Source organism: Prunus avium, chromosome 1 (genome assembly GCF_965620075.1).
Source record: "Prunus avium chromosome 1, drPruAviu1.hap1.1, whole genome shotgun sequence".
Classification (NCBI taxonomy): domain Eukaryota; kingdom Viridiplantae; phylum Streptophyta; class Magnoliopsida; order Rosales; family Rosaceae; genus Prunus; species Prunus avium.
The window spans coordinates 7,619,930-7,691,290 of NC_142284.1; the positions used below are offsets into that span (position 1 = coordinate 7,619,930).

Sequence of the window (71,361 nt, forward strand, 5' to 3'; positions counted from 1 at the left end):
ACCCCAACAATAAAATCACCCGCGATGGGAGCTTTCCGAAACAAACAAACCCAGATGACAAAATCAACCAAATAGAGTGACAAGGATGACTTACACTTTGAAGGAACCTGAAAATCAAGTTCTGCAGCAAAAACACCCAAAGAAAAAAGAAGGAAATTAGTCAGTGAATCATCAAAAAAATTGACAAAAACGCTAAGCAAAACAAAGACTAGGAAGATGGAGAAGGGCACGAACAATGGGTTGGGTCATAATCCTCTGAACTTTGGTGCTCGCCATGGCTGCGAAATTCAACGGGTTTCGCGTCACAGACAGAGGTTCTAGTCGAAGAGACTTGGAAAACCTAGCGAGCTCAGTTTTTTTCTTTTTCTTTCTATTTGCTGAAATTGAAAGACAAGCCCGCCTTTTTATTTTTATTTTTTGTCAAAAACCGCCTTTTAATTGGCTTCAAGAAAAAGAAGAGCTACTTAACAAAACAAATAAGGGTTATTTACTCAAATGATGCTCAAACTTATACCAAGTTGCATTTTAGTCCTTCAACTAAATTATTCGCTCAAATGATCCATTAACTCTCTCTTATTCGGCAAATTGGTCCACCGTTACATTCTGTCAAAATTGTCATTAAATATGAAGGCAAATTGGTCATTTCGTGCTCTCTCTCTCAAGTGAATATTTGGGCCTAGTCATGTTTCTTTCACCAAAAACATAAGTTGTTGATGTTGAGAGAGCCGAAGGTCTTTGGGCCATAGGTTGGGGTGAGATCTTGCTTGGGTATTTGAGTAGCTTACAAACAAGGAAAAGAAAATACAAAAATAATTAGATGTTTGGGTTAAGCCATAAGTGGTGGGAGGAGGAGGGGTTTGTTGCTAAGAGGGGGAGGGGGCGAATGGGAGAGAGACAAGGAGAGAGCGGAAAACAGAAAGTGGGGAAGGGTCTGTAGGGGAATGGGGGAGAAAAAATCGAGAGGAGGGGGCGCTGGGTTTGGTTCTGAGGATTTTTTCTTTTTTTCTTCGATATTTTCTAATTTTGTATTAATTTAACCTTATTTTTAGTTTTAAATTATGTAAAGTCGTATTTACCCTAAATTTTGATTAAATCTAACAAAAAATTAGACAGTGGGACCAATTTACTGAATAATAAAGAGTTGATGGACCATTTGAGCGAATAATTTAGTTGAGGGACTAAAATGCAATTCTTGTATAAGTCTGAGGACCATTTGAGTAAATAACCCAAACAAATAAATAAAGAGCTACAAATATAGCTAGGAATGACAATTTTCCCTACACGTGGTAAGGTCTTCGCGGGACTTTGACCCTATTGGGTCATATTTGAAGTATATAAATTAGACATAGGGACGGATTTGGGGAATTTTTTGGGTATAGTGTTCGGGGTGGGGCATGGATGGTATTCTAATCCCAAACCTGAACCCGCCCGTTTAGAATATTTCAATCCATCTACTCCAGCAGTACTCCAAGCCCAAACCCAAGCTATGTTGGGAGTTCCAATTGTCATGTGCTATGGCGATACGATACAACACGACACGGGAATACGACAAATCTCCAAAAACTAGGATACGATATGTCATGGATATGGCAATTAAAAATTTATATTAAAATATAATATGACTCTCTACAATGGTTGGGAATAAAAAGAGGCAAATGTTTTGTACTATTAAAGATTGAATATGGAAGAAAGTAACTAGATGGGAAGGTAAGTTAATATTGAAAGCTGGGAAGAAGGTTTTAATCAAAGTTGTATGCCAAGTGTCACGGGATGAGAGAACGGCGCAGCGCGGTGGAAGCAAAACACACATTTGGCTGGCTCAAAGACACCCGTGCGGCCCAGGATCCCTTCGAATCTCAGTCAGCCTTCTCCCACTCTTGAGGTTCACCATCAAGTGTCGTCTCCCATAGGCATCATGCCATATAGCTAGACAACAAGTCACACTTCTTTGTGACAACCAATGTCGGCGAAATTATCATTATTTTGGGGCAGCGATAATTTAGTACAATTCCATATAGGTTTCGTCAATTTATTGATAATGTCCTCGATAATTTCACCGATATTTCGGTAAGGATATTTTCGTTCAAATGGCAGCTGCAAATGGTCAATATATCGCGATATTATCGATAATATCGATAATATCGCGATATGAACTTTCAAAAATTAAAGAATTCAATTAAACAAATCAAATGAGAACTAATTACCGGATCGCTAGCTATGAGGCGAGCAATTTGATCAGAGACTTGCAAGGCATGGCGAGGCAGCCCAGGAAATGGCTTGAAAGTCCTTGGTTTCTCTTGGCAGCCATGGGAGATGACCCCATGGAGAAGAAGATGCAAGCTGCTAGGGAGAAGAAATAGGGAGGAAGAAGAGAGAGAGAGAGAGAGAGGAGAAGAAGTTGCAAGCTGCTAGGGAGAAGAAATAGGGAGGAAGAAGAAAGAGAGAGAGGGGGAGGAAGAAGAAAACCAGAGGGAAAAGAAAAGAGAGAGAGAGAGGCGTAGGAAGAAGAAGGCGGCTGAGAGGGAGAAGAAAGAAGCCGACATTTTAATAAAAAGGAAGATATTTGTTAGGGTTTTTTAAATATTTTTTAATTTTGTTGGGTACACCTATAAATATTAAAAGTATACATCAATAATATAAAAATATCATTTACCATAGTGGTTTGTGGATTGAAAAGGACTTTGAGGTCAATGGTTCAATACCCATTGTGTTCCCTTTTTTTTTTGTTGTAATATTCAAGGTATTTTGTTATTTGGGTTATTTTTGGGTGAGTTGATTTATTATTTGAGTTAGTGTTATTATTGTGATAAAATTTATGATTTACATAATACATATTTGAGCTTGATTTATTGAATGATATTTTTATTAATTGGAATAAGTTTGGTGTGTTTTTTTATTTTTTTTTATTTTTGCATTGTTTCATCTTAAAAAGTTGGTTTACATCTTTAATTATTTTTCAATTTTTTATAAATAATAAATATAAGAATGTGTACCATGTCCAGTGAAATAAGGTTACTCATGTATCTTACCATGCAATTTATAAAGTGTAAAATATTGTACTAAAAAATGATAAATAAATTACTAGGGGTTGTTTAATTATCTTTCATTAATTACTCCAGATTTTCTAAGTCACCGAGTTTGTCAGCTCGCAATATAATCAACTTAAATCACTCAAACCCACTATGCAATGCATTTCCTTCCAATTTTTTGTGTCAAAATAATAGATGATTGACTAAATAAACTTCTTCTAAAGTTTCATTAAAAATTTCCATGTATTTATCATAATTTCCATGGTTTTTATTCAATTTTTATCGATATCGATATTTTCCCGATATTTCCATTGATATTTCCGTGTTTTTGAACCACCGATATTTCCGAAACTATCGATATTTAAGACCTTGGTGACAAAACAATCACCCCGCATCCCGCAACGAACCCTCGACGCGTCAACTGCATCGACCGCGTTGCATATGACACGTTAACTGCATCGACCACGTCGCATGCCAAACTCGTGGCTCGCTCATATCCAAGTCAAGACATAGCGATCCAACACACCATCGGTTTACCCACACTTCTGTCGGTCATTCCGTTAGCAACCTTCATAGCCCACATCCTCAAGCTATACATGCAAGCTGTCACATTCGCATGTCGCCCAAGCCTTGGCGACATATGTATTCCGAATGTCCCACATAATTATCAATGCATTGCATGAGGTCGCAACCCATGCGTACCGGCATCCGAATATCTTTCTTCCATATTAGAAAAGGCCGAACCCAAGACAAGTCCATCGAGTATTGTCAAATGCCTCCCTTGCCGACGGCATAGCGAATGCCATACATTGACCTCACTCTTCACAACGATGCGCAATATGAACGGCCCCGCGTGTTCGTACTGTCATCGGGAATTCCTTTCCCTCGGAGACACAGATTATCCTTCAACAATCTTATGACCGCCCTTATGACTACCTCCAATGTCATAAAGATGCTCGCTTAGTGCCACAAGGGTGTAAGCACCAAGAGTGGTGGAGAGCATGACACCATGTCACCCCCTATATAGCATTTTATGCATTTAGCCTTCTGTCAGGAGAAAACATCACATATGCATGAGGAGTCATAATTAGGCATAACTAATTCATACAAACTCCGAATGGCAAACTGTCAGTTGTGTTGCATGTATCTTAACATCACGAACGTCCCAGTATTTTTAGCTTCCTCAGATTCCTCCCGTAACCTTTGAAAATACCCAAAATACCCTTCATGTGTGCAACTCGGCCAACACAAACCATTCTAGCTCTTAAGCCCTCGCCCTTCCACACTTAGACTATCTTGTAAGCGCATAGATGTCCCAATGGAGTCACAATAGCACACGCTCAAGTGCGATATGTGACATTCTCCCTCACTGATAGTGTCGACGTCCTCATCGAAGTGCCCACTGCACTGCCGCATAACAACACCATATAGGAATATCCTCTTCTCCTCACTCCATGGACCACAATGCACCACTGTGTTCACCCTTTTCAACTTCTTTTCTTTCCCTCTTTGGGCCGAGACCTCTATCTCTTATCACAGTCAACCATTGAACAAACACAAAGCTCGCTGGTCAGGTACTTCCACATTTTCCACATTCAAAAAGATGCACCCCGCCTGGGTGTGACTCGTGAGCCAACCGTGTGTCCTCCATGACACCTCCATTTGTTTGTGCATCTGCACTGCTATACCTCCATGGCATTCGTGGTTCTCCCCCACTTATCTCGTCGACACACCCTTACATCAATGTGCCTCCAAACCAAAGTTCCACAACACTTGGGCCATCACAATTCACCAAGGTTATACATCATCCCTACTGCGAGTAGAACCACCTACCTACCAACACCTAAACTCAGACTCGGCAGCACCACTTCCATAACATCCACACGGGAACAAGTAAGATATCAACACCCAAGTTCGTGGCTCCATTTTGATGATGAATCCTGCAAGCTTGGAACATAACACAAGTAGAGTCATTAATCTTGCAAGCTTGGAAACCAGTAACATGGGTAAAAATCTTCTTGAAACAATCCCAAGTTCAAAATTTCAAAGCCTAAGTGGGAATTTCCAGTTGGTCAAGGGACAGTTAGAACCTTCAACCTTTGAGATATTCAATGTGATTGGCAATAAAGAAAGGATTATTGGATATTGGATTGACCAACAAAAAGGGCTGTCACGGCAGCTCAACTATGACCAAAGTGAAGCAGAAAAATCTGATGTAAAGAGAAGACTCAAGCAACCAATTTGGCCAGGGGACACTACAGACCAACCTGCAACAAAGAAACTCAGGATTGGAGTTCCAATGAAAGAAGGTTTTAATGAATTCCTAAAAGTGGAAAACAAAAATATATCGGGATTTGCTGCGGATGTCTTCTTTGCTGCGCTGGCTAAACTACCATTTCCGCCCTATGACTTCTTTTGCTTCAATGGGACATATGATGATCTTCTTTACCAAATCAAAGCAGGGGTAAGTTTTATTTTACAGGTTAAATTAATGGTCATCCTCTCTCTCTCTCTCTCTATCTCCTTTTCTAATGTACTTTTCAATTGGTGATTTAAAATGCAGACGTATGATGCTGTGGTGGCAGACACAACAATTGTAGCTAACCGTTCATTGTATGTATATTTTACATTGCCCGATTCAGAGTCAGGAGTGTCAATGGTAGTTTTGGTGGAAAATAATGAAAGAGACAATATGGGTACTTGAACACCGGGTAAACTCCGAGTTTAGAGGTCCACCACAACAACAACTTGGCATGATATTCTGGTCCTCCTTTTCAACTCTTGTCTTTGCTCATAGTAAGTTCTCTTCTCCCTATACCAAGGCATTTGTTTTCTTCAAAATTCGCAATGAAGCTTGTAGTCTAATTACTAATGCTTTTGTAATTCGATAGGGGAGAAAGTGGTGAACAATTGGTCAAGATTAGTGCTCATCATTTGGGTTTTTGTGGTTCTTATCTTGACACAGAGGTACACAGCAAATTTAGCCTCAATTTTAAATTTCTTCACATATCTCACATTCATTACTTTATTATTTATGTACAGAAAGCTAATAAATACCCACAAGAATGCAATTTTTGGCTTCTAATGAATCTTTTCCCAAAATAATTAGAATTATCTCCAAATGAAATGCTGAAATCAGCTGAGCCTCCATTGTTCGTCCCTCCTGAAGGTTTCTAGGTAATGTCGCAAAAAAAAAAAAAACCTTCTCAATCAGTACAACTATTTAGTCTAGCAGCACTAGTTAAGGTTTCGAATCCAAATTCATGGATGGGATTTTGTACACAATTGGAATATGTATAGAGCTTCATTTGTAAATTTATTATCAATCCGAAGTCAAGTCAACTGAAAACTTGCAACGAACTTAGTTGTGAGTTAATAGCCTAGCTAGAGCCCACTTGGTTGTGAGTTAATAGCCTACAAGCTTCTTAATTCAATTCATAATACATATATATTTATATATCTTCATTTTGTTTCTAAGGAAGTCAGCAGAGGCAAAAGTTTCGTTGTAATTTGGCATCGCAGCGCGATTTGTTTATGTGGTATATGTTTTGGTAATTTGATTTCAGGTTTGATGATTTGATTGAAGAATTTGATGTTGGTTTAGAGACAACTTAGGATCGTGCACTCTACCATGTTAAAATATGAATGTTTCGATTATAAGGTTATTCCTATTAATTACAAATACTTGTCCTCTACTTATTTAGTCTAGCAACATTAGTTTGGAATTTTATGAACTGGGCAGCACTACAGTAGTGGTGATTAGACCTGGTTACCATTTTCCTGGATGAGTCCAAAAAAGGAGAGCTTTAGAGAGAGAGACTCCCCCTTCTCTCTAGAACTTCTCTCCTTTCCCACCGCCCTCTTCTGAGCTGCTGGTGTCTATGCCGCCGCCCTTCGGGGCGGCTCCTCCGCCCTTCGGGGCGGCTCCTCCGCCACCTTTTGTGTGGCTTCTCTGCCATCCTTTGGTGTGGCTTTCCTTTCCCTTTTTTTCAGTTTGCTTTGGTTTGCCCTTCCTCTCATGTTTTTCCAGATGTAGGCCCAGATCTCCTCCACATCTCCTCCCTCACTACTCTTCAGCCATTTCACCTAATTGCAGCTCATGTTTGACACTCGGTCATTCCTATTAATTACAAATACTTGTCCTCTACTTATTTAGTCTAGCAACATTATTTTGGAATTTAAAGCTTCATTTATAAAATAATTAACTGGGCACCACTACAGTAGTGGTGATTAGACATGGTAACCATTTTCCTGAATGAGTCCAAAAAAGAATCTCCAAATTCCTAGTTAGGGCCAGAATTTCTTAACGAAGAAGATATCTTCATCTGTGTCGTCTTCCAAGCAAACACAATATCTTTGGTCGCCGTCGTCGAAGACATGTATCTTTGCATATTTAGTCATCTTGTGTGCCGTGTGGAATGTACGTACTGAGATGTTGAAAATTCACTAACACAACAAAACGTAGAAATATTACACCAAGGCATATGCATATTTGCATATTTGCTGGAAAAAAAACAAAAGCAGATTAGCCCAAGGTTGATCGGAACAAACTCTAATATCACTGTTAGTTTAAAGGAGAAGAGGTTTAAGGAATTGTTGGTAGTGTTTAGGATAATAACTTAACTTGGAATGGAAAACTTTTGAAAGAGTAACAAAGTAGTTTTATTCTATTGATTGAAGTAGGAAAACTACTAGGCTTTAATACTTGAGTTGACTGATTGCTTGAGTTGGACTGCTATAGTTTCCAGCTTACATTTTTGAATGGGCATATATAGGAGAGACTTAACCGACCTAAGCTTAGTCGGTGAGTTTCAACGACTTTGTTAATATTCAGAAAGAGACCGGTATTGACTTGTCTCGAGTTATCAAGTGATGCAAATTGAATCAACATTTATGAGTGTTGACCAAATGCTTGCCCATTTTCTCAAACTCCTATTAAGGATGAGCTTGGAACACAAATCGTACATAAGATTTAAAGCTAAAAAGAGTAGGCAAATCGAAAGAGAAAAACAGTAATTTAAATATATGTGAGAGTGCATGAGACAAACCCAGGTAGCTTAACAATGATGACAAACCAGAAGCACCTTCTATCTTTCTTCTTCATTCTTTCGTTGGCCGGGCTTGGGAGTATCCAGCTTTCAATGGCAAAGGAGGTGATACGAATACCAGTTGGGGTAGTTCTTGACTTGAATTCCTCTGTTGGAGCGATTGCAGAGAGCTGTATGACCATGGCACTCTCCGATTTTTATGCTAAGCATGCTCATTATCGAACAAGGCTTGATCTTCGCACCCGGGATTCAGCGGATGATATTGTTACTGCAGCATCTGAAGGTGGATTAGACACTACCTTCTTTCCAGCTATATATTTTTGGCCACACACACATACACTCAGCCTTTTGATCTTAGCTAATTAATTTAATTCATTCACCATTTGTCTGTTGAATTCATGCAGCCTGGTATATGATGAAGAAAGAAAAAGTGCAGGCCATCATTGGACCTCAAAGGTCAGCAGAAGCAAAGTTTGTGATGGAGCTTGGCAGAAAGGCTAAGGTTCCCATCATTTCATTCTCTGCCACCAGTCCCTCTCTTTCTCCATCTCGTAGCCCATTTTTTGTCCGGACAGCCTTTGATGACTCTGCTCAAGTAAAAGCCATAGCTGCCATCATTGAAGCTTATAGCTGGTTGGAAGTTGTTCTCGTCTATGAAGACACTGATTATGGCAATGGTTTAATTCCGTATCTGGTGGACGCTATCCAGGAGGTTGGTGCTCGAGTACCTTACAGAAGTGTCATTCCTCCATCTTCTAATGATGCTGAAATTAGAAGGGAGATTGGCAGGTTAAACTCAACTTCAACAAGAATATTTCTGGTGCATATGACTGCCTCCCTTGGGTCCAAATTCTTCATACTAGCAAAGAAGATAGGTATGATGAGCGAAGGGTATGCATGGATTGTTACAGAAGGGCTATCAACTTTGTTAGATCCTGTGAGTTCGGAAGCCATGGATTCAATGGAAGGTGTGTTGGGAGTAAGGCCACATATACCAATGACAAAATGTCTTGAAGACTTCATCATAAGATGGAACTTCATGATAAGATGGAAAAAACCAAACAAGATGACTGCAGGCCTAAACCTCTTTGGATTATGGGCATATGATACAGTTTGGGCACTGGCAATGGCGGTGGAGAAAGTGGGAACAACAAGTTCTAGCTCTATGAAACATAACACAAGTAGAGTCATTAATCTTGCAACCTCGGAAACCAGTAAGATGGGTAAAAATCTTCTTGAAACAATCCCAAGTTCAAAATTTCAAAACCTAAGTGGGAATTTCCAGTTGGTCAAGGGACAGTTAGAACCTTCAACCTTTGAGATATTCAATGTGATTGGCAGTAAAGAAAGGATTATTGGATATTGGATTGACCAACAAAAAGGGCTGTCAAGACAGCTCAAGTATGATAATAGTGAAGCAGAAAAATCTGATGTAAAGAGAAGACTCAAGCAACCAATTTGGCCAGGGGACACTACAGACCAACCTGCAACAAAGAAACTCAGGATTGGAGTTCCAATGAAACAAGGTTTTAATGAATTCCTAAAAGTGGAAAACAAAAATATATCGGGATTTGCTGCTGATGTCTTCTTTGCTGCACTGGCTAAACTACCATTTCCGCTTCCCCATGACTTCTTATGCTTCAATGGGACATATGATGAACTTCTTTACGGAATCAAAGCAACGGTAAGTTTTATTTTACAGGTTAAATTAATGGTCATCCTCTCTTTCTCTCTATCTCCTTCTCTAATGTACTTTTCAATTGGTGATTTAAAATGCAGAAGTATGATGCTGTGGTGGGAGACACAACAATTGTAGCTAACCGCTCATTGTATGTAGATTTTACATTGCCGTATTCAGAGTCAGGAGTGTCAATGGTAGTTTTGGTGGAAAATAATGAAAGAGGCAATATTTGGATTTTTTTGAAGCCGTTAAGTTTGGATCTTTGGCTGACAACTGGGGCAGCCTTCATATTTACAGGTTTTGTGATATGGGTTCTTGAACACCGGGTAAACTCCGAGTTTAGAGGTCCACCCCAACAACAACTTGGCATGATATTCTGGTTCTCCTTTTCAACTCTTGTCTTTGCTCATAGTAAGTTCTCCTCCTTATACCAAAGCATTTGTTTTCTTCAAAATTCTCAATGAAGCTTGTAGTCTAATTAATAATGCTTTTTTAATGATATAGGGGAGAAAGTGGTGAACAATTGGTCAAGATTAGTGCTCGTAATTTGGGTTTTTGTGGTTCTTATCCTGACACAGAGTTACACTGCAAGTTTAGCCTCAATGTTAACAGTGCAGAGATTGCAGCCTGTATTTACTGATATAAGAGAGATCAAAAGGAATGGTTATAATATAGGATATCAAAACAATTCATTTATTAAAGGGTTTCTAATGGACAATTTAAGGTTTGGAGAATACAAGTTGAAACCTTATGTAACCGTTGAGGAGTATGACCGTGCACTATCCAAAGGAACCAACAACGGTGGAGTCGCTGCAATTTTCGATGAAATCCCTTACCTTAAACTGTTCATTGCAAAGAATTGTTCCAAGTACACCATGGTTGGACCAACCTACAAAACTGACGGATTCGGCTTTGTGAGTTCTCTGTCTTAATTTTCTTTGATTGAATTGTTATATATCCATAAAAACCAGAGTGTACAGTGCTGCAACAATGGTTCCATTTCTTATATCCATATGCTAAATTGGTTTTTTTTGCCTTCTAATACATCAGGCCTTCCCAAGAGGGTCTCCTCTAGTCTCCTCCATGTCAAGGGCAATCTTGAATGTCACTCAAAATAAATCTAAGATGGATTCAATTGAGGAGAAGTACTTTGGACACCAAACCATCTGTGATGATCAAAGTGCCAAAATTTCTTCAGATGGTCGAAGCCTTCACGTGTCCAGCTTCGGGGGACTCTTCATCATCGCAGGTGTAGTCTCCATGTTTTCACTTTTGATGTACTTGTACCGTTTCCTTTGCTCACAATGGCCTACTTTGAGGACCACGATTCATTCTGAGAACTCATTTCGGTCGAAAATGGTTGAATTGGCAAAGCATTTTGACAAGAAAGATCTCACTTCGCATCCTTTTACGCGAAGAACATCCAGAATACATGCTGTGGATACTCCTGATGAGACAGCTATAGGAGGTGTACATGATGCAAATGATATGCAGAACAACTCAGCAGTGGAGAACAATATTGATGTGAATGAAAATGAATCAAATGATGGAAATATCTTATCAGGGCATACTGATTCATCTATCCATGTACCTAACTTGTCATCATAGGCTTCCTATATTTCCATTTTAAACCTATAAGTTACAGTAAAACTATATGTGTCAACGTCATGATATATTGTTGTTCATTCATATATCTCACATCATTACTTTATTATTTATGTACAGAAATCTAATAAATACCCACAAGAAAGCAATTTTTGGCTTCTAATGAAATTTATCCCAAAACAATTAGAATTATGTCCAAATGAAATGCTGAAAGATCCACAATCAGCTGAGCCACCATTGTTCGTCCCTCCTGAAGGTTTCTAGGTAATGTCGAAAAAAAAAACCCCTTCTCAATAAGGTTTCGAATCTAAATTCATGGATGGGATTTTGTGTATCTTTGGAATATGTATAGAGCTTCATTTTTAAATTTCTTATCAATCCGAAGTCAAGTCAACTGTAAACTTGCAAAGAACTTGATGGTGAATAATAGCCTAGCTAGAGCCCACTTGGTTGTCAGTTAATAGCCTAGAAGCTTCTTACTGAAACTTGCAATTGATTAAAGCAACCCCATTTATACTGCTTTTGGTGAAGTCGTACACATCATGATGGTAATGTTTTGGTAATTTGATTTCAGGTTTGTGTTTGATGATTTGATTTAAGAATTTGATGTTGGTTTAAAGACGACTTAGGATCGTCCAGTCTACCAATTTAAAATATGAATGTTTCGATTATAGGGTTATACCTATTAATTACAAATACTTGTCCTCTACTTATTTAGTCTAGCAACATTAGTTTGGAATTTTATAAAATAATTAACTGGGCACCACTACAGTAGTGGTGATTAGACCTGGTAATCATTTTCCTGAATGAGTCAAAAAAAGAAACTCCAAATTCCAAGCATGCAGGCATGCAATGCAAGGCCAGAATGTGTTAATGATGAAGATATTTTCATTTGTGTCGTCTTCCAAGCAAATACAGATATCTTTTGCCACCGTTGAAGACATGTATATTTGCATATTTAGTCATCTTGTTGTGAAGTGTCAAGTGCATCGAAAAAAATATTGTGACATTTCATTTCTTACACAATTTTCAAAATGGGTCTATAACCATCCAAATAATAAGTTTCATAAACAGGTCTATTTTCATAAGGTGTCTCTTTAAAGTGGAATTGATCCTTTGTTTTTTCCTATAACCATTAAGCCGTGTAAGCCATGTGCCGTGTGGAATACAATCTTGAAGAGCAAATTTATTTGAGGAACAATCTTGAAGAGCCCACCCCACATTGCAATTATCCAATTTGTCTAAAATTTTCAATTCCAACATTCATTTCTTTCGTTGATTATTTCTTTCTTGGGAAGTTGGTTTCTCGTTTTATTTTAGATGAATGAATTCCGATCTCATTAATGTGATTAAATTAAACTTGATGATGATGATGGTTTTAATGTGGATCGCGATGTTTCTGACTTTTTGATATATGAAACAGATCGGGATCTTGTGTGTGTTTTGAAACTAGGAAAAACATCATTACTTTATTATTTATGTACGGAAATCTAATAAATACCCACAAGAATGCAATTTTTGGCTTCTAATGAAATTTTTCCTAAAATAATATGAATTATCTCCAAATGAAATGCTGAAATATCCACAATCAGATGAGCCTCCATTGTTCGTCCCCTCCCTCCTGAAGGTTTGTAGGTAATGTCGAAAAGAAAAAAAATATACCCTTCTCAATCAGTACAAGTCTTTATTCTAGCAGCGCTAGATAAGGTTTCGAATCTAAATTCATGGATTGGAATTTGTATATATTTGGAAGGGGAATATGTATAGAGCTTCATTTGTAAATTTCTTATCAATCAGAAGTCAAGTCAACTGTGAAGTTCATATTAATTGAGATAGCTGAATAACCACTCCAACGAACTTGGTTGTGAGTTAATAGCCTAGCTAGAGCCCACGTGGTTGTCAGTTAATAGCCTAGAAGCTTCTTAATTCAATTCATAATACATATATATTTATATATCTTCATTTTGTTTTCTAAGTCAGCAAAGGCAAAAGTTTCGTTGTTATTGGGCATCGCAGAGCGATTTGTTTATGTGGTATATGTTTTGGTAATTTGATTTCTAGTTTGTGTTTGATGATTTGATTTAAGAATTTGATGTTGGTTTTAGAGATAACTTAGGATCGTCCGCTCTAACATGTTAAAATATGAATGTTTCGATTATAGGGTTAGAGCATCCACAATGGGCTCTCTAAATCACCTCCTTAGATAAATTTTAGGGAGGAATTAGAAAAATACAACTCCAACAAGTCTCTAATTAGTCAACTACACTAATTAGAAAGTAAATCTCATAATTGACACTCAGTCATTCCTATTAATTACAAATACTTGTCCACTACTTATTTAAGCCATCCCCAATGGGGGCCTTAAATTGGGCTCTACCTTCTTGGGGCTCATAAATATAGAGCCCAAGTGCAAGAAGGCATCCCCAATGGAAGAATTTTCAGGCTCTATATCTTAAAACTGACCGGAGATCATCCTAAATCTATGGACTTGTAGGGGTCGTTTGGTACGGCGGACTGTCTTGGACTGGACTAAATCCTAGGACTGTCTCGGATTAGCTCGGATTGGACTAAGCTGGATTAAGTCCAGACCTACGTTTGGTGCTGCGTCGGACTAAGAAGCTGGATTGTAAAAATAGTGAAGACCTATGTTTGGTGTTGTGTCGGACTAAAAAATAATTATTTTATATTTAAAAATAATAATTTTTAAATAATTAAATGTAAGTTTTTTGGTTATTAGAATTACCAAATTGACATATATATATATATATTTCTTTTCCTCCAAACCAAATTCAAATGTACATTTTCCTCCAAACCAAATTCACATGTACATTTCATATGCGCAAAAGTTAGAAATTCTTCATATATGCCAAAGTCATCTACATGACATAGAAATTAGAGGTTCAGTTCACTATACACAATTCTACCATTAATACATACAAATAAACATCCACAATTTCAAAATGAAACTAATAAGCCCCACAACCATGAACCATCTAGCTTTAATGCTAGCAAAATGTTATACAATTTGTGGTGTTTCCAAAATGAAGCCAATCTTGTGAATGCATCATTTGTGGTGTTTCAAAAAAGATAGATGCATCAAACTTAGTTAGGCCATGTCCTCAAGTATTGTCACTAAGCAACTGCTCAACAAACACTTTCTTGATATCGTCATCCAAAGACATGAATATAGATATATTTTGTGGCTTCTCCAAAATGAGTTTTAGTGCTGCAATTTGATCTAAAGGAGAAAATCCCATTTTCTTGAGTTCTTTGGCAATATCAGATCGATCTTCATTACCTTTTATTATAGCCTCAGTCACCATTTGCATCCTTTTCCCAGATGCTTCAAATAATTTCTCCAATACAGTCACAATCTTCTCTTCATCACTTGAGCTTGCAGCTCTTTTCCTCTTATTTTGACTGTTCATGGATTGGCTTCCTTCTCTGTTTAAAGACATAGGAGATGCATCTTCCTGGACACAATTATCACTAGCATTAACTTCATTATTGCTTTGCTCTTCCATCATGTCAGCAGGGGCTTCAGCTCTTTGTCCGTTAGCACGATCATTTCCAAAGATATTAGAAAGTCTATCAAACAAAGGAAATGGTTTGCTCCTCCATTCAGCTGCTTCCTTGTGGTGCTATGATAAAACAAGGCACCACTTAGCTTATTTTCAATATGTAAAAAAAAAAGTAACAAAAGCAAGTTTAAAATCTACACTCATCAAACCCACTTGACATCTTTATGTAAGAAAAATAGCAAAAATAAGTAATCATGTACCTGCACATAAGTTTCCCATGCATCATTACTGTCAACCTCAACACACTTTTTTATATCATTCCAAGCAAATCCACTTGTGTTTATCATGTCATAGACTATACTATATTGCTTTTTCCACTTCTTCAATTTTGATTCAATATGAGGGCATGCCTTTAGCCCCGAATCAGGACATTTAATATTCAAAGCCTTCTCCATTTGGACCACAGTACCAGATTTGAAACTACCAGTCTCACAGCGGTGGCCTGCAGCCACAAAATCATCTAGCACGTTCAAAAATGCATCTTCTTCAAACTTGGACCATGTCCGCCTAGTTCCTTTCTTTCCTTGTTCAAAGTTTTGACTGTTACCTTCACTTTCCATCCCTAAGAATAATCAACACAAATAAAATAATACCACAATCAATAATTGGAATATGCAAAGAAAACATAACTTTGTTTCAAAGCATGACTCTTCTCTAGTACATCACATAACCTTAAAAACAAAATGAAAAATAAAATCTGCAAATAAATTGATAAATTGACTACAATACCATAATCAATACATTGTTAAGGCTGAATTATCATGCCTCAAATACAAATTACAATCACATAAAAAAGAAATCACCTTAAGAACTCAAACATAAATAACAAGAGTTGGCTAGTTATTCGCATTTCCTTGCCACTCATTATACATTTCGAAGGCCAAGTCATTCCTCCAAGTAGTCCATTCATCCGATGCTCCAATGGTGCCAACCATATCACCTTCTATCACATTTTCCATCTCTTCAATTTCAATTATTTCATGCTCTAGTGGATCTCTAGACATCTCCCTCCTAATGAGATTATGTAAAAGACAACAAGCCGTAATTATTCGACATTGTGTCTTTATTGAATAAAAAGATGGACTCCTTAGTATGCTCCATCTAGCTTTTAGCAACCCAAAACAACGTTCTATTACGTTTCTTGCTTTAGCATGCTTCATATTAAAATATTCTTGATGATTTACAGGTGTATTTCCTTCTCTCCATTCCGATAGATGATATCTTGTTCCTCTATATGGTGCAAGAAATCCCTCACCATTTGTGTACCCACCATCTACAAGGTAATAATAACCTAATAACCAAAAATAAAAATAAAAGAAGTCAATTCCTATTATTGTTTGGTATAATTATATAAACTTACAATTATTTATAAAGTGGACACTAGCTAATAGCCTTACCGGTAGGAACTCTTAATCCATTAGGCCTAGTTATGGCATCTCGAAGGACTCTAGAGTCGGATGCGGATCCCTCCCAACCCGGCAACACAAATATAAATTGCATGTCACGTGAGCAAACGGCCAACACATTTGTTGCAATTTCTCCCTTTCTAGTCCGATATCTCGGTTTTTCAGTTTCAGCTACTCGCACTTTAATGTATGTTCCATCTAGTGCTCCCAAGCAATTCTATTTAAAAAAAAAAAAAAAAAAAGATAGGAGAGCTTTCATTAAGTTTATATGCTGCACAGATCATAGAAAAGAAAGCCAAAGGATAATAAACATACCTTAAACCATTTCCATCTATGATCTGTGCAGTTATCACCTACAGGTTCCGGTACTCTCAATAGGCTACCTTGTAATCTTAAAATGCCTTGTAACACGGAATTGAAGTACCTACTAATAGTCTCTCCTGATCGAACAAATCTATTTCTAATAGTACGATTCTTAACATGATGAGCAAGCATATGCAAGAACATACATACTTGCTCCTCCACAGTCACCAAACCGTCATTCTTTAACCTTCCATCCGTGCGAAGCAAATCACATAATAAACCAAACGTCTTTAAATCCATTCTTAGTTCACTCACACATGCTCTGTCATTGCCTAATATACTGTTCAAATAACGTAATCGATTCTCATGTCTAACAAACGAACGGTTATTGAGGGAACGTCTTTCTCGATTTCTTCTCATATTTTTTAGCATCATAAGAACAAGAATCGTGCAAGCACACATGGTCTCTAAATGCCACATCTCCAACAATAATATCAACAACATTCGTCTTTGATCCATATCTATTAATAAAAAAATAAAAAAAAGAATTATTGCACTTAACAAATCCTACTGAAAGTGAAATAACCCCAAATTGAAAACAAAAAGTTTCATATGCAAATAGAAACATAACAATTAATGCAAAGCCATAATTCATACCATTTGCAAAGTATGGAAAATTCACCCCAAATGGACCAAAAATTATCAACCAATGTGTGCCTAATACCACAACAAATATGAAGAAAAGAGTTGTAGGATTATTTCACTTTTGGCCAAAAGATGCTGCTGCTGCTAATTAACACCATGTTATTTATTGCATTTTCTTATTTGAGAGACCAAAACCAAGTGATATTCATGCAGGACGCAAATTGCTCTATCAAATGACAAATACAATCAATCACGGGCAATTGCAAACTCCAAAACTATAAATCTTTCTCCAAACAAAAAGAAAAAACAGAGCATGACTTTGCTTTGACATGGCCAAAGAAAAAAGAAAAAAGAAAATTGAATCACCAAATCACCAACGAAGAAAAAAGAAAATTGGCAAACTCCAAAACTACAAATCTTCCTCTGTGTAATATTTTAGCACTAAATCACCAACCAAAATAAAATAAAATTCGCAGACCTAGGTAGTGCCAAAGTTAAGACAAAGGCCTGCAAATAATGACAATGGGGAAATAGGGAAAAAGATTATAAAAAAAAAAAAAAGGAAAAAAAAAGGTACAGACATTCTTATGTTAGTTAATCTAATTGAATACAGTTTGAACGAGAGTAAGTTGAGGCTGCACTTCAAAACTTACACCTCAACTTAGAGTTGGGCATCCAAACTATTTCTTACCATCTCCAGATCTCAGAGTTTCACATGTATAGACCAATTAAATACATTAGATGGTAATGAAATCCATAAAAACTGAAACCACAAGGATGCATCATCCCACATGAACCAGTAAGTTCAATAAACTCAGGATTCATGTCAAAAGTCTACTCTACTTCTGAATTTCTAGGTTTTCTTAAATACCCAATTGCAAATTAATTGCCAATTAACATCAAGTATATATATGTCACTACAATAGATATGGATTCTACGAAAATTAGAGAAGAGAAGAAGAAAATAACAGAGAAAAGGAATGAAGGATTCTCAGAGCACACAATCAAAATTTTTGAGGACAATTGCAAAAATCAAAGAGATGGAAGAAGGGATGAGAGAGGTATCCAAAGGGAAAGACTAGAAAAACTTGCCTGGGTCAAGATTCGAAGAAGATGAGTCAATGTTGAACGAAGGAGAGGTGGAGTCGCAGAGGCGGAGTTGCAGACCACAGAGAGAGGCGTGTTCAATATAGCGAAGGCTTATTTTGCGAACCCATTTTTGGCTTCGCTGTATAGCGAGAGCGAGTGAGGCGTTTTTGGTACTGTTGGGCTCTACAATCCCACTTAAATTAGTCCCCTTTCTAACCAAACATGGGCTTCAGGTACAATATAGCACAGTCCTATCTAGTGAGCCCTACCAAACATGCCCGTATAGAGCCTTAGAGCCCCAGCGGGCCCCACATTTTCAAAAACTGAACCTGCAAAAGCATGAAAAACCAGCGGGCCCTACATACTGAAAAGCATTAAAAATTTCTTTTTCTGTTGCAACAGTCCTTTTTTTCCACTCATGTTTACTGTTTCATTTTTCTTCTTTTTTTTTCCTCTTTGCTTTCATTTTTTTTTCCTTTCATGGACATACTTCAATTGTTCTATGTTTCTAGATTTAAATATGCTTCCTTTTTTAAAGTACAAAATTGAAACATTAGGACTTTATATTTTATTGTGTTTACTTTCAAATTTTGTCTTTTTAATCTTTTCCAAATTTTGATTTTTTTTTTGGGTAGAAATGCTCATAAAAAAAAATATATATAACATAAACATATATTAAAATAAAATAAATTACCAACAACAAAAATTAATGTGTAGAATAAATTACATAAAAAAAAATAATACTTATAGAGCCCTGGATATAGAGCCCCCCATTGTGAGAAAGATACCTTTAGAGCTCGTAATATTCCATCGGAGCTTTAAATGGGGCTCTATCCACCATATTTAGAGCCTCAACCATTGGGAATGACCTTAGTCTAGTTGCATTGGTTTTTTCGTAAAAAATAAAATAAAATATAGCAGCATTAGTTTAGAATTTAAGGGGGCTTCTCCAATGCGAACTCTAAGATGCGAACTCGTTGCGAACTTTTGTTTTTAACCGTTGGATGGCTTGTGTGGCTTTATTTTCTTTATTTTCGCTCTTCTTCCAACGGTTAAAAACAAAAGTTCGCAACGAGTTCGCATCTTAGAGTTCGCATTGGAGAAGGCCCCTAGAATTTAAAGCTTCATTAATAAAATTATTAACCGGGCCCCACTACAGTAGTGGTGATTAGACCTGGTAACCATTTTCCTGAATGAGTCAAAAAAATAAAAATAAAAGAACCTCCAAATTCCTTGGCAGGGCCAAAATTTCTTAATGAAGAAGAGATCTCCATCTGTGTCGTCTTCCAATCAAATTCAAACACATATATCTTTCGTCGCCGTCGAAGACATGTATCTTTGCATATTAGTCATCTTGTGTGCCGTGTGGAATGTACATACGCAAGATGTTGAAAATTCACACACAACGAAACGTGAGAAATATTAAACCAAGGCATATGCATATTTGCAAAAAAAAATTACATACAACTTTGAGAATGCCAAACCAGAAAATTATACTCCAATAATGTACTGATAAAGTCTCTAATGAAAGTTGCAATTGATTAAAGCAACCGTATGAAGTTTTTAATCAAGATTAGAAGAGTCTACATCAAACTAAACAAGTAGGGACGCTTGTAAATTAACTCTGAGGGATCTTCTGTCCAAATTAGTTGATGACGACTTCAGGATTTCAGGATTTCACAATTTCAAAATCCACATGTACATCTACACGAAGAAGCATTTATTGGGTTTGTACTCTGGTGGCAGATTTTTGTTAAAAGGGGGTAGCATGGATTAAGTAAAGACTTTTCAAACATTTTCTATGCCACACATCTACTTGGAAGAAGCTCTGCAACTTCTGTTGCTTCTTGGAATGTTCCCTTCTTAATATTGTTGAAATTATACACATATAAACAACACAAAGAAGCCATACAAACAGTAATAAACGAACTACGAATAGCATCTAGCATTCTATGGCGAACAAGAATATGAGGTACCACCTCATTTTCTTCATCATCATTTTCTTAGATCTGATCAGCCTCTATGGAAAATCCTTAACTATTGAGGAAAAGCGAACAACAATAGCATCAAAGCAAATGGTACGTATCGGTGTAATTCTTGACTTGGATTCTCCGATTGGGAAGATGGCTCGAAGCTACATGTCCATGGCACTCTCTGACTTCTATGCTAGAAACGCCACTTATCGAACAAAGTTGACTCTTTCTGTGAAGAACTCTAGCAAGGATGCTGTTGCTGCAGCATCAGCAGGTACATTAATTAATCTTATTTTGATAAATTTTCAGCTAATTACTGCACTTCTTCCTTCATGCCGGCTTTTCTTAGATGAAACTAGCTAGACAGATCACTCTAGCTCAAATATTGTACTCAGATATTAAATGATTTTATACCACGGTGTGATTGTTAAATATTGTATCCATCATGCCATGATCATCTGCAAATTGAACCTTGATGATATAATTAATATCCATCATCTCTTGATTGATGTCATTTCTTCTATAAAAAACCAAAAGAAGAAAGAAACTCATCTCTTGATTGATTGACAATCTTAACAATTCCTTTTTTTGGCATCATATCATCTCCTAGATTGATTGAATATTGTTCTTAATTAGCTTCTTTTTTTCCAAACAAAAGGCGACATAATTTTATTAGATCAATATGAATAAGAAGTACAAGGGACACAGACTGTAAAGGGAGTCATCCCAATAACAATATGGCAGACAAAACTGAAACAATATGGAGATAATCACTCTCAAAAATAACTTTACAATTCCTTGAAACAATTATGTATCATATTTTTATAATTCGCAACAAAATTTTTATTTATCTATTCAACAACTTTTTACCATGATATTTGAACTCTAGATCTTCTCCACGACCAAAGGGTCATTCACAATTCCCAACGAATTTGGTCTGCAAATTGCTATTAATTTTTTGTATATATGATTTTTGCAGCTTTAGAATTGATGAACAACGAAGAAGTGCAAGCTATTATAGGGCCCCAAACCTCAAACCAAGCCAAGTTTGTGATAAATCTTGGGGAGAAAGCTCAAATTCCCATTATTTCATTTTCAGCTACAAGTCCTTCTCTAACTCAAACCCAAAGTCGTTTATTCATTAGGACAGGCCTAGATGACAGTTCTCAGGTAAAAGCCATCACATCCATTGTTAAGGCATACGGGTGGCGCGAAGTTGTCCTAATCTACGAAGACACCGAATACGGCAATGGTTTGATTCCCTACATAACAGATACTTTTGAACAGATCGATACAAGGGTCCCTTACAGAAGTGTCATGTCTCCGTCATCGAGTCCCTACCAAATTTTGAAAGAGCTTACCAAGTTAATGGGAATGGAGACAAGGGTATTCTTGGTCCACATGACTGCTTCACTTGGATCAAAAGTCTTTGTTCATGCAAAAGAAGCTGGCATGATGAGTAAAGGGTATGCATGGATCACAACTGCTGAGTTATCGACATTATTGCATCCAGAGATGGAGGAGGCAAAGGTCACTGGTTCAATGGAAGGTGTGCTGGGTGTGAGGCCCTATGTACCAACCTCAAAAGATCTTGAAGATTTCAAGCTGAGGTGGAAAAGGAGGAAATTGCCCAATATTGGCAAGACAATGCAAAGCAGTTCTGAGATTAACCTGTTTGGTTTATGGGCTTATGATACAATCTGGGCTTTAGCTAAGGCTGTAGAATTGGTTGGACTGGAGGTGAATTATTCTAGTGATGTTTTAACGCACAAGACTAATAGCAAAAACACAGATGAAATGTTTGGCATAACTGTCTCTAAAGCAGGTCCAAGGCTTCTCCAAGCTTTGCTGCGTACCAGTTTTCAAGGCCTAAGTGGGAAATTCCAATTGATTAATGGACACTTGCAACCTGCGCCCTATGAAATAATCAATGTGGTTCGTAAAAACGAGACAGTTATTCGATGTTGTTGGGCTCCAAACGAAGAAGCATTTCATGATTTAGTTCAAATTTCTAATGCACCTAAGCCTATCTGGCCTGGAAACACAAGTACTCCACCAAAGGGTTGGGTTATACCTGTTACTGGAAAAAAGTTGAGGATTGGGATACCCGTCTCGTCTAGTTTCAAAGATTTTGTGAACATAGACTGGTCTCGTCATACCAATGAGCCTAAGATCTCAGGGTTCTCAATCGATGTCTTTCGGGAGGTCTTAAAACGGATGCCATTTGCAGTTTTGTATGAATTTATTCCGTACATGAATAGTTCAACAAAAGAAGCTGCTGGGACTTATGATGAGCTTCTTTACCAGATTAAGCTGAAGGTACGTTGTTGTCTAATCTTTTAACTCCTTTTCTTTTTTAGTTTTCAATATACAAATCTTTTTAAACACAAAAATGCTACAATATGAATATGGTTTGAATGCTTTAAGTAAATTGTACTCTTCTCCATAAGGAGGTAAATATAGGAGTTTACATGAGAATATCTCCTAATTAATTATACAAGGATATGTCAAGTATAGAAAATAAGAAAGTAAAGTAAATCCCAATAAATCTCCTTGATTAATTAGGAAGGCTCACGTCAACACTCATCCTCAAGTTAGTGCATATACATCACCAATGCCCAACTTGGTAAGTGAGTAATAAAACACACTCTTCCAGAGACAGCTTTTGTTATATCCGCCAGTTGATCTTCTGATTTTACGAATGGTGGACAGATGATCTTATTCTCAATTTTTTCTTCGATGAAATGTCTATCCACCTCAACATGTTTGGTTCAATCATGTTGAACTGGATTATGAGCAATATCGATAGCTGACTTGTTGTCACAATGTAACTTCATTGGCTTTTCTAGTTTGAAACCCAATTCTATCAAAAGTCTTCTGATCCACAATAATTCACAAACTCCTTGAGCCATTCCTCGATACTCTGCTTCTGCACTAAACCAAGAAACCACATTTTGTTTTTTACTCTGCCAAGTGACTAGGTTACCTCCCACAAATATAAAGTAACCCAAAGTGGAGCGTCTATCTATAATGGAACTAGCCCAATCAGCATCTATATATTCAACAACTTCAAGATCTCCATTTTTTTAGAACATTAATCCCTTTCCAGGGGCTGACTTTAAGTATCTTAAGATCCGATCAACCACATTCCTATGAGAAACACTGGGCGAATGCATAAATTGACTAACCACACTCACAACATATACAATATCTAGTCTTATGTGTGCCAACTATACCAACCTTCCAACAAGGCGTTGATATTGTTCCTTATTGGTTGGTACTTGGTCCATGTCTTCACACAACTTGTGATTTATTTCAATGGGCGTGTCAGCAGGCTTACATCCAAGCATTCCTGTTTCATTGAGTAAATCCATTACATACTTCCTTTGAGACAGAAATATACCAATTTTTGACCTTACTACTTCGATTCCAAGAAAGTAGTTTCGATCACCTAAATCTTTCATCTCAAATTCCTGAGACAAATACTTTTGCAGCTTTAGTTGCTCTCCAATGTCGTTTCCAGTTACAACTATGTCATCCACATAACCAATCAATGCACCAATTTTTCCTCCATCATGCTTCAAGAACTGAGTGTGATTTAGTGAATCTGCCAAATCATGCCCTGTGAGATTGCGTTAACCCATATAATGACTTTCTGAGCTTGCAAACTTGATTTTTCTTGTCACGAACTAAATTATATCCTGGTGAGAAGTCTATATATACTTCTTCTTCCAAGTCTCCATGTAAGAATGCATTTTTAACATTGAACTGATGTAATGGCTAATCGAGATTTGCTGCTAGAGACAGTAGGATTATGATAGTGTTAATCTTGGCTACTGGGGCAAAGGTCTCCTAATATTCCACCCCACATCTCTGTGTGTACCCCTTTGCCACCAATCTAGCTTTATATCTTTCAACGGATCCATCTGCTTTGAGTTTCACAGTGTAAATCCACCTGCATTCTACTATCTTCTTTCCGTGAGGTAAGGACACGAGCTCCCATGTGACATTCTTTGGGAGAGCTCGCATTTCTTCATTCATGGCTTCTTTCCATTTTGGGTCTTCTAGTACTTTAGTCACACTGTTGGGGACAGATATGTCAACCAACTGCTTCACAAAGTGCACACATGACTCTAATAATCTGTTGAGAGATATATAGTTATTGATGAGGTATTTCCCTTTGGCTTTAAGATCTGTTTTGTACTGTACTCGAGGTTTTCCATGGTTCTTCCTTTCTGGAAGATGATATGTAGGCTTTGTGCCTTCTGAAATCAAATCATCATGGTATATTTCATTAGTGTTATCAGTTTCAGGGGAATGTGTTACATGAATGACTTCCTCAGCAAATGATTGGTGTGGTACTGAAGCTGAAGGCATCTCTGGAGCGAGCAAAATCTCATAAAACAGTTCAATTTCCTCCTCCTGATTTTGGCAGCGTGGAGACGACCAGTCGGTTTGAAGCAGATTCTCCGTTTGTAAAGGACTAAGGGGGAGCCACCAGTCGCTTTGAAGCAAAGATGTGTCTTGAGGAAAAAATTCGAGAATTTGTAGATTGGTTGATTCGCAATTCTCTTCCTGTGCTGCTGAAAAATATATGTCTTGTTCCCGGAACACGACATCCATGGAGGTATATACCTTCTGACTTGGAAGGTTATAACATAACTAGTCTTTTTTATGAGGAGCTTAGCCAATGAAAACACACTTTTCTACTCTAGGATCCCATTTGCTTCGTTGGTGATCATGTAAGTATACGAATACAACACAGCCAAAAATCCGTGGTTAAGGTTTAGGGTGGGAGGTATTTGGAGATGGTGGTGAAGTGTTTGAAGAGGAGTTTGGAAATTCAAGATACTTGAGGGAATCCTATTTATAAGGTAAGTTGTAGAGAGGACGGCCTCATCCCGAAAAGATCGAGGCATGTTGGCACCAAATAAAGATGCACGAACAATTTCCAATAAATGTTGATTCTTTCGCTCAACAATCCCATTTTGTTGGAGAGTATATGGACACGAGCTTTGATGTATGATTCCATGATCCTGTATGAAGAACTTGGATTCGGGCTTGAAACTTTGTTTCCAACATTTTATGGAACTGTTGAAACTTTAAGTCATGTGTGTGCAATCATCTATAAACGTGACAAACCATCGAGCTCCTACTGGAGTGGCAATTTTAACAGGTCCCCAAACATCAGAATGAACAAGAGAAAATGGAAGCAAACTCTTATTTGAACTTAATGGAAACGGGACACCATGGCTCTTAGCCAATTTACACGTATCACACTAGAAGCTAGAAACATCAAAACTGGAAAATAATGATGGAAACAACTTCTTCAGATAACCGAACGAGGCATGCCCAAGACATTTATGCCATAGCCAAACTTTATCTCTGTCCCTCACAGAACGAGTCCCACTTGTTGTGAAAGCTTGACCAACCTTGGTCTCACTATCCGGTGCCCAATCCAAGTAGTATAGTTTGTCCCGCCTAGACTTCTTCTCCGTGAGGATGTCCTGAAAATTACAATGATTCAACCAAAATGTTACAGTACACCCCAAAGTAGTAGTAAGTCGTGAAACAAACAACAAGTTGACAGGACCCTACCCAAATTCCACTTTGGAATCCGTGTCGAACCCTGTGCGTGTCCAACACCTGGCAGGTGTCGGGCGCAAATGACTAAAATGCCGTTTTTGCCCTAATCTCAAAAACTGCTTTAGGATTCGACTTCTACTAGAAAAATGGCAGAGTGTCCTCTTAAAAAGGCTCAAAACCCAAAAATCTACCTGCACAGCAAACTGAATTATTCCTACGCATTCAGCAAATTCCACTTTACAAAACTAAACATAACAAACAAATCATAAACTTGCGGCTGCACCTAGGTTAGCCTAGGTTGCCTACATACCCTTACTGAGGGATAAAGCCACGCGTAATTCTTTCTACCAAAAATCACAATTCAGATAAGTTAATATTGGTCATGGTAAAACCAACAATTAAATTCTAGAATCAGTCTTTACTTTGTTTTCAACCAGCTATATAATTGAATGTCATTCCATGATTATGTTCCTAGCTGTTCAATTAGTTTATCATTGTACATCCAAACAATTACATAACCAAACCTTTTACCAAAAATCCATACATGCAATCATTCGCATATTGCATATATCCTATAATCACCCACAATATATGGGAAAACCATCAAATCCGAAGGCAACAGGGGAAGGGAAAACTAGCTAACCACCTATGTATCCTAGTCAACCATGTGTAGATAATGTAAGCAGGGTGGTGAAGAATATCCTGTTAACTATACCACAATGTGGTACTGCACTATTCTCTGCATAGATGTATCTCAAACATAATCCATCAATTCCAATGATACACTGTCAATTTCCCTCATAGGACTCAGGAAGATATATTCAACCTGAGAACGCAAATAATCCATCAATTCCCCTCGCATCACAAATGTGGCCACATGTGTGATACATCCTTGCAAAACTCAAGGGATATGAGGTCGACCCAAGATGCAATCCTCGCAGAACTCAGGGAACACATGATCGGCCTGAGACTGCAAATCCTCTGTCAATTCCCCTCGCACAACTCAAGGAGATATACTAAACTTGAGAATGCAAATAATTTGTCAATTCCCCTCGCATAACTCAGGGAGATATACTCAACCTGAGAATGCAAATCCTCGCACCACACGGTTCGAGCATCCCCGATACTCGTGGGGCAATGTCATACGCACGTAGACAAATCTGAAGGCAACTAAGATGTCCGAAGACAATTCGAAGGCAACCATATGTCCGAAGACATTCTGAAGGCAATAAAATAGTTAATAAAACTCTTGTAGCAAAATACCAATTTAAAATCAAACAACCAAGCCACTAACACCTCCTAACCAAAGAAGGCTCGATTAGGCCAACGAGGCCCACCATCAAGGTCAATTACGCTTGTGGGGCCCACGAACTCTTATTTCTGATCTGAAAGTTTGATCTCGATCGAACGGTTGGATGTAAGCCAAAAAGTCCCGAAAGTTTGATCTCGATCGAACAATCGGATGTAAGCCAATCGCACGATTGGACGGCGATCGTTTCACCTAAACTTAGAATCTTTGACTCAAAGTATCCGGGACCCCGATTCCCGATCAACAAGTCCTACACGATCTTAGAGTTATAGAGAACAACATATTTGAATTTGAGACCGATCGAACGATCTGAACCTACCGAATCCAGATATCGCATAATAGGTGCAATATCCATTCGACTATCAAACGATAACCAATTCCAAATCTGAGCATACCGTCGTGCTCAGGACGACAAGGGGAACAATTTAGAACGAAATGGACCACCACACAGTGGCCCATGAGCCGCCACCCCCCCGCAAGCAGCGCGTAGGTGTCTTGAGAAATTTCCAGCAACGGAAATTTCTCAAAACACCCCACAATACCCATACCAAAGGAATCAGCACACCTATGGAAGCATTTGTTTGTTCTTGGACCACGGCAAAAAACTGACCGAAACTAATCGGAACGAAGCCAAAACCTTCAGTCAAAACCAGGTTTAAGAATCGATCTGTAAAACCTTAAAATCGATCCAAACTAAGTACATAAATAGGTAGAGCATGATGAGAGGATGAAGTTTAATACCTTACTCAACGAATTTGGTCGCCGGAATCGCTCGAAATCACACGAACACCACTGGAGACAAAATCGAATTTTGGCTTGGTTTCAATCCAAAATCGAGGCTAATCTTGGAGTTTTGAGGTCGATCAAGGTATGGGTTAGGACGAGGGGAGGAAGGCAAAGAGATTGACACCAACGACGCTGGCAACCATGGTCGGACAACGTCGTTCCGTCGACTGGAATGCGCGACGTCGCACGGAGAGGGAGAGAGACAGAGTAGGGGAAAGAGAGAGAAGTTTTTATTTATTTATTTATAATTTCAACTTTGCAAAAATTACGGTTGTGCCACTGCACTTTCGTAGATCATAACTCCTCTGTTTCAACTCCGATTTGGGCCCACCATGTGTCTACGAACTCATATCGTCGAGCTCTACGTAACAGTGCCACTCAATTCCCCAAAAATCCTTCCCAAACAAAAAGTGACCGATGTGCCCCTACCTCCAAGGGCAAAATTGTAAATTAACAAATGGAAATAAATTGAATAAAACAATAAATTAGGTCGAGGTGTTACAACAAGTTGTGGTCCAATGAGGGAACAAGCAATACAGAATCCAAGTGTATGGAGTTAGAGAGAGATAGAGAGCCCTCCCCAACCACAGAGGAGAGGATACCATTAGCATTAGATGACAGGACCCGACCCAAATTCCACTTTCGAATCTGCACCGAACCCTGTGCGCGTCCGACACCTGGCAGGTGCTGGGCACACTTAACCAAAATGCCCTTCTAACTAAGACTCAACAATTCTTTTAAGGTTTGACTTCTGCCTAAAAATCAGTAAAGTCTCCCCTGTAAAACGGACATTTCCCAAAAACTTTACACCTGTAAATATACAATTCATATTGAAAACCAAATCTCAATCATTCAGCATGCATTCTGCCATCGGAATCTGGTCTCAACTCTTAGAGCAACATGAATACGTTATCAAGTTTTAATATAACTTAATTGAACAAATTTTCAGCACTTGATCTTGTGGCTGCACCTAGTAACTCTAGGTTGCCTACGTACCCTTACTAAGGGATCAAGCCATACGCAGTTCTTTCTACATAAATTGTAAGTAAACAAAGGTAACTTAATCAAATAAAATCGAGAAACCTTCATAAATAAATCAGATCAATCCACTGAAACTCAATCAAGGGCTATTGAGGTTAGAACAATCTTCTACTCATCCCACATGTGCATAAATATATATATATATAATTAATTAACTTATTACTTATAAGTAGGAAAACGAGAAAATTGTTAAAATAGCATTGACCACGTGAAACCTTAATATCAATATCAACAATTTAAATAAAATATGTTTCCCTCTTTCACATGTAAAAACAAATTCATCACTTAAGAAAATAATTGTGAATTATATGTTTCCCTCAAAACTCAAATACTCTCCACCTAGGCGTACCCCCATTCATGATCCGTTAATTCCACTAATATTCCGTCAATTCCAAGTGTCATTTAAGCGACACATCCTCACAAGCCTCGTAAACACAAAGTCAACCCGAGCCGCATTCCTTGCAGAACTCAAGGGACACATAGTCAGCCCGAGAACGCACATCCTTGCAGAACTCGGGGGACATGTAGTTAGCCCGAGAACGCATATCTTCGCACCACATAGTTCAAGCATCCCCGAAACTCATGGGGCATTGTCATAAATGACAAAACTTTTTCAAAAGAAACTAGGGGGTACTCCTGTGGTGGGTTTGAAAACCATATTCCGAAACTTATCATAAACTTTCCCTTATTCCACAAATCCATTTTCCAAATCTTTTATCAACTTTCCAAAAATCAGTTCTCAACTACATTTAAATAATCCAATATCACTCAGTCATATACTTTAATAATCATAATAATAGTAATAAATAATGTAAAATATTAACCCTTAGTGATCCCATATCCTTATTAACCCAATTTAAATCAAATTTTAATCAAAACTCACTTATGCAAGAAATTCCATACTAAAATAGCGAAGTACACTTAAAAACAAACGTCCACTCAATCACTAATATATATAGCCGAGACCCACGGCTCACCTTCACAACCCACCAATCAAGTTTTCCATACTCATCTATTCCATAACTTCAATTATCAAAATAATATCCAAGAATTCCATAAGATACTATAAAACAATCTCATAATTCCAACATAATAAAAAAAACTCAAATAATAGTCAAGACTTATTTATGAGGTCGTTCTAGTACTTCTCGAAGGTTGGAACTACCTCGGAAGACTCACGGTAAACCGAGGGGTCAAACTGCCCAAATTGATCAACCAGGCCCACGACCTCCGATTTCCTATCCGAGAGTTCCTACGGGTTCAACAAGGTTTACTATACATGTCCTTCATGTTTGGTCCGAAACGAACGGTCGGATCGCTCACGGTCGCACGATTGGACGGTTATTGTTTAACGCAACTTTAAGTCATTGAATCGAAGCATCCGGGACTCCGATTCACAATCCGTGAATTCCTACACGATCCTAGAGATACCTAGATCAACATATTTGAAAATGAAGTCGATCTAAGGGTCCGAATATATTGAACCCGGATAACACCTAATATGCGATATCCGATCAACAGTCAAATGATAACCAAATTCAAATCCAAGCATACCGTCATGCTTAGGACAACATGAGGATCATTTTAGGACTCAAAGACCTGCCACAAAGTGGCCCACAAGCCGCCACACGTGACAGCAGCGCATGGGTGCCCAAAGCGATTCCGGCGATCAAAAAATCTCCAAACCGCCAGTCAAGACCTATGTCTACATGATCAAGACATTGAGTGGAGCAACTTTTGTTCTTGGGTCATGGCCAAAAAGTGGCCGGAGATGGCCTGAATCACGAGCCGAAACTGAATTAAACTTGAAGCAATAATTTGAGTTTCAAAACGCAGAAATTGATCCTAAACAACCCAACCATCAGCTAGAACACATTGAGAGGATGAAAAGGCATACCTAGATCGACAAAAATGGTGGTCGGAATAGCCTGAACGAACTTCGGAAAGTTATGGGTAAAACCGACGACTTTTTCGTATTTTTCGGCGAAATATGGCAGCGATGGCGGCGGCTGAGGGGTGGGGTAGGAAGAGGACGACGTGCTGGTTCTTTTGGTACCAATGTTGTCGCTTGGGGTGGTCGGAGGAGGAGATGGCGGCCCAAAAACTGTTCGAATGAACAGTAACAGATGGGAGGGGGGGCTGCTACATGCAAAGGGAGAGGGGGAGAGAGAAGGAAAATCTGATTTTTAATAAACTCTTTTCAAAATATTTACGATTATGCCACTGGGCTTCCGTAGATCATAACTTCTTCGTTAAAACTCCGATTTGAGTCCACTACATGTCTACGAACTCATCTCGACGTGCTCTACGCAACGGTACTACTAAAATCCACAAATGTTTTCCCCAAAGAAAGTCAAATTTTAAACCCATTAAAATATTCTCGAGGTAAAATCATCTTTTTCTTGAATAATTTAATAATTAAATATTAATTTCGGATCGGGTTATTACATTAGACACCACTGACGGAGTGGTTAGTTTGCAGCTAACTAATAAGTTGGCCATGATCAAATGTCATGTGATTTGTAGTACCCGAGTCAATAATCCATGTGGGCTTTAGAAAGGACATATGAAAAGCAGAACCATTGGTGGTGGTGATGGAAGTACGAGCTCGGGTAGCTGGTTTAGCAAGAGTGACCTCATGCTTCTATGAGTCTGCAAGGAGGGAATGAATAGTAGAGGGTTCTGACATTGCAGCGGAAGTAAGATTTGATATGAGTGTGTGTTTGTGGTTAAGGAGTTGATTTGAGAATTTGAGGAATTTGATGTATGAATTTGATTTGAGAGGTACGTGGTTAAGGAGTTTGATAAGAGGATTTGATTTGAGAGGTAAGATTTGGATTTGAGGAATTTGATTTAGGGTTTGGGTTTGGGTTTGAATTTGAGGGTAAGATTTGAGGGTTTAGAGACAACCTAGGATCAATTGCTCTGATACCATGCTAAAATATGAATATGGTTTGAATACTTTAGGTTAATTGTATTCTTCTCCATAAGAAGGTATATATAGGAGTTTACATGAGTGTTTTACAAAGGAATAGATACAATAATCAATTAAGAGAATATGTCAACTATATAAAATAAGAAAGTAAAATAAATCCCCTAATTAATCAAGGAAATAAATCTCCTTGATTAATTAGGAAGGCTCAAGTCAACAACAAAAAAACAAAAACAAAAAAAAAAACCAAAACTTGGTTGTATTACACCAAAGCGAAAGCCGCAGTACCTACCTCAAGTTTTGTTTATTCTTGAAACTTTTTATACAACACTTGCTTTTTGAAAAAGAGATCAACTTTTAGTTTTGATAAAACTCTTTGATTGTTTTCAGTTTTCACTTAATTAACTTGCTTTTTTTTCCTTTAAAATATTATTAGATGATACTTATGATCTCACTTTCTACACACATGTTTTTGGATGAAAGTGCAGAAATTTGATGCTGTAGTGGGAGATACAACAATTGTTGGAAATAGGACGTCCTACGTTGATTTTACGTTACCTTATTTTGAATCTAGCGTTTGGATGGTGGTGAAAGTTAAAGATAACGAAAGAAAGAATATTTGGATTTTCCTAAAGCCTCTGAGTTGGGATCTTTGGTTGACATCTGCCGGCGCCTTCATCTTTACAGGCATTGTAGTATGGATTCTTGAACATCGCATAAACACAGAATTTGGAGATGGTTCACGAAAGCAACAACTTGCCACAACTCTTTGGTTCTCTTTTTCCACTCTTGTATTTGCGCATAGTAAGACTTAATTACCTGCGCATTGTACATGCATCTGGTAGAGTAGTGTTAGATATACCACAAACACTTATCAAATTACTGTTCACATTTCTTATTGCAGTAATTTTCCATTAGCAAGATGTTGGAGTTCTCTAAACCTCACATTATGTAAAGCTAACTATATTGAATCTTTGTTTAATTTGATTCACATTGTAATACTTCTGTGAGAAAAGTGAGATTAAGTTTTACTAATATTTTTAGGGATTTTACTATAATTAGGGGGTTTCATGATTTCTCTCTTTCTCGTTATTTTTTCTTTTTTTTGTTACGTTGTAGGGAATCCAACCATGCACGTATCCTAGTCCTAACCCATTACCCCACCCTCCCTCCACTTGAGCTAACTCGGGCTTAGACTTTCTCTATTTAAAGCATTGTAAATTATGTAATCTATGCTATATGTATCTTTCTATAATATACTCCTTTCTCTTTCAATAAATGAGAATATGGGTTTTGCAGTTTCTTCCTCAGTTAGATTTTTCTTTTATTGATTTCTAACAATTTGCATAACTTGCATGATATATCTGTGTATCTAGAGGAGAAGGTGGTGAGCAACTGGACCAGATTTGTGCTGATCATATGGATTTTTGTGGTACTCATCTTGACACAGAGTTACACTGCTAGCTTGGCCTCATTGTTGACTGTAGATAAGTTGCAGCCAGCAGTTGATGATGTGAATGCGCTCAGACAAACTGGTGCTTATGTTGGATACGAAAAGAATTCCTTTGTAAAAGATCTTTTAATAAGCCAGTTAAATTTTGAGAAGAAAAAGCTGAAGGCGTATTCTTCCCCAGAGGAATTTCATCACGCACTGTCCAATGGAAGCAAAAATGGAGGGGTTGATGCTATCTTTGATGAAAGTCCCTACGTAAAGCTCTTCCTCTCCAAGTACTGCTCAAGATACATTGTGGTTGGACCAACCTACAGGACTGATGGATTTGGCTTTGTGAGTCTCTCTTCATGAAGGACTTTTGTAGGCCACAATGAATAGCATGCTAATATATTGAGTGGTTAAATGGTTTCAGATTTGAATGATTTTTTGTAGAGATGATCTTTGAGAAAATACCTAATTAGATGTTTATATTTATGGCTTATAAATAATTAGATACATATGCATATATATACGCGTGTGTCGTGCACATGCGAGTGTGTGTGTTGTTTAAACATGAAGAAATTAATTTTGTTTCCTTTTCTATTTCAGGCCTTCCCTCTAGGGTCCCCTCTTGTTGCTTACATTTCAAGGGCAATCTTGAATGTGACTCAAAATTATAGGATAATGGATGCAATGCAACATAAGTATTTTCCATATGAAACCAAATGTCAGGACCCAAGCTCCACATTCTCTTTCGACAATCGCAGTCTAAATGTGTACAGCTTCGGAGGCCTCTTCATCATCACTGGAGTGATTTCAATTTCTTCATGCTTGATATATATGGTTCATTTCCTCTACAACCACTGGCCTGCTTTGAGTTCCCTCCATCCAGAAGCCTCTGCCTTGTCAAAGATAGCAAAACATATCACTTTCAACCGAAAAGATAGCTCTGTGCTTGCTATAGAGCAAACCAATCAAGCAACTCATGTAAATTCTGTTTCTGTAACAGAGGCTAGAGGAGACGATGCTTCACCTTATGATAGGAACAACTTGCTGAGCCATGCAGTGTCTTTTGATCAAGGAATATCAGACAATGTTTGCCATAGATGAAGAAGATGATGAAATACCTTTGCATTCTATGGATTCTGGGCGGTTCATCTATGGATGTGCCTAATTTCTGGTACTTGTACTTATGTGTCCTCTTTACCTCTTCAAATTGTAGTCTGCTGAACATATTTGGTAACGTATCTTTGTCTTCTGTTGGAAATAAATCTTAAACTCATATTGTAATCTGGTGTAAGAGTAAGTATTGCTACTTAATCCATGTTTAAAAAAAGTATACTAGACCATTCATGTTTTGGATTTTTTTTTCTTTTTTCTTTAATTATTATATGTTGGTAGATATGATTTATTTAATTACTAGTTTCCCCCTCAAATCTAGACCCATATTAATCATAATTATTTGGTATTAGATCAAAAACTCTTTTTTCTTTTCTGTGCAGGGAGCGGTGAAATTTTTTAAATAAACTAGTGTGCAAGGGACCTGGACAATGTATCAAACCACAATGTATATCAACCCAAATTTCCGTCATATATATCAAACCACAATGTGTGCAAAGGACTCACTAGTGTAGTGGTTTGGAGCAAATGCTACCCCCAGGAAAGGTCCTGAGCTCGAGTCCTAGCATCCGTGTAGTGTGTATAAGTTTAGCAATATGCTATCGCCCCCTCAATAGGAAAGATTTATTTCTAGTAGGGTTCTCCGGAAAAAAAAAAAAAAAACACAATGTGTGCATCGGCTATAGAAAATTAACAATGGCAAGCACTCTGATGAACAAGATAAATCGAAGGCACAATTAAGTTATCCTCTTTTCAGACTCGTCAAAAATTTAAGAATTGGATTGATGAATAGTGATTAGCCAAATTCTATATAATGTGATCAACAAAAGCAATCATTAATATTTCATATAAAGACAACTATTATACTCTGCCCGTGGGGCCAATGTGTCAAGTTCCATTTTAGCTCCTTCCACTTGCATATTAGCATATTACTGGGTTTTTCTTGTTTGGAGCTTAATTTATCATTCAATCTGGATAACAAAAAAGAATTGTTGCCAACTACGTTTTTCAATTCTTTTTTTTTTTTAAAGTTAGAAAATAATCTATTACAGGTAATGTTGACAACAATGTTTACTCAATCATTTAGTACGTAGTGCTAATTAATCACATGTCTATCAAAAAACATTAGGTAAGAGCCATATGAGTTAAGCAGCCTTGCTTGCCTTCTACATTCCTTGCAGAGTTTCTATGGCGAACATTAAGAGTCACCTCAAATTCTTCTTCATCATATTCATCTTGTTCTTAGATCTCACCATCCACGGAAAATCCTTAACTGTTGACGAAGAAAATAATGGAACGACACTAGCACCGAAGCAAATGGTACACGTGGGTGTAATTCTTGACTTGCGTTCTCCAGTTGGGAAGATGGCTCAAAGCTACATTTCCATGGCACTTTCTGACTTCTATGCTAGAAATGCCAACTACAGAACACAGTTGACTCTTCTGTGAAGAACTCTAGCGACGATATTGTTGCTGCAGCATCAGCAGGTATACATACCATGTTATGAAGTTGTATAATTTTCATAATTTTAGCTGATTATTATACTCATCTGAAATGGTTCTTTCTTACCATGTTATGAACTTATTATATTTTAAAAATTAAAAAATAAAAGAGGTCCTGCAAGGTAGCACATGTGGGGCATGGCAGTGGAATGGAAACATAATCTTGTGGCCGAAAAACCAGTAGCAAAGAAGATTTGTAGCAACCGAAATTAGTCGCTGCCAAAAAGTTCCCCTGTTATTGTACTATTGTGAAAGAACCAAATATTATTAGAGCTACTAGATTTAGTGCAATGTCTGGGTACTTATATCTTATGACAATTTAAATTCTTTAACCTCGACAGAATTGAGTAGCAAATCTTTCCCACTGCTTGTCCTCAAATTGCTATAAATTTTGAGTTCTTTCATCATTTGTATGATTTTTACAGCTTTAGACCTGATAAAGAATGAAGAAGTGCAAGCTATTATAGGGCCCCAAACGTTAACCCAAGCCAAGTTTGTGATAAATCTTGGACAGAGAGCGCTCAAATTCCCATTCTTTCATTTTCAGCTACAAGCCCCTCACTATCTTCAACCCAAAACCGTTTCTTCATTCGGACAGCTTTAGATGATTGTTCTCAAGTGAAAGCCATCACATCCATTGTTGAACCATATGGATGGCGTGAAGTTGTGGTAATCTACGAAGACACCGAATAGGGAAATGGTTTGATTCCATACATAACAGACTCCTTTCAACAGATCGATACTGTTGTGCGAAAACACTTCCAAGACCTTGTCGTTGATGGACTACGCAACAATCACAACACAAGCTACGCAAAGATAAATCGCACACGAAACCACAAAAGCAAACATACACAAGAACACACAAGAATTTATAGAGGTTCGGCGTCGTGCCTACGTCCTCTCCGGTGATTCCCGAGAAAATTCACTAGTATGAGAAAAATCCCTTTTGTTACAATAAAGAACTCCATTTGATCTCTCTCTCTCTCTCTCTCTCTCTCTCTAGATCTCTTTTTCTCTCACCCTAGGTTTGTATATCTTGAACCCTTCTAAACCCTAGTCTAAAGTACCTATTTATATGTATAGGCCTTTAGCACAATCATACAAGGAATAGGAAACTAAAAAACCTCCCAAAACTAGGCCAAAAACCGACCTGTTTTGAAACAGGAAATCGCGATCCGCTCGAGCGCCTGCAGTTTCCGCTCGAGCGCCTGCATGCTGGGCTTCTTCCTTCTTTCCTTCATTTAGTCGACCCAACTCCAACAATCTCCACCTTAGCGAGCCTAAACACCTTTGTGAAAACCATTGATCCCTAGAACATCTTCAAACCTCTTGGAAATCGTTCTAGTAACTCCCAAGAGCTCCACCTCAATCTTCAGCATGTAACAAGATTGAGCAAGCTCAAACAATGTCTGAACTTCTCAGCTGTAACTGGCTTGGTCAAGCAATTTGAAGCGTTCTCATCTGTATGAACCTTCTCTATCGCAATGTCCCCATCGTTCACCCAATCCCTTATCCGATGGTACCGTACATGAATATGTTTGGATCTTCCATGATACACTTGGTTCTTGGCCAAACATATAGCACTTTGACTGTCACACTTAATCACCACCAGGTCTTGAGCTATCCCGAACTCTTGTGCCAATCTTTGCAACCATAATGCTTCCTTAGAAGCCTCCGTTAGTACCATATACTCCGCTTCAGTAGTAGACAATGCAGTGACTGATTGTAGCACCGATCTCCAGCTAATCGGTCCTCCACCACAAACGAAAACATACCCTGTGGTGGACCTTCTCTTGTCTAAGTCTCCCGCATAATCTGAATCCACATATCCCAACACACATGCCTTTCTTTGTTGTCTTTCAAACAAAATCCCAAACCTCTTGGTGCCCTTCAAATACCTGAAAATCCACTTCACCGCATTCCAGTGTTGTTTGCCCGGATTTGCCATGTATCTTGAAACTACACTCACAGCTTGAGCCAAGTCGGGACGTGTGCAAACCATTGCGTACATGAGACACCCTACTGCTCTTGCATACGGAACCTTACTCATCTCATCCTTCTCTTTGTCAATAGAAGGACTCTCTTGGGCACTTAGCCTGAAGTGCTCCGCCAAAGGAGTAGACACGGGCTTGCAATCCAACATATTGAATCTTTCAAGTACCTTAGCTATGTACTTGCTTTGTGACAACCACAACTTGCCCTCATCTCGGTCTCTCCTTATTTCCATTCCTAGGATCTTTTGTGCGGGTCCAAGATCCTTCATGTCAAATTCCTTCCCAAGTTGGATCTTCAACTCTTGAACCTTTGACATATCTTGACACGCAATCAGCATATCATCCACATAAAGTAGTAACAGAATGATCTTCCCATCCTTGAACACATGAGAATACACATAGCAATCCGATTCACATCTTCTATACCCAATCCGCAGCATATAAGTGTCAAAGCGCTTGTACCACTGTCTTGGAGATTGCTTGAGCCCATACAAAGACTTCTTCAACCTGCAAACCAGATTTCCCTTACTTGCTTCAACGAACCCTTGAGGTTGACTCATGTAGATATCTTCCTCTAAGTCTCCATGGAGAAAAGCTGTCTTTACATCCATTTGCTCCACCTCCATGTCCCACTGTGCCGCTATGGAGAGCAATAACCGTATAGAAGTATGCTTTACAACCGGGGAAAAAATCTCATCATAATCAATTCCTTCCTTCTGTAAGTATCCCTTCGCCACTAGACGAGCTTTGAATCTAGTTGGCTCCTTCTCACATATTCCTTCCTTCTTCCTAAACACCCACTTGCAGCCAATCACCTTTCTGTCTTCGGGTTTAGGGACAAACTCCCAAACGGAGTTCCGGTGTAGAGATTCCATCTCATCCATCATAGCACTCATCCAACTTTCCCACTCCGCACTCTCAACTGCTTCTTGGAACGTAGTTGGGTCTCCTTCACTTATGTTTAGAGCATAGTGAACTGCGTCCGTCTCCCATCCAAACCGTTGAGGAGGTTTGATGGTTCTCTTGGGCCTGGACCTTGCTATGGATGGTGGCTCCACCTGATCTTGAGCCTCTTCTTCTTCTTCATCTTGAGTTTGTTGTTGTTGTCCAAATTCCTCCACCTCAGTGTCGGACTCCACTGCTTCATGGACGTCTCCAATTGGCTGCAAACTCGAAGTACCCCCGAACACTCTACTAGATGATTATGTAACGGTTGTTTCTATCCCAACAACATTCTCCTTCACCTCTGGTTTCTTGACTTTAATCATAGGCATAGTCTTCTAGTCAAAGACAACGTCTCTATTGAGTACCTTCTTCCGGTTCACTGGATCCCATAACTTGAAACCCTTCACACCACTCTCAAACCCGAGGAATATGCATTCAAGAGACTTTGGCTTCAACTTGGTTCTCTCATCACTAGGTATAAGAGCATAGGCACTGCATCCAAATACTTTCAAAATAGAATACTCAATAGACTTGTTAGACCATACCTCTTCCGCACACTTGAAATCAAGATACTTTGATGGTGACCGGTTAACCAAATAGGAAGCGTGATTAACCGCCTCCGCCCAAAATGGCTCGGGCAAGCCTGCATGAATCCTCATGCACCTCTCACGCTCCATGAGAGTTCTATTCATCCTCTCTACGGCTCCATTATGTTGGGGCATCTTCTTCACGGTAAAATGCCTCTTGATACCTTTGCTCTTGCAAAACTCCAGAAATTTGCTATCTTTATATTCCCCCCCATTGTCACTCCTAAGGACCTTGATCTTCCTTCCTGTCAGGTTCTCTACTTCTGCCTTCCACACCTTGAATTTTGTGAAGACTTCGGATTTCTCCTTCATGAAATAGACCCAAACCTTTCTAGAAAAATCATCCAAGAAAGTAACATAGTACCGAGCTCCACCCAATGACTTAACTGGCGCGGGCCCCCATACATCCGAGTGAATATAGTCAAGCACTCCCGTGCTCCTCTTTTCCTTGTCTTGCAGCTTGAATGTCACTTTCGACTGCTTCCCCATGGTACAATACTTGCAGAACTCAAGTTTGCAATTGTGCATGCCCTTTAGAAGCTTCCGTTTGTGCAACTCTTGCATGGCTCGCTCACTCATGTGCCCTAGCCTCAAATGCCAAAGCTGAGTATCATCTTCTGAGTTCTTCTTGGTAGATATAACTGCTCCACCGGTCACTGTTATACCACATAGTCGATACAGGCAGTTAGGTTGAATCTCCCCTTTCATAATCACGAGTGAACCCTTCGAAATTATGAGCTTTCCTCCCATACACTTATACGAATAACCATTCTTGTCAAAAGTACCCAGGGAGATGAGATTCTTCTTCAGCTTAGGTATGTACCTAACCATACCCAATGTTATAACCACGCCGTCATGCATCTTCAATTTGATTGTACCTGTTCCTTCGACTCTACAAACTGAGCCGTCCCCCATCATAACTTCTCCGCCAATGTCCGTCTCATATGTGTCAAACCAAGACTTGTTTGAACACATGTGATACGAGCACCCGGAATCCAAAATCCAATCAGAAGCAGAAACCCTAGAAGTAATAGCAAGTGCATCAGTATTAACAATGCTATTAGTAAGTAAAAGCTCACCGTCGCTCTCTTCCGCGACCCCGGCTTCATCCGGCTTCTTCCCTTTGTTTCTCTTCTATCTCCATGTAGGGCAATTCTTCTTCCAATGATCCTTTGACCCACACTCGAAACAACCATCTTTCGCCTTGGATTTTGACCTTCCCTTATTGCTCTTCTTGCCCTCACGCTTGCTTGATCTACCTCTCTCTCCGGACTTGACCACAAGACCTTCACCTTGAGAGACTCCATCGGAACGTTGAACCATTTTGTCATGTGTCAGGATGTCTTGCATGACCTCTTCATACTTCAAGGTTCCCTTCCCGAACATAAGCGTCGTGCGAAAGTGTTTATAAGACGGTGGCAAGGATGTCAACAACATCACGGTCTTGTCTTCCGACTTATAAACCTCATCCATTCTCTGCAAGTCAGCAATACACCTATTAAAGGCGCTTACGTGCTCCATCATGCTTGCGCCCTCCTCCATCTTAAGAGAGTGAAGCTCTTCCTTAAAGAAAAGCTTGTTGGACAATGATTTTGACGCAAACATCTCTTCTAGATTTTCCCATGTTTGCTTTGTGGTGTCTTCCATCGTATTACACAACACCTCATCGGTTAGATGTTGTTCGATGGATCCTCTAGCAAGCTCGTCTAGGTCATCCCATTCTGCATCTGTCATGGTTACCGGCTTCTTTTCCTTGCCTTCCAAAACTTTGCTGAGACCTTGCTGCTCAAGAACATGCTTCATTCTTCTTTGCCAAAGCGTGAAGTTCTCCTTGCCGGTGAACGGCTTTAACTCCACCTTTGTGCTTGATACCCGTTGTGACTTAGTACCGGAACATTCTTCGTCCTTGTCGCCTACCATCTTCAACACACCGCCGCTCTTAAAGTTATAAGAGCACTTGGGCATAAACCAATGCCCGCCGCAACTAGGCTCTGATACCACTTGTTGTGCAAAAACACTTCCAACACCTTGTCGTTGATGGACTACGCAACAATCACAACACAAGCTACGCAAAGATAAATCACACACGAAACCACAAAAGCAAACACACACAAGAATTTATAGAGGTTCGGCATCGTGCCTACGTCCTCTCCGGTGATCCCCGAGAAAATTCACTAGTATGAGAAAAATCCCTTTGGTTACAATAAAGAACTCCCTTTGATCTCTCTCTCTCTCTAGATCTCTTTTTCTCTCACCCTAGGTTTGTATATCTTGAACCCTTCTAAACCCTAGTCTAAAGTACCTATTTATATGTATAGGCCTTTAGCACAATCATACAAGGAATAGGAAACTAAAAAAACCTCCCAAAACTAGGCCAAAAACCGATCTGTTTTGAAACAAGAAATCGCGATCCGCTCGAGCGCCTACGCCAAGATGCCTCTGCCGCTCGAGCGCCTGCAGTTTCCGCTCAAGCGCCTGCATGCTGGGCTGCTTCCTTCTTTCCTTCGTTTAGTCGAGCCAACTCCAACAGATACGAGAGTACCTTACAGAAGTGTCTGTTAGTATGAAAACTGTATTGTCATTTCCTAGACTCTAGCATAGGTCGAGAATTAGGGTGTGAATATCTTTTACTGGAAGTTTTGGCACAACACATTCAATCCAGGATTTTTGAAGTATGACTTGATCGATATGAGGAACTTGATTTCAGGTAAATCATGACATAATCATGCATTCATTATAGGATTCCTAATTGGAGTTATTTTCACTCAAACACTTTTATGTTAACCCTATTTTTAATAGGATTAGATTTTATCTCTTGAGATTACTTTCCTAGTTAGACTCTATTTTGATTTAAGTTAAAATATTATTTTTCATCTTTGACTTGGAAAGCACATTCTATTAATGGCTAATTGGTTTCATTGATTCACATGGTTTCCTTGTATAAACAATTGATTGGATTGCAAATCATAAGCTGACGAAATCATCTAGGATTCTAAGAGTATCAAATTGAATGAATGGCTAGATATTGATTGGTGGCTGTGAGCACCCTTCGTGAAAAGTGGAGAATAGGTTTTGTATAAAACATTGGTGTGCGTATCTTTTAGAAAAACAGCTTTCGACATATTTGGTTTTGAGCATATAGAATTTTTAAGAGAAAACTGTTATGCATATTTTTTTCAGATAAGTCATCAAGTGTTCCTTGTTTACTTGGTGATTTATCAAATCCTTTCATCATTCATATTGCATTCATGATCATATGCATGTCGGTGACTCATACGGTTGAGGGCACCAAGACTGTGGTGGCGGTTTTCCTCCGGCGAGCTTAAAGCAATCGTGACCAGTATTGCATTCAACATAAGGAGTGTCGAAGATCATCCCGTGACAGAAGTTGAGTTACGAAGAAGTCGGTAAACATTATCTAGAATATGTCTAGGATAAGTGTGTGAGTACTTGTAATCATCGTTCTATAGTGGATTTGTGTTGGACTGAAGAGTCTCGTGGATTTTCCCCAAAGGTGAGGTTTTACCACATAAAATAATTCTCTGCGTGTTCCTTTATTTATTCTCAGCACGTTTCAGGATTGATAAGCCATATCAATCCTGCTACCGAAGTTTATTTTTTGTTTATTGATTATAATCTTAAATTGGCCTATTCACCCCCCTTTAGGCATTTTTAGTCATCCTACAGGTAATTTCAGTGTCATTTCTCCATCATCGAGTCCCTATCAAATTTTGAGAGAGCATACCAAGTTAATATGGGAATGGAGACAAGGGTAATCTTGGTGCACATGACTTATTCACTCGGATCAAACAGGATGACTGAAGGGTATGCATGGATCATAACTGCTGGGCTATCAACTTTATTGCATCCAGTGGAGGCAGAGGCCATTGATTCAATGGAAGTTGTGATTGGTGTAAGGCCCTATGTACCAATGTCAAAAACTCTTAAAGATGGAAAAGGAGACCATCGTTACCCAACATTGGCAAGACAAAGCATACTACTTCACGGATAAACCTCTTTGGCTTATGGGCTTATGATACCTTCTGGGCTCTAGCTAAGGCTGTAGAACTGGTTGACCAGGAGGATAGTGTTGGAAGTTTGAAAGCAAATGGAGTCCCACATTGGAGAAACCAAAAGGTTTCTCATGCTTTATAAGCATGAAACCTTTACACCAATTAAATAAGAAATTGGTGGTATGATGGACTTGGATGGTTGGCTTGCATGATGGGCTTGATTAATAATAATATTTAATTAATCAAGACTTGGGCCTTGGGCCTTAGGGCTCTTGGGGTCTCTTCAGATAGCCCGAAAATAATATAAATATTTTTATTTTTATTTTCGGATTTCTCTTTGCAGAAGTTAGATTCAAACCAAAAGACTTATCTTTTTGTTTGAATTTTGAACACGAATAAACTGTTATTAACTGCAATTTCGAAGGGGTGCGAGTCTGTTATTAAACAGAAGTCCTATGCCACAATACGTACATCTTTTTCATCCATTTCTTATTGCATTAAATTTTACAAACTGTATTGGAGAGAAACACACCACAGTTCGCCAGAATCCAAGGATCCGGTGCTGGACCCTTGGATTATAGATAGTTGAATCCTGGGAGATAGACGCCTGTTGAACTTCAAGCACTGAGAGGAGGCGAAATTCTGTCTTTAGGACATTGCGAAATACGCAAGCCTCTATCTACAATAAAAGTCAGTTTTCTGTATTTACTTTCTGTTTATACTATTAAATTATCATTGTAGTTTGCTGCTGTTATATTTCATCTGTGTCATCTTATAATATAAGCCATTTATTGATTTTTCCTAACAGATAGTTAGTCGACAACTGCTCGAAAGCAGAAGAATAGTAGTGCTACAAATGCCGGTGAAATGTTAGGCATAACTCTCTAAATCGGGTGCAGCACTTGTGAACAAATTGCTTACTACCAGATTTGAAGGCCTAAGTGGACAGTTCAGATTAATTGGTGGACAGTTTCAACCAACAGCCTTTAAAATATTCAATGTGATAAGTAAGGGAGAGACAGTTATTTGATATTGGATCTCCAACACTAACAAAGAAACATTTGATGATTTAGTTCAATCAGCTAAAGTAGCATCAAACTATTCCATGGTTGATCATGAGCTTATGAAAACAAGAGATCTTATCCGGCCCAGAAACACATATATTGCACCGAAGGGTTGAGTTATACCTGTTACTGGCAAAAAGTTGAGGATCGGCGTACCTGTGGCAGCTGATGGTGTCAAAGAATTTGTGAACATAGACTGGTCTCGTCATGACAATGATCCTCAGAGATTTTCAGGGTTTTCTATTGATGTCTTCCGGGCGGTCTTAAAAAGAATGCCATTTGCTGTTTTGTATGAGTTTGTTCCATACATGAATAGTTCAACAAAAGAAGCTGCTGGGACTTATGATGAGCTCCTTTCCCAGATTATGCTCAAGGTATGTTGGTGTTTAATCCTATCCCTCTCTTTTATTTCTGAGTTTTCAATTTCAAACACACCGGTGTTTATAAGAGCGAAAATTAGTTTTGATAAGAGACCTCTTTGATTGTTTTCAGTCACTTATTTGAATATGAAAGTGCAGAAACTTGATGCTGTGGTGGGAGATACAGCCATTTTTGCAATAGGACATCCTACGTTGATTTTATACTTGAGTGAATCAGGCGTTTGCATGGTGGTGAAAGTTAAAAATAACGAAACAATGAATATTTGGATTTTCCTAAAGCCACTTAGTTGGGATCTTTGGTTGACATCTGAGGCCGCCTTCATCTTTACAGGCCTTGTAGTATGGATTCTTGAACATCGTATAAACACAGAATTCAGGCATGGTTCACGAAAGCAACAACTTGCCACCACTCTTTGGTTCTCTTTTTCAACTCTTGTGTTTGCTCATAGTAAGTCTTGCTTGCCACAACTCTTGTTTCTTTTTCAGCCAATGGGAATACGGTTTTTCATGTTTGTTCCTAAGTTGAATTTTTCTTCAACTGATCTCTACCAATTTCTACTTTCCTGTATATCAGAGGAGAAGGTGCAGAGCAACTGGACCAGATTTGTGCTGATCATATGGATTTTTGTGGTACTTATTTTGACACAGAGTTACACTGCTAGCTTAGCCTCATTTTTTACTGTAGATAAGTTGCAGCCAGCAATTGTTGATGTGAATGCGCTCAGACAAACTGGTGATTATGTTGGATACCACAAGGATTCCTTTGTGAAAGATCTTTTAATAAGCCAGTTAAAATTTGAGGAGAAAAAGCTGAAGGCTTATTCTTCCCCGGAGGAATTTCATCAAGCACTGTCCAATGGAAGCAAAAATGGAGGGGTTGATGCTATCTTTGATGAAATTCCCTACGTAAAGCTCTTCCTCTGTAAGTATTACTCCGGATACAGTGGTTGGACCAACCTACTAAACTGATGGATTTGGCTTTGTGAGTCTCTTTATTCTTTGGATGCATGATATACACTTGTTTTCATAACGTACGTACTCAGACCTGTGCGTGCATACGTCTGCGTGTGTTGTTTGAATCCAGAACTCTTGCTTATGTTTTGTGTTGATATTGTTACATTGTCATGTTGCAATTATTCATAACAAACATGAGGAAATTAATTTTCTTCTTTTTTTCATTTTCGATTTCAGGCCTTCCCACAGGCTCCCCACTTGTTGCTCATGTTTCAAGGGCAATCCTGAATGTGACTCAAGATTATAGGGAAATGGAAAAATTGCAAGTCAATTATTTTCCAGATGAAACCAAACGTCAAGACGCAAGTTCCACATTCTCTTCAGACAATTCTAGTCTAAGTGTGTACACTTTCGGAGGCCTCTTCATCATCACAGCAATGATTTCGATTTCTTCATGCTTGATTTATATAGTTTGTTTCCTCCACAAATACTGGCCTGCTTTGAATTCCATTCATCCAGAAGCCTCCCTCTTTGTAAGAATATCAATGATGTGTTGGAAAAAATGGCTCACCTAAAGGATATAAAGGTTTTGGCGCTCAAAGAGAGAATTTGAAACTGCCTAAAAGCGACCGGTCGCTGGGAAGTTGCGACCGGTCGTTTCTGGCAGATTCGAGGTCTGGAGCTAAACCAAGGAGCGACCGGTCGCCAGTTCTTTGCGACCGATCGCATGAAGCACGAGCGACCGGTCGCCTGACATTTGCGACCGGTCGCTTAGAAGCAGATTCAAAGTCTGGAGGGAAAACTTCTGGCGACCGGTCGCCCATTCCTGACGACCGGTCGCTCCAGTCGTGCTGTGATGTTTTGCTTATGTATTTTCAACTGTCTTTTCAATGGCTATCGCTTTCCACAAGTTTGCAGGTGCTTAATGGATCACTTCTGATGTAAAAGAGGGTTGACTACCTGCTGGATAGTTGGGAGAGCACTCATGGCTAATTGGTTATCCTATTTTGATTAATCTCCTCTCCATTTTCTGGTTTAATGGAGGTGGCTGAGTGGGATTGTATTACCTACCTAATCTGACCCTTAGTCTAAGTGGTGACTAAAAGGAAAGAACGTGGAGGACAATCAGATATCCTATCTCTTGTCCATTGGCTTGTGTAGGTAATGGGGTGAAGTAAGATAACACAAGGGTGAAAGCATGTTGAACATATGTAGTGGCAAAAGCTGGAAACTAGTAGAGAGTTTTTTGAGAGAGTTTCAGAAAAGCCAAGGGAGAGAGCAAGAGAGTTCTCTAAGTGTATCAAGGTGTTGAGCAAGGGTGTGAGAGAAACAGATTGTGAGGGTAGTGTTCTAAGGGGGTTTCCTTTGTAAACCAAAGTTGTAACCTATCTTCATTAGTGAAATTTCTCAAGGTGATCACCAAAGAGGATGTAGGCAATTTGCTGAACCTCTATAAACACTTGTGTCATTTGTGCTTGGTTAATTTCTGTGTGTGTGTGTGTAAGACTCATCCATCATTGAGTTCTTTGTCTAAAGTCCATCAACAACAAGATCTTAAAAGGGCAGTGAGTTAGTCATTAATTCACAACATGATGATGATATTGCCAAGTGTCAACAGATAAATGAGTAAGCTGTTAGAATGTGGTTAGAGTTGTTAGCAAAGTGAGTAGCCAGCTAAGACTGTAGTTAGGCTGATATAAAGATTGTAATGTGCTCAGTTAGAGCTTAATGAAATACAGAAACCTACAATTCCTTCTCTGAAATTCTCCCTGCTTCTACAGTTTCTTTACTCTGTTCTTCAATGATTTCGATTTCTTCATGCTTGATTTATATAGTTTGCTTCCTCCACAAATACTGGCCTGCTTTGAATTCCGTTCATCCAGTTATTACAATTTGAGGAGAAAAAGCTGAAGCCTTATTCTTCCCCGGAGGAATTTCATCAAGCACTGTCCAAAGAAAGCAAAAATGGAGGGGTTGATGCTATCTTTGATGAAAGTCCCTACTTAAAGAATTTCCTCGCCAATTACTGCTCAAGATACATTGTGGTTGGACCAACCTACAGAATTGATGGATTTGGCTTTGTGAGTCTCTCCTCATGAATGACTTTTGTAGGCCACAATGAATAGAAGCTAATATATTGAGTGGTTATATGGTTTCAGATTTGAATGATTTTTTTGTAGAGAGGATCTTTGAGAAAATACCTATACATACATGTTTATATATATGGCTGACAAATAATTAGACACATATGCATATATATACATGTGTGTCGTGCACATGCGAGTGTGTGTTGTTTAAACATGAAGAAATTAATTTTGTTTCTTTTTCTATTTCAGGCCTTCCCTCGAGAGTCCCCTCTTGTTTCTTACATTTCAAGGGAAATCTTGAATTTGACTCAAGATTATGGGAAAATGGAAGAAATGCAACATAAGTATTTTTCATATGAAACCAAATGTCAGGACCCAAGCTCCCCATTCCCTTCAGACAATCCCAGTCTAAATGTGTACAGCTTCGGAGGCCTCTTCATCATCACTGGAGTGATTTCAATTTCTTCATGCTTGATATATATGGTTCATTTCCTCTACAACCACTGGCCTGCTTTGAGTTCCTTCCATCCAGAAGCCTCTGTCTTGTCAACGATAACAAAGCATTTCATTTTCGACCGAAAAGATAGCTCTGTGCTTGCTATAGAGCAAACCAATCAAGCAACTCATGTAAATTCTGTTTCTGTAACAGAGGCTAGAGGAGACGATGCTTTGCCAAATATAGTGTAATTGAGAGAGTTGAGAATGTATAACAAGAAGAACAAGATAGGTTTTGCAGAGAATTCAAATCTGCCAATAGAATTTCTTACTTGGTGAAGGGTTAGATATACAAGTATACAAGGTGATTATTAGTTACAAACAATGCACAAGACATGGAGGGAAACATGGAGAGTTTCCATCCCTAAAACAAGGAATATGAAAACAAGGAAAAGTAACAAGGTGGTAGACAAGCCATTTAGGGATGTCTATGTTTTGTCTTTGTCTTTACTAACACTCCCCCTCAAGTTGGTGCAAAGATATCACGCATGCCCAACTTGTCCAGTGAGTCATGGAAAACTTTACTTGATACGGCCTTCGTCAGGATGTCAGCAAGTTGGTTTTCCGAGTTTACAAATGGAAACTTGATTATACCCCTTTCTAGTTTCTCTTTGATGAAGTGTCGGTCGACTTCCACATGTTTGGTACGGTCGTGTTGTACTGGGTTATGTGCTATCTCGATAGCTGATTTATTGTCGCAGTACAAGTTTGTAGCTTTCAATGGTTTAATTCCCAGATCCTTCAGTAATCTCCGTAACCAGAGCAATTCACAAACTCCTTGAGCCATTCCCCTAAATTCTGCTTCAGCACTTGATCTAGCCACAACTTTTTGCTTCTTACTTCTCCAAGTGACTAAGTTGCCCCCCACAAATGTAAAGTATCCAGAAGTAGAACGTCTATCTGTGATGGATCCTGCCCAATCCGCATCTGTGTATCCTTCTGGGTTTATATGTGTATGTTTGGAGAATATCAACCCTTTGGCAGGGGCAGCCTTCAAGTACCTCATGATCCGAGTTACTGCATTCATGTGTGCCTCACTTGGTTGATGCATAAACTGACTCACCATACTCACAGCATAAGCTATGTCGGGGCGTGTGTGTGATAGATAAATCAGTCGCCCAACCAATCTTTGATACCTTTCTTTGTCAGTGGGTACTTGGTCTGGATACATCCCTAACTTGTGGTTCTGCTCAATAGGTGTGTCAGCTGGCTTACAATCAAGCATTCCAGTTTCTGTTAACAAGTCTAACACATATTTTCGTTGGGATAGAAATATGCCATGTGTTGATCTAGCAACTTTTATGCCAAGAAAATATTGCAACTCACCTAATTCCTTCATCTCAAATTTACTAGCAAGGAGCTTCTGCAGATTCTTCATTTCTTCATTGTCATTACCAGTAACCACCATATCATCAACATAGATGATAAGGGCCGTAAGTTTGTCACCACGACGCTTTAAGAATAAAGTGTGATCCGAGTGGCTCTGAGTGTACCCAAAGCGCTTCATAGAATCTGTGAATTTTCCAAACCAGGCTCGTGGTGACTGCTTTAGCCCGTATAATGATTTTCTCAGCTTGCACACGGTGTTGGGACCAAGTGCCATGGAGGTCCCTGGTGGTGGTTCCATATACACTTCTTCTTGCAATTCCCCGTGAAGAAATGCATTCTTTACATCATACTGCAATAGTGGCCAATCAAGGTTTGCAGCCAATGACATGAGAACACGTACGGTATTGATCTTGGCAACAGGTGCAAATGTCTCTTGGTAGTCAATTCCATATGTTTGTGTATACCCTTTGGCCACTAATCGAGCTTTGTATCGATCTATGGATCCATCAGCTTTGTATTTAATGGTGTATATCCACCGACATCCAACTGGTTTCTTCCCTTGTGGCAACTGGACCATTTCCCATGTAGAATTCTTTTCCAGAGCTTCCATTTCAATTGCCATTGCTTCAGCCCATCTGGAATCTGTTATAGCATCCTGCCACTTATTTGGAACACATACAGTAGATAATTGATTGACAAATGATGCATATGACTTTGACAATCTATGAGTTGAAACATGGTTATTAATGGGATATTTAGATTTGGCAGTAAGGTCAGGACAATATTGAGGCTTGGGTTTTCCTCTAGTGGTCCTAGGTGGGAGAGTGTATGGTATAGCATTAGGTGCTTCGGGAATTACCTCAAGTGTTTCCTCATCACAAGACGACTGGTCCGATGGTTGAGAAGAAGGGGTTGTATTTTGTTGTTGATCGCAGCAACCATTTGAATTGTCTCATCCGGGATCTTCACCAAATAAGAACGACAATTTTCCAATACCTTCATCGCTGTCCAAATTTTGAAGTTCACTGGTGCTTGGCGACCGGTCGCTGGGTTCTGTGCGACCGGTCATTTTGTCACAGAGTCGATTTTCCTCCCTGGAGTCTGGACGACCGGTCGCTTCTGGATTACGACCGGTCGTTTTGTCACAGAATCGATCTTCATCATCGCTGGAGCAAGGCGACCGGTCGCTGGGGTCAGTGCGACCGGTCGTTTCTGGATTACGACCGGTCGTTTTGTCACAGAATTGATTTTCATCACCGCTGGAGCAAGGCGTCCGGTCGCTGTGGTCAGTGCGACCGGTCGTTTCAGGAAAGCGACCGGTCGCTTCTGGGTTGCGACCGGTCGTTTTGTCACAGACTTGGATTTTTTCTTCCTTCTCTTCATTCCTTCTCTCCCCCTGAAGAGAAGGGGGCATAGCAGCTTCCAAGTAGGATAAATCTTCATGAAATGTGACATCCATGGTGACAAAGAGCTTACGAGTAGGAGGATGGTAACACTTGTATCCTTTTTGAGTTGATCCATACCCAACGAACACACATCGAATGGCACAAGGGTCCAGCTTACTTCTTTGATGAGATGGAACATGAACATATACAACACAACCAAATATGCGAGGAGGCAGCTTGAGGACTGTAGGAAGAGAGACATGACGAGCCAAGGTGTTCAGTGGAGTTTCAAACTTCAAAACACTACTCGGCACTCGATTAATTACATATACTGCAGAAAGAAGGGCATGTCCCCATAAGTAGTGAGGGACCGATTTATCCAGCATGTAAGCACGAGTAACCTCAAGTAATTGTCGATTCTTTCGCTCTGCGACACCATTTTGTTGCGGAGTGAAAGATGTGGAGGTTTGATGAATGATGCCTTGGTCTCGAAAGAAATGTGCCAAGACATTGTTCACATATTCCCCACCATTATCAGACCGGAATACTTTGATGGAAGCTTGGAACTGTGTGGTAATCATAGCATGAAATTCACGGATTGCAGCGGAAACGTCACTTTTATGAGCTAGTAAATATACCCAAGTCATGTGAGTACAATCATCAATAAATGTAATAAACCATCTTTTGCCATTGGAAGAAACTTTAGCAGGACCCCAAACATCAGAGTGAACCAAATCAAAAGGGAATTCCGTTTTATTATCACTTAAGGGAAAAACAGTTCGATGGCTTTTGGCCAATACACAGGTTTTACACTGAAACTGAGAATGATCTAGGCCACGAAACAAAGACGGAAACAAACGTTGAAGATAGCCAAAGGATGGATGTCCTAGACGACGATGCCAAAGCCAAATCTGATGTTGATTGCGAGCTTGTGGGCTGGAACCTTGAGTATGAGCTGCCCTTGGTGGTGAAGAGACCGTCAAGGAATACAACCCCCCTCTTCGTTTACCATGCCCAATCGTCGCGTGAGTCGTGAGGTCCTGAAAAAGATAATGGGAAGGATAGAATGTGGCATAACAGTTATGTGAGTCAAGTAATTTTCCAACAGACAGAAAATTGCAATTGATGGAGGGAACAAGTAGTGTATGAGATAAAGATAAGGAAGGGGAAAGTGATATAGTTCCTTCACCAGCAACATTAGAGGGGACTCCATTGGCACTAGTGATGTAAGGATGACGAGACTTAGAAGATATTGTGGAAAACATAGTAGAGTCAAAAGTCATATGATCAGTGGCACCTGTGTCAATTATCCATGTAGTGGGTCGTGTACCTGATTCGGAGTCGGAGAGTAGGGTGGAAGATGGAGAGGCATCGGTAGTTATAACACATGCTGCCTTGGGTGTTTTGTTGCGGGATTTGAAAGCATCCCACCACTCAGGATAACCATGAAGCTTGAAGCACTTCTCAACAAGATGATCACCACCACAATGAGTGCACTTCTCAGTTCCCTTTGCATTGTCAGTTTTGGGACCCCGGGGGGGAAGTCCGGAGGACGTACGGTGTGGTGGCCGATATGGCTTGACCGCCATTGCACTCCCACCGCCAAGCATGGAAGATTGGCGATTATCTTCTTCTACCACTAGTGCATAAGCTTCAATGACTGCTGGAAGCGGATTCATGGCAAGAATCCGACTACGAACGGAATCAAAGTTGGGATCGAGTCCTCCCAAAAAATCGTACACACGTTCCACCTCAAGTGCTTGTTGGTGAAGAGCCACATCATCGGGATTGGTATGTTTGCAGGGACGGAGGCTGTCAATTTCCTGCCATATTATGTGTAATTTTTCGTAGAATACATTCACAGGTTCACCACTTTGAGAGGTGGTGACTGACTGACGACGGAGTTGGTACAACTTGGAGCTATTCTGTGTGACAGTATATGTCTTCCGAGCTGCGTCCCACACCGCATAAGCCGTTGAGCAGTGATCAAATAAGGCACGTACATTTTTGGTCATGGAGTTGAGGAGCCATGACTGCACCAAACAGTTGTCTTCATCCCAAGCTTCATAGCTAGGATCATCAATGGCAGGGGCAATCTTTTTACCATTAATGAAACCAGCCATACGACGAGCAGTGATGGCCAAGCGAACACTACGAGACCATGCAGGATAGTTGGACCCATCCAACTTATCAGGAGTAATTGGAGAGTAGTCATGAGAGGACCGGGGTGGTGGTGGTGTTGTGGAGTCGATCTTGGTGGAGTCGATTTTAGAGGAGTCGCCCGTGGAGTCGTTGATGGAGTCGTTGGTGTCACCCATGAGGTAAATATATAAAAGGATGTAGAGGAAGAAATAGCTTAAAACTTCAGCAAACAAGAGCACAAAAAGGGCTTGTGATCAAGACCAATTTTGAGGCAAGGCAAAGTATGAGGTAGGAATAATATAACAGCAAATTATGGGCAAGGATAGGTAGAGATTTAGGCAAGAACAAGGTTATGCAGAGGCAACCAAAATCGATTGCTCTGATACCATGCCAAATATAGTGTAATTGAGAGAGTTGAGAATGTATAACAAGAAGAACAAGATAGGTTTTGCAGAGAATTCAAATCTGCCAATAGAATTTCTTACTTGGTGAAGGGTTAGATATACAAGTATACAAGGTGATTATTAGTTACAAACAATGCACAAGACATGGAGGGAAACATGGAGAGTTTCCATCCCTAAAACAAGGAATATGAAAACAAGGAAAAGTAACAAGGTGGTAGACAAGCCATTTAGGGATGTCTATGTTTTGTCTTTGTCTTTACTAACATGCTTCACCCTATGATAGGAACAACTTGCTGAGCCATGCAGTGTCTTTTGACCAAGGAATATCAGACAATGTTGCCCTAGATGAAGAAGATGATGAAATGCATTCTATGGATTCTGGGCGGTTCATCTATGGATGTGCCTAATTTCTGGTACTTATACTTATGTGTCCTCTTTACCTCTTCAAATTGTAGTGTGCTGAACATATTTGGTAACGTATCTTTGTCTTCTGTTGGAAATAAACCTTAAACTCATATTGTAATCTGGTGTAAGAGTAAGTGTTGCTACTTAATCCAGGTTTAAAAAATGTATACTAGACAGTTCATGTTTTGGATTTTTTTCTTTTTTCTTTATTATATGTTGGTAGATATGATTTATTTAATTACTAGTTTCCCCTTCAAATCTAGACCCATATTAATCATAATTATTTGGTATTAGATCAAAAACTCTGTTTTCTATTTTGTGCAGGGAGCGGTGAAATTTTTTAAATAAACTAGTGTGCAAAGGACCTGGACAATCTATCAAACCACAATGTATATCAAACCAAATTTCCATCATATATATCAAACCACAATGTGTGCAAAGGACCCATTAGTGTAGTGGTTTGGAGCAAATGCTCCCCCTAGGAAAAGTCTTGGGTTCAAGTCCTAACATCCGTGTAGTGTGTGTAAGTTTAGCAATATGCTATCACCCCCTCAATAGGGAAGCTTGATTTCCAATAGTTAAGGTTCTCCCGGAAAAAAAACACAATGTGTGCATCGGCTATAGAAAATCAACAATGGCAAGCACTCTGCACAAATGAACAAGATAAATCGAAGGCACAATTAAGTTATCCTCTTTTCAGACTCATCCAAAATTGAAGAATTGGATTGATGAATAGTGATTAGCCAAATTCTATATAATGTGTGTTGTGAGAAAACATTGCAAGACCTTGTCGTTGATGGACTATGCAACTACCACATGTAAGCCACACAAAGATAAAGCACACACACCAACCGAAAAGTAAACACACACAAAGAACACAAGAATTTATAGAGGTTGGGCGTTGTGCGTCCTCTCCGGTGATTCCCGAGAAATTCACTAGTAAGAAAGAACCCCTTTGGTTACAATGAAGAACCTTATTTTGCTCTCTCAGAAACCTTAGCTCACTTTTCTATCACCATTGGCTCAAACCCAATTTGATGCCTTAGTTTCTCACGTTATAAAAACCTAGTGCTAAAGTGCCTATTTATAGTTCATAGGACTTAAGTACAAACATAATAGGAATAGAAGACTTAACCTAGCCCAAGTAGGCTAGCAAAATACCCAAAACCCTGGTAAAATACCAAAACACATCGAGACTAAAATAGGACGGGGCGACCGGTCACTTTTACACAGAGACCAAAACTTCGCTCCAGTACTTCTACATCTGCTCTTGGGTTTATGCGACCGGTCGTTTCCGGAATGAGCGACTAGTCGCCTGCTGCTTCTCCTTCCTATTTATGCATCTTTAAGTGAGCCAAATTTCAACAATCTCCACCTTGGTGAGCCTTAAACACCTTTACTCCAACAACATCCTCCCTCGCCTCCTGTTTCTTGACTTTGATCATAGGTATGGTCTTCTCATCAAACACTACATCTCTACTGAGTATTTTCTTCCGATTCACTGGATCTCATAGCTTGAAACCCTTCACACCGCTCTCAAAGTCAAGGAATATGCACTCAAGAGACTTCGGTTTCAACTTGGTTCGCTCATCACTAGGTATGAGAGCATAGGCACTGCATCCAAATACTCTTAAAATAGAAAATCAACTTATTTATTATACCATACCTCTTCCGCAAACTTGAAATCAAGATACTTCGATGGCGATTGGTTAACCAAATAGGAAGTGTGGTTAACTGCCTCTGCCCAAAATGCCTTGAGTAAGTCGGCATGAATCCTTATGCTCCTCTCACGCTCCATGAGAGTTCAATTCATCCTCTCCGCGACTCCGTTTTGTTGGGGCGTCTTCTTCACATTAAAATTCCTCTTGACACCCTCGCTCCTGCAAAACTCCATAAATTTGCTATCTTTATATTCTCCTTCATTGTCACTTTTTAGGATCTTGATCTTTATTCCCGTAAGGTTCTCTACTTCGGCCTTCCAATCCTTGAATTTAGGGAAGACCTCGGATTTCTCCTTCATAAAGTAAACCCAAGCCTTCCTAGAAAAATCATCAAAAAAACGTGATGTAGTAGCGAGCTCCACTCAATGATTTGACCAGTGTGGGCCCCACACATTCTAAGTGAATATAATCAAGCACTTCTGTGCTCATGTTCTCTTTGTTTTTCTACTTGAATGTCACCTTCAACTGCTTCCTCATGGTACAATACTTGCAAAACTCAAGTTTACAACTGTGCACTCGCTTCAAAAGCTTCCGTTTGTGTAACTCTTGCATGGCTCGCTCACTCATATGCTTTAGCCTCAAATGCCAAAGCTAAGTCTCATCTTCTGAGTCCTTCTTGGTAGATATAGTTGATCTACCAATCACCGTTGTACCACATAGTCGATGCAGACAGTTAGGTTGAATCTCCCCCTTCATAACCACAAGTGAACCCTTTGAGATTATGAGTTTCCCTCACATGGCTTTGTCGGAATAACCAATCTTGTCAAAGTACCGAGGGAGATGAGATTCTTCTTCAACTTTGGTATGTACCTAACCATACCCAATGTCCTAACCACGCCGTTGTGCATCTTCACCTTGATAGCACCCATGACCTTCGACTCTACAAATCAAGCTTTCCCCTATCACAACTTCGCCACTGTCATCCACCTCATACATGTCAAACCAAAATTTGTTTGAACACATATAATATGAGCACCTAGAATCCAAAATCTAGTCAGAAGAAGAAAACCTAGAAGAAATAGAAAGTGCATTAGTATTAACAATACTATTAGTAAATAAAAGCTCACCATTGCTATCCTCCACAACTTCGACTTCTTCCGGCTTCTTCCTTTTGTTTCTCTTCTCTCTCCATGTAGCGCAATTCATCTTCCAATGATGTTTTGACCCACACTCAAAGCAACCGTCTTTTGCCTTGGATTTTAATCTTCCTCTATTGCTCTTCTTGTCTTCGCGCTTACTTGATTGACCCCTCTCTCCGACCTTTGCCATAAGACCTTCACCTTGAGAGACATCTCCAGAATGTTGAACTATCATGTGATGCGTTAGGATACCTTGCATCACTTCTTCAAACTTGAGAGTCCCCTTGCCGAACATAAGTGTCGTGTGAAAGTGTTTATAAGACGAAGCCAGAGATGTCAACAACATCACTGCCTTGTCTTCTGACCTATAAATCTCATCCAATCTCTGTAAGTCTGAAATGCACCTATTAAAGGCGCTCACATGCTCCATCATGTTTGTGCCCTCCTCCATCTTTAGAGAGTGAAGCTCCTCTTTCAAGAAAAGTTTGTTGGACAACAGTCTTCACGCAAACATCTCTTCAAGTTTCTACCATGTCTGCTTCACGGTGTCTTTCATCCAATTACACAACACTTCGTCAGTGAGGTGTTGTTTGATGGACCCTTTACCAAGCTCGTCTAGGTCTTCCCAATTTGCATCTGTCATGGTTTCCGACTTCTTTTCTTTGCTTCCAAAACTATGCTATGATCTTGTTGTTTAAGGACATACTTCATCCTCCTTTGCCCAAGTGTGAAATTCTTCTTGCCAGTGAGCGGCTTCAACTCGACCTTCACAGTCACTACATATGGTGTCTTCTTTTGGAAGCTTTCCCCTCCCTCCTTGTCGCTTGCCATCGTCAACAAACCGCCGCCCTTAAAGTCATAAGAGCACTTGGGCATAAACTATACCCATCACAACTAGACTCTGATACTACTTGTTGTGCGAAAACACTCCAAGACCTTGTCGTTGATGGACTACGGAACTACCACACCCAAGCCACGCAAAGACAAAGCACACACACTAACCGAAAAGTAAACACACGCAAAGAACACAAAAATTTATAGAGGTTCGGCATTGTCGTCTCTAGTGATCCCCAAGAAATTCACTAGTGAGAAAGAACCCCTTTGGTTACAATGAAGAACCCCATTTTGCTCTCTCACAAACCCTAGCTCACTTTTCTCTCACCCTTGGTTCAAATCCAATTTGATGCCTTAGTTTTCTCACGTTATAAAAACCTAGCCAGTTCATAGGACTTAAGTAAAAACCTAATAGGAATATAAGACTTCACCTAGCCCAAATTGGCTAGCAAAATAACCAAAACCCAGGTAAAATACCAAAACACGCTGAGACTAAAAAAGGACGGGGCGAACGGTCGCTTTTGCACATAGACCAAAACTTCGCTCCAGCACTTCTACTTCTGCTCTCGGATTTATGCGACTTGTCATTTCGGGAATGAGCAACCGGTCGCGTGCTGCTTCTCCTTCCTATTTCCACATCTTTAAGTCAGCCAAACTTCAACGACGTGATCAACAAAAACAATCATAAATATTTCATATAAAGACAACTATTATACTCTGCCCGTGGGGCCAATGTGTCAAGTTCCATTTTAGTTCCGTCCACTTGCATATTACTCATAACTTGTATATAGGGGTTGTAGGCTCTGAGGGTTTTTCTTGTTTGGAACTTAATTTATCATTCTATCTGGATAACAAAAAGAATTGTTGCCAACTACGTTATTCTTTTTTCTTTTTTCTTTTTTTTAAGTTAGAAAATAATCAAAGGTTAGCTAAAAATAGAGAACATTGTCGATGGCTTGCAGCAACATTTTAAAAGTAGTTAACCAAAATAGCTTTTTCTCCCTTTTAACTAAAATTTGGAGAACAAGCATTTTTGGAATTGATTTAGCTGGTAAACATTGATGCATCAACATCAATGGTCTATAACAACCACAGCAGGCTTATGGTGGAGATATGTAAGCACCCAGGGGTAGATTTAAATCAGTAAACAAGTGAACCAAACTAACTGGGCAGAAAAAAAAAATCAATTTTGGCTTAAACACCAGTTCGGTTCTCAATTTTCGCAACTTAAAAATTGAACCGCACTAGTTTCATGATGTCGGCCCATAATAACTGATTTTTCTTATGAATCTAATACCAAAATCCTAGCTATGATCTCAGCCTGCTTCATCTCCCCATGGTCTTCCTCTCTTTCATCTCTCCACAATCTCACAACCGCCATCCACTCCTCCAGCGCGATCCAGCATCCAATATCCAATTAATTTATTAATTGATATTTGTGACTTAACTTTTAAGTCCCAATGATAGTCTATGTCGTTTGACTTTGTCATCTATTTTGACTTTGACTTTGACCATTAACCTTGACCTTGACCATTGATTTTGACTTTTGTTTCTCAAGTTTCTACTTCTTCATTTGTTTGCGTAACTACATTTATTGGTGTGTGATTTGTAGGTTCCTTCCTTTGAATTGATTGTGAATTAAATCCCACAATTTAATTCTTTATATTAATGAAGGCCAATTTATAATTGATCCTTATAGGACTTCCACAAACCATGAATGACACCTAGCAGTATATCATGGTTATCTAAGCTATTAAGAAAAGGTGAAGAACCTATTCAAACCAATCTGCATCACTATAAGCATGAAGATCCCAAGAACCACTTGTAAAAGTAAGACCATGATTCAATGTACCTTAGATATACCTCAAGATTCTCTTAACCAACTGAATATATATATGTAATTTTGAAGGATGAGTCATAAACTGACATATTGTGTTAACAGCATAACATAGATCAGGTCTAGTGAAAGTTAAGTACTGTAATGCTCTTACCACACTCCTACCGATAGTAGGATCAAATACAATTTCACCCTCAGACTTCGAAATTTGACAATGAGGTTTACAAGGAGTACAATGCCTAGCGGACCTATTTAGGCGCAAGGAGGTGCTGCACCTCCCCTCGTCGGAAAAACCATTGTAGGTGCTTCAAATTGCACCTCTACTCAATTGGTGGTTGTGAACTCCAGCAGACCCATAGCCTGTGCGGATTGTGCTACTACACAGGGCCCCGAAAAATTAAGGGCCTCCAAAGAAAGAAGACAGGGCAAGGAAAACCTTGAAATTTTGGAGTTGCAGAGCCGCAATTGCACGAGGAAGAAGACGACTGTGTGCTGATGTTTCTTTTAGGTTTCTCTCTCATATTAAACGGCCCCGTTTATGACTTCGTTTGATTTTAAATTGAAACGGGGTGTTTTGTTACTTTTTAGTATAGTTTAATCCTATTCAATTGCAACCAAATAAAAAACAATTTAAAAAAATGAGACGGTGGTGCTCTGCATCCCTACCTCTCATGTCACCTCACGGCTCATGTTATTTAGTTCTGATTGGGCTTTGACTCTAAAGCCTTATTATTATTATTTTAACATCTTATTATTATTATTTTTTTAAGTTTTTCAAAAGGCACATAATAGACTGGGCTCTAACTCTAAGTAAGGAAAAAATTCAGTTCTATTTGTGAATTGTGAATTTTGTTTTTTTATTTATAAAAATAGGTCTTTAATATTTCTCTTTGTATAAGGCCTCCAAAATTAATGGACGGGCAAAATAACTCAGCCAAAGTATGTTTGTTGCGTTGCGTAGAGCACACCTGGCCAAAACGACGTCGTTTTGAACCAGGCCAAAAAAAAAAACAAGAAAAGAGAGAAGGAAACCGGATTGCAATTCATGGACTTTAAATACATGCTTAGGCCTGCATATTTCGTGGGCTTTAAATCTTTAAACATGTTTTTCTTTCTTATTCAAACAAGGATTACAAAAGGTTTTTAAAAAGAAGGAAATCAATTGGTTCTATTGCTACATTTTTTTTTTCCTTCTTGACCAAAAGCCAATTCTTTTTTTTTTTTGGTTTCTTCCCCACCCCACCCCCCCCCCCCCCCCCCCTTTTTTTTTTTTTTTTGTAATCTGCTTCTTATTTTATTTTTTCTGATTCGGCTCTTATGATAAGTATTCAATAGCAAACTCGAGGAAGAGGAGGCTCCGCAACGCACGACTCGTGATATGATCAATTATGATTTGTTTATATTCAATTTATTTTTATAAAGCTTTTATCCTTTCAAAATTGCACCTCTGCTAAAAATTTCCTGGGTCCGCTAGTGTACATGTAGTCATACTAGCTTTTGCAAGTAATTCTTTAGCGTACTTAGTTTGAGTCACAAAGATGTCTCCATGTCTTTCATTTCAAACACACACAACTCATCAATAAGCTCTTGAACTAAATCAGCTTTAGAACTAGTCAAGATGATATCATCTACATATAACAAAAGTATGACAATATCTGATCCAATATTTTTCACAAATAATTAAGCTAGGGTCAGAGTGAGAAGAAGTAAAGCCAATAGCTGGGAGATAACATGTAAACTTGGCATTCCAAGCCCTTGGCGCTTACTTAAGTCCATACAAAGATTTCCTCAATTGACATACATAATCAAGCTCTGATACCATGATAAAGAGAAGATTGAAGAAGATGAAGGAGAGAACGAAGAAAAAACTCGAAGATTTTTATCTTGATGAATTATTACATCGGTAATGAGGGAGTAGTCCAATACCTTATAAGCCCTTGTAGATTTTCTAACTTTCTAATGTGGGATATTTTTCACCTTCACATTCTTATAGGAATGATGTTATTGGCTGGTTGAGATTTGAGAATGATATATAATATCGTAATCCAAATAATGATAATTTTAATACTTTAGAATGTTGAAGAACAGATACAGTTCAGTTTTTGTTTTTGCTCCTCATTATATTATCCATCCAAATTAAGTAATTGATATAAACACCTCTTCAGATATTTATAAACAATTGCATGATCACATTATTCAAATCATGACCAGTTTGGTTCGCTTGTCAAAATCTTGACATGAACAAAGTATTCTGGTTCTTGTTACTCGGTTAAAACTTTGACAAATTATTTACTATTTGAAAGCATCATCAGCTTGAAAGTTTATGACATATTCGTTGAGTTCAGATTAAAATTTATTTATTTATAAAGAGGGCATTCAGCTTTGCCAGACAGCTGGTGTAAATTCTACATCATTATTTATCTTTTCCTTTTCATGTTTAGTTAATGAAAGCTTAAGTGACAAGTTAATATTATCTTTTGCTTGGTGGGCTACATAGTTATATTTTGAAGCTATTATCTTAGTGGAGGATACTAACATGTATGTTCATTGACTCGTGTTTTGATTACAACATGTTTCTAGTAGGTCAAGCTTTATAAATGGTCAAGACTAGCTAATATCACACGCATTGTTGGGAATTTTACATATGATTTTATTTTATTATTTTACTTGTGACAGATTGTGATGTTTCTGGCTTTTTGATAAATAAAAAAGATTGTGATCTTGTCTATATCTTGAAACCTCTAGTTTCAAGGAAAAGAGTGTTTTGTCCTCTTTGAAAAAGTAAAGTATCGTCTATATTTAGAAGGAACCGGCATTGACTTGTTGTTGTGAATTAGAACCAACTCACTCCCCTTTAGACTTTGTTGTTGATGGACTTTGGACAAGACTCAATGATGGATGAATCTTACACACACACACAGAAAATAATCAAGCACAAAAGACACAAGTGTTTATAGAGGTTCAGCAATTTGCCTACATCCTCTTTGGTGATCCCCTTGAGAAATTTCACTAATGAAGATAGGTTACAACTTTGGTTTACAAATGGAAACCCCCTTAGAACACTACCCTCACAATCTGTTTCTCTCACACCCTTGCTCAACACCTTGATACACTTGAGAATTCTCTCCTCTTCTTGACTCACTAGTTCCCAGCTACTTTCTTCCAACTCTCTCTAACTCTCTCTTACAATTTCAGACTTGCTCACTCTTTCCTTTAATACATGAGCCACTAGACTTGAGAGAAGACCCTTGCTTTGTCTCCCACGTTCTGCCCTTGAATACCTGCCATAGACCACAGGTTAGGCCAGCCACAAGCTATGTATTGATGGTTACTTGTGTAGCCACCCTATATAGAGCCATAGGGTAGCTACACCTTGAAACAAGTCTTCCAATGTCCTTCAATGCTATCTCTAACCTCCCAACTGATTGCCAACGTTCTTCTGACTTAGAAGTGACCCTTAGAGTCCTTGCAAGTAGGTAGGAGGCGATAGCCCTTGAAATTGGAGTCCAAAACTCGAGAAATCAGAAACAGCACGTGCTGGGCGACCGGTCGCTGGTAGCTTGCGACCGGTCGCAAGAAGGTTTTGCTCCAGACTTCGACTCTGCTTCGAAACGACTGGTCGCAAATAGCAGGCGACCGGTCGCGAATCGATATTGCTCCAAACTTCGACTCTGCTTCGAAACGACCAGTCGCAAATAGCAGGCGACCGGTCGCTAGTCCGAAACTTTGTATCCTTTATGCGAGCCAATTTTTCAACACTTGTCTCCAGTTATCATGTGAGCAATTAAAAAGTATATATATATATATATGGTCAATATTTAGAAGGAACCGGTCTATATTTATGCGAACTAATCCTTCATAAGATGTAAGATGTAAAGCTAAAAAGAAAATGCAAAAATAAAGAGAAAAACAGTAATTTAAATATATATGAGAATGCATGTGACAAACCCAGGAAGCTTAACAATGATGACAAAATAGAAGCACTTTCTGTCATGAAGACACCATGTATTTTTCTCATGGGCCTGAACTTCAGAAGGAGCACTAGAAGGAAGTGACTACGGTCATAATGTTCAAATTTATGAGATGGATGACTCTTCCAACTCAGGGGGAGCGCCTCATGTACCCTTGGTGGCATCGCCGGTGTCGCCCATGCCACAAAGCTCAATATCATCAACGGCACCATCATTATTGGATTCATCATTACTGGGTTCATCCACATCACCATTATCGTCTCTGGCGTATGTGTCGTCACTGCCTCACGATGGCACAGTGCAAATGGATAATGAAGTTGATATAGATTGTTCAGTACACCAAGTGCCTACACCTAACCAATCCGTTGCTAAGGATGTTCCTACACCACCACAACTTGAAAATCAGAACTTTATGGGAATAATCATAATAATGTTATTCTTCTCTTAAGGAGGCAATATATGGTGATTTACACCAGGAATTACAGGAAAGCAATTACATCAATTACAAGATCAAGAATCCTTTTATGGCAAGGAATACTAATACTACAATAATTACATAATTATAATAATTCAACACTTACCCTCAAGTTGGGGCATAGATATCGAACATGCTCAACTTGCAAACACACTTGTCAAATATCCGACTAGAAACCGCCTTAGTGAGTATATCGGCTAACTGATCTTCAAAGCGTACTTGAGGCACTTCCATAATCTTTTCATCTAATTTCTCCTTGATAAAAAACCTGTCCACTTCAACATCATTTGTTCAATCATGATGTACTGGTTGAAAATGGTTGAATTGGCAAAGCATTTTGACAAGAAAGATCTCACTTCGCATCCATTTACGCGAAGAACATCCTATTGATGTTGGCTCACCTAAAGATGTGGAATGAGTGAAGGAAACAGACGGTCAAAAGAGTTGTAGTCGTTTTGACTGGGCTGTGTTGCTCGAGCAAAAACTATTGAAGCTCGAATGATAGAGCGGTACTTCTCGCCCAAACCCAGGCGCTCGAGTGCATGCTCAAGCGGCAAAACTCATACTTGAGCGGACATAGGCGCTCCAACGACACGAGTGAAGCTCCAGCGGGAGGTACAAACCTAGCACGTATCTCAGGCGAATCTGGAAAAATTTTCTCACAGTTTTGGGGTCCTTTAAGTTTCCTATTCCCTGTATAATTGTACTAAAGCCCTATGACATATAAATAGGCACTTTAGCGCTAAGTTATTATAACGTGAGAAAACTAAGGCATCAAATTGGGTTTGAGCCAAGTGTGAGAGAACGGAAAGCTAGGGTTTGTGAGAGATCAAAGGGGGTTCTTCATTGTAACCAAATGGGTTCTTTCATACTAGTGAATTTCTTGGGGATTACCAAGAGGACGTAGGCACAATGCTGAACCTCTATAAATTCTTGTTTTCTTTGTGTGCATGTTTACTTTTCGGTTTGTGTGTGCTTTATGTTTGCGTGGCTAGTGTGTGATAGTTGCGTAGTCCATCAACAACAAGGTCTTGGAGTGTTTTCGCACAACAAGTGGTATCAGAGCCGCGGTTACGACATGTATTAGTTTATGCCTAAGTTCTCTTACAACTTTAAGAGGGGCGGTGTGTTGACGATGGCAGGTGACAAGGAGAGAGAAAGCTCTGATACGAAATCACCACATGTGTCGAGTAAGAAGCTGGAGTTGAAGCCGTTCATCGATAAAGAGAACTTCACACTTTGGCAAAGAAGGATGAAGCATGTCCATCAATGAATGAAGAAATGCGAGCTCTCTAGAATAATGCCACATGGGAGCTCGTGCCTTTACCTCACAGAAAGAAGATGCTGGGATGCAGATGGATCTATACTGTGAAACTCAAAGCAGATGGATCCATTGAAAGATATAAAGCTAGATTTGTGGCGAAGGGGTACACACAGAGATATAGGGTGGACTACCAGGAGACCTTTGCCTCAGTAGCCAAGATCAACATTATCATTGTCCTACTGTCTTTACTAGCAAATCTAGGTTGGCCACTACATCAGTTCGATGTTAAAAATGCCTTCTTACATGGAGACTTGTAAGAAGAGGTATACATGGATTTACCACCAGGATGTAATTTAGCTCATGACAAGAAAAATCATGTTTGAAAGCTCAACAAGTCATTATATGGGTTAAAACAATATCCCAAGGCATGGTTTGACAAATTTACTAAGTCCATGAAGAATTTTGGATACACTCAAAGTAATTCAGACCACACTTGTTTGTGCCTAATAAATCACGGTCATAAACTGACCGAAGGGACTTCCTCTCGGCCCCAAGCACCTACTCATGAACTGAAACGTGGCGGTTCGCTAGGCATTTGGCCTTCCTAAAAACAAAAGAAAAGCTGCGAAGGCGGAATCCTCTCGGCCTCGCAACGGCTGAGGCCGAAGGGCGTAAGAAACTCGGCCCAAGATATTAAGGTTAAAATCGCCACGTGGCAACAAGGTCCCACACTTCATTTAATGAAGTAACGCCTCTGACTGTTGCAGCAAACCCACTAGCCGCGAAAAGGCATTTAATGCACGAGGGAAGAAGGGAAGTGACTGAAGTCAGGGTTTGGTGAAGGAAATCAGGGTGGTTAGGCACAAACATTCTTACGAAAATTCTTACAGCTTGAGAGATTAGGTCACCAGCTATCAGAGCATTAAATGCGTCTCCACGGCCAGGGGTGCATAACCCACGATCAGGGCGGCGGCCGAGATTTACCGGGATTTATGGGATCACACCACCATGCTTCACGATCCCAAATGTCGATTGGACTACCCACTTGCTCTGATCAGGCTCCACCATGCAGATTTTCAGCCTCGATTACTCCTCCAGAGCTCTTCCTATAAATACCAAGCTCGAGCTACATTCAAAGGGTTCAAACACCAAACCAAAAGCCTCCCACGGAGCAAATTATATTTTCCCGTAATGCACTTTCAATACCTTTACTTGCTTTCCTAGGAGTAGTGATAGATTGTAAGGAAATCCATTCATCAATATATCATACGACCCTTGATTTTTAAGGTGCCGGAGCACCATCTCTGTTTCTCTCTCATCCACCCCATATATCATACGACCGTCGCTCTCTGAGCAACGCGCCGGAGCACCGCCCAAAACCCACCAACACCACCGCCAAATGGCCTTGTAGCTCAGACCGTGAACTTGACGGCCGAGATCAGTTCCTCTCTCAGCCACGATCGTTTGATTAGAATTCGAACTCAAACAGGCGCACCACTTAACCATTTTATCCAAACATTTCACTCTCTCGATGTACGGTAGACCGTGCTGGCACGCCCGCGCACAACCGCACCGCATCCAAAAGAAGGACGTCACGTGTTGACGCATATCCCCTCGGCCCGAAGCACCAAGCCGTGAGATTTGCGCAACCAACAACACCCTGTTCTTAAAGCATGATGGAGGAAAAATCACTACATTAATTGTTTATGTAGATGACATGGTTGTAACTGAGAACGACACAGGAAAGCAACAGAAGCTACAAAAGTATTTGTCTTAGGAATTTGAGATGAAGGATTTGTCTACAAAAGTATTCCTTGAAATTGAAGTAGAAAGGTCAAAAACTTGTATATTTATGTCTCAAAGGAAGTATGTGATGGATCTATTCAATGAAACAGGAATGCTTGGATGTAAGCCTATTGACACACCCATTGAGATAACATCGAGGCCTAACCACATCGAAGCCTTTTGTATAAAACCTCACACCTGCTAAATAGTGTCTGCCGCGCAAATCTCACGGCCTGGAGTTCCGGGCCGAGGGGACGTGCGTTAACACGGGGTTTCCTGCTTTTGGGTGCAGTGCGGTTGTGCGCGGGCGTGCCAGCACGGTTTACCGTGCGTTGATGTTTTGATGAGCGTTGGATGGGTGAATGGTGCGCCTGTTTGATCTGTCTTCTTGGTCAAACGATTGTAGCCGAGAGAGGAACTGGTCTCGGCTGCTAGGTTCACGGCCTGAACTACAAGGCCGTTGAATGATGGTGTTGGTGGTGGGTTTTGGGCGGTGCTCCGGCGCGCTGCTCAGGGAGCGACGGTCGTGTGATATATGGGGTGAGTGAGCGAACAAACAGAGATGGTGCTCCGGCGCCTTGAAAATCAAGGGTCGTATGATATATTGATGAATGGATTCTGCTTACAACCTAACACTACTCCTAGGAAAGCAAGTAAAGATATTGAAAGTGCATTACAGAAGAAAATAAGTTGCTCCGTGGGAGGCTTGTTTTGGTGTTTGAACCCTTTGAATGTAGCTCGAGCCTTGTATTTATAGGAAGAGTCCCTGGATGAGTAATCGAGGTTGAATTTACGCATAGTGGAGTCTGATTAGCGCAAGTGGGCAATCCAATCAACATTTGGGATCGTGAAGTATGGTGATGAGACCCCAGAAATCCTGGTGAATCTCGGCCGCCGTGCTTAATCGTGGGTTTTGAACCTCTGGCCGTGGAGACGCATTTATTGCCTGGATAGCTGGTGAACCAACATCTCAAGCTATCGGAATCTTTGTGAGAATGTCCACGTCTAATCACTCTGATCTTCATCACCAAATCCTGACTTCAGTCACTTCCCACCTTCCCTCATGCATTAAATGCTGCTTTGTGGCCAATGGGTTTTGCTGCATTAAACAGGCACTACTTCAATAAATGAAGCCTGGGTCCCTGCTGTCACGTGATGATTTGCCTTTAATGTCTTGGCCGCAATTTTGTTCAGCCTCGGCCTCGGCCTATGCTTGAGGCCGAGATGATCGTGCCTTAGCATTTCCTTCTTTTATTTTCAAGAAGGCGAAGATGCCCTGGCGAAACGCTGTGTTTCAGCCTCTGCAAACAAGTGTCAGGGCCGAGGTAAAGGGCTTCTTCGGCCTGCTCATGGCCGTGATTTATCAGGCACAAACAAATAGGTGGTTAAGTTGGGGACCTATTGATGTTGCTAGTAGTGGGTCAAGGGTCCGTCTTTTTAAAATCTTAACGCCATCTCCAGCCATGAGCTATATCCCAAATATAGCCCTAAAATAATGCAAAACCCATCTCCAGCCATGGGCTAAATAAAATTTTGGCCAAATTTGGAGGGCCACATTTGGCCCTTTAGCCCTCCAACCAGGCCACATATAGCCCACCTTTAGTCTAGGCCAAATTTTTGTGGGCCCATGCATTTGCTTTTTAAAAGCCAACAATAAAGTAAGATGATGTCATAGCTGGATATATATAATAAAATATGAAGGATCCTAAAATATAGCCCTGCATGGTTGGAGATGGAAAAATTTAGCCCTGCTCTATTATTTAAAAAATTAATATTTTTTAGGGCTAAATTTTTAGCCCTGGACTACAATTTGCCCTATGACTGGAGATGGCCTAACAGAATTGGTGTCTGCCGCGCAAATCTCACGGCCTGGAGTTCCGGGCTGAGGGGATGTGCGTTAACACGGGGTTTCCTGCTTTTGGGTGCGGTGCGGTTGTGCGCGGGCGTGCCAGCACGGTTTACCGTGCGTTGATGTGTTGAGTGTTGGATGGATAAGTGGTGCGCCTGTTTGATCTGTCTTCTTAGTCAAACTATTGTAGCCGAGAGAGAAACTGGTCTCGGCTGTTAGGTTCACGGCCTGAACTACAAGGCCGTTGAGTGATGGTGTTGGTGGTGGGTTTTGGGCGGTGCTCCAGCGCGCTGCTCAGGGAGCGACGGTCGTATGATATATGGGGTGAGTGAACGAACAACAAGGATGGTGCTCCGGCGCCTTGAAAATCAAGGGTCGTATGATATATTTGATGGATGGATTTTCCTTACAATCTACCACTACTCCTAGGAAAGCAAGTAAAGATATTGAAAGTGCATTACAGGAAAAAATAAGTTGCTCCGTGGGAGGCTTTGTTTTGGTGTTGAACCTTTTGAATGTAGCTCGAGTCTTGTATTTATAGGAAGAGTCCCTGGATGAGTAATCGAGGCTGAATTTACGCATAGTGGAGTCTGATTAGCGCAAGTGAGCAGTCCAATCAACATTTGGGATCGTGAAGTATGGTGGTGAGACTCCAGAAATCCCGGTGAATCTCGGCCGCCGCTCTCGATCGTGGGTTCTGAACCTCTGGCCGTGGAGACGCATTTATGGCCTGGATAGCTGGTGAACCAATATCTCAGGCTGTCAGAATTCTTGTGAGAATGTCCACGTCTAATCACTCTGATCTCCATCACCAAATCCTGACTTCAGTCACTTCCCACCTTCCCTCGTGCATTAAATGCTGCTTTGTGGCCAATGGGTTCGCTGCATTAAACAGGCACTACCTCTTTAAATGAAGCCTGGGACCCTGCTGTCACGTGATGATTTGCCTTTAATGCCTTGGCCGCAATTTTGTTCGGCCTCGGCCTCGGCCTGCGCTTGAGGCCGAGATGATAATGCCTTAGCATTTCTTCTTTTATCTTTGGGAAGGCGAAGTACCCTGGCGAAACGCTGCGTTTCAGCTTCTGCGAACAAATGCCAGGGCCGAGAGAAAGGGCTCCTTCAGCCAGCTCATGGCCGTGATTTATCAGGCACAAACATTGCCCCCACATCCCTGGATTCTTCGGCCTCGGCATGGGTAGGGGCTGAATGGATTCCAAGGGATGGACCCTTTGCATTCCTTCATATTCTTCATCGGAGATTCCCATTGCGGGGTCGTCCTCGGCCTCGTGTCCGAAGAGGGGATCTCCGAAACCTTCGTCCGTAAGCCTCACGGCTCTCGGACTATCGGTTGTGGACGCTTTGACCTCAGGGGGTTCTGAGGTTTCGACCTCCATTTTGAGGGTCCGTCTAGCCTCTGCCAACGCGTCCCTGGCTGCTAGGTAATCGTCTAGGCGGCTTACTCGGCCATTTTACTCAGTCGTCAAACCAAAGAACGTGTCCGTCGGCGTCACAGCAAAGTACCGGCGGAGATATTCCAAATCGCCCCTGTTGAAGGGGATTTTAGCCTCTAATCCGCCGAGGTTGGGCTGGTAACTTTGCAGGCCTCTTGCCCTGGACTCCCTGTTCGCCTGGTATACGGCCTTAATGGCCGAGTCAGAACCGCTGGTGATGAGGAGAGCTTCTGCCTTTGTGTTCTTGAGGGCCAACTCCACGATTTCTCGGCTCTCATGGGTCATACCGTACAGATCCACGACCGAATGATCTTTATGGAATTCTCTGAGGAAGGATAGACCGTTGGCCAAAAAAGGGGGATCCCTCCCGTGGTAGATGTCGACGACACCCTCGTTCATTCCTTCCGTGACCGCGGCCTTTGGCTAGGCTGAATTGGTCGACGAACCACGGGGACTTCCATCTTGCTTAGGGCGCCACGCCCTCAAAGGCTTGGTGCTGGCTGCTCTCACGGCTGGGGAGACAACCGGTTTGGATGACAACCCGTCAGCAGTTGCCACTTTCTTTTGGCGTTTGAAGCCCTCGACCTCATTTGTCTGCATCCTGGCCTGCTGAACCTGCCTCTGTATTCTCCTCAGCTGGGTTTTCGTCAGTGGTTTGGCCCTGCCCCCAGGCCGTGCATGGTACCAACGGTCATCCTTTATGACTGGTGGTTTGAACGTTTTTATCGATCTTGGGGCGGCCTCTTCTTCGTGACTAGCCGAGGCGCTGGGGTTTTGTGGCCCTAGTCCGCTGAAAACAGCTCTGTTGGCCGGCTGTCGACCGTACTGGCCACCGAATCTTCT

The 71,361-nt window shown here is 39.8% G+C and overlaps 6 protein-coding genes and 1 pseudogene across 7 annotated transcripts in view; 4 read left to right on the plus strand and 3 right to left on the minus strand.

Annotated features, from left to right (window-relative positions):
- LOC110747243 (uncharacterized) overlaps positions 1-394 on the minus strand; it is a 2,872-nt gene extending 2,478 nt beyond the window's left edge. For both annotated transcript variants that reach the window (XM_088247680.1, XM_088247681.1), the window contains exons 1-2: positions 235-394; positions 95-121 (exon numbers count right to left, since the gene is read on the minus strand). In XM_088247680.1, the coding sequence (XP_088103806.1) occupies positions 95-121; positions 235-276 (69 nt within the window). In that variant the 5' untranslated portion in view covers positions 277-394. The remainder of the gene's footprint in view (positions 1-94; positions 122-234) is intronic.
- A 7,609-nt stretch (positions 395-8,003) lies between these two features.
- Positions 8,004-11,503, plus strand: LOC110744618 (glutamate receptor 2.8-like). Its single transcript, XM_088255092.1, has 5 exons — positions 8,004-8,360; positions 8,482-9,761; positions 9,857-10,169; positions 10,263-10,672; positions 10,809-11,503. Exons 1-5 carry the CDS (start codon positions 8,093-8,095, stop codon positions 11,364-11,366), a joined length of 2,829 nt encoding a protein of 942 aa, XP_088111218.1. The 5' UTR covers positions 8,004-8,092; the 3' UTR covers positions 11,367-11,503.
- Positions 11,504-14,205: 2,702 nt separating this feature from the next.
- LOC148297210 (uncharacterized) lies at positions 14,206-15,504 on the minus strand. The gene is made up of 2 exons (XM_088254615.1): positions 15,145-15,504; positions 14,206-15,004 (listed from the first exon to the last, which is right to left on the minus strand). Exons 1-2 carry the CDS (start codon positions 15,502-15,504, stop codon positions 14,483-14,485), a joined length of 882 nt encoding a protein of 293 aa, XP_088110741.1. The 3' UTR covers positions 14,206-14,482.
- A 4,724-nt stretch (positions 15,505-20,228) lies between these two features.
- LOC110765372 (glutamate receptor 2.1-like) lies at positions 20,229-34,775 on the plus strand. The gene is made up of 5 exons (XM_021968485.2): positions 20,229-20,634; positions 21,340-22,679; positions 32,503-32,818; positions 33,391-33,800; positions 34,056-34,775. Exons 1-5 carry the CDS (start codon positions 20,340-20,342, stop codon positions 34,554-34,556), a joined length of 2,862 nt encoding a protein of 953 aa, XP_021824177.2. The 5' UTR covers positions 20,229-20,339; the 3' UTR covers positions 34,557-34,775.
- A 978-nt stretch (positions 34,776-35,753) lies between these two features.
- LOC148297211 (glutamate receptor 2.3-like) lies at positions 35,754-45,208 on the plus strand (annotated as a pseudogene).
- Positions 45,178-48,779, plus strand: LOC148297212 (glutamate receptor 2.8-like). The gene is made up of 5 exons (XM_088254674.1): positions 45,178-45,499; positions 45,626-45,973; positions 46,243-46,538; positions 47,889-48,086; positions 48,342-48,779. Exons 1-5 carry the CDS (start codon positions 45,178-45,180, stop codon positions 48,777-48,779), a joined length of 1,602 nt encoding a protein of 533 aa, XP_088110800.1.
- A 3,440-nt stretch (positions 48,780-52,219) lies between these two features.
- On the minus strand, positions 52,220-53,864 carry LOC148297213 (uncharacterized). The gene is made up of 2 exons (XM_088247238.1): positions 52,632-53,864; positions 52,220-52,341 (listed from the first exon to the last, which is right to left on the minus strand). The coding sequence occupies exons 1-2, from the start codon at positions 53,617-53,619 to the stop codon at positions 52,307-52,309; spliced, it is 1,023 nt and encodes a 340-aa protein (XP_088103364.1). The 5' UTR covers positions 53,620-53,864; the 3' UTR covers positions 52,220-52,306.
- Between the last annotated feature and the right edge of the window lie 17,497 nt (positions 53,865-71,361).

What these genes read in the sequence shown, in the direction of transcription:
- LOC110765372 (XM_021968485.2), top strand. Translation starts at nt 20,340, where the DNA reads ATGGCGAACAAGAATATGAGGTACCACCTCATTTTCTTCATCATCATT. An exon ending in TGTTGCTGCAGCATCAGCAG is followed by an intron (nt 20,635 to 21,339) that starts GTACATTAATTA and finishes TGATTTTTGCAG; the next exon opens with CTTTAGAATTGATGAACAAC. An exon ending in GGACTGATGGATTTGGCTTT is followed by an intron (nt 33,801 to 34,055) that starts GTGAGTCTCTCT and finishes TTTCTATTTCAG; the next exon opens with GCCTTCCCTCTAGGGTCCCC.
- LOC110744618 (XM_088255092.1), top strand. Translation starts at nt 8,093, where the DNA reads ATGATGACAAACCAGAAGCACCTTCTATCTTTCTTCTTCATTCTTTCG. An exon ending in TTTACGGAATCAAAGCAACG is followed by an intron (nt 9,762 to 9,856) that starts GTAAGTTTTATT and finishes TTTAAAATGCAG; the next exon opens with AAGTATGATGCTGTGGTGGG. An exon ending in AAACTGACGGATTCGGCTTT is followed by an intron (nt 10,673 to 10,808) that starts GTGAGTTCTCTG and finishes CTAATACATCAG; the next exon opens with GCCTTCCCAAGAGGGTCTCC.
- LOC148297213 (XM_088247238.1), bottom strand. Translation starts at nt 53,619, where the DNA reads ATGGGTGACACCAACGACTCCATCAACGACTCCACGGGCGACTCCTCT. An exon ending in ACTCTCCGACTCCGAATCAG is followed by an intron (nt 52,342 to 52,631) that starts GTACACGACCCA and finishes TATCTTTTTCAG; the next exon opens with GACCTCACGACTCACGCGAC.
- LOC148297212 (XM_088254674.1), top strand. Translation starts at nt 45,178, where the DNA reads ATGAAAGTGCAGAAACTTGATGCTGTGGTGGGAGATACAGCCATTTTT. An exon ending in CTACGTAAAGCTCTTCCTCT is followed by an intron (nt 45,974 to 46,242) that starts GTAAGTATTACT and finishes TTTCGATTTCAG; the next exon opens with GCCTTCCCACAGGCTCCCCA. An exon ending in GAATTGATGGATTTGGCTTT is followed by an intron (nt 48,087 to 48,341) that starts GTGAGTCTCTCC and finishes TTTCTATTTCAG; the next exon opens with GCCTTCCCTCGAGAGTCCCC.
- LOC148297210 (XM_088254615.1), bottom strand. Translation starts at nt 15,504, where the DNA reads ATGGAAAGTGAAGGTAACAGTCAAAACTTTGAACAAGGAAAGAAAGGA. An exon ending in CATGGGAAACTTATGTGCAG is followed by an intron (nt 15,005 to 15,144) that starts GTACATGATTAC and finishes GTTTTATCATAG; the next exon opens with CACCACAAGGAAGCAGCTGA.